General features: G+C 40.0%; 1 protein-coding gene across 1 annotated transcript; it reads left to right on the top strand.

Moving 5' to 3' along the window:
- Positions 1–22804: 22804 nt before the first annotated feature.
- On the top strand, positions 22805–48616 carry LOC126191383 (S-methyl-5'-thioadenosine phosphorylase). The gene is made up of 6 exons (XM_049932235.1): positions 22805–22971; positions 26048–26193; positions 47310–47477; positions 47734–47989; positions 48063–48272; positions 48356–48616. The coding sequence occupies exons 1-6, from the start codon at positions 22951–22953 to the stop codon at positions 48389–48391; spliced, it is 837 nt and encodes a 278-aa protein (XP_049788192.1). The 5' UTR covers positions 22805–22950; the 3' UTR covers positions 48392–48616.
- Positions 48617–72089: the final 23473 nt, after the last annotated feature.

The raw sequence follows: 72089 nt of genomic DNA on the forward strand, positions 1-72089 counted from the left end.
TGAGGCCGCATTGGGAGACTTGTGCATCACTGATGATGAGATGATGATGAGACAACACAATACCCAGTCCATGGGCAAAGAAAATCTACAATTGGGCCCGCTGCATGGTAGGCAAGCACGTTACCACTCAGTTAAGCACGTGGATGATGGAGGCATACAATGTTGCAAGTGGGGTTTCCAATTGGAAGTTATGAAATACTGACCTATCCTACCCAATCTCCAATTGGGCCCGCTGCATGGTAGGCAAGGACGTTACCACTCAGTTAAGCACGTTGATGATGGAGGAATACAATGTTGCGAGTGGGGTATCCAATTGTTGTTTGTTTGTTGTGGTCTTCAGTCCTGAGACTGGTTTGATGCAGCTCTCCATGCTACTCTATCCTGTGCAAGCTTCTTCATCTCCCAGTACCTCCTGCAGCCTACATCCTTCTGAATCTGCGTAGTGTATTCATCTCCACGCTGCCCTCCAATACTAAATTGGTGATCCCTTGATGCCTCAGAACATGTCCTACCAACCGATCCCTTCTTCTGGTCAAGTTGTGCCACAAACTTCTCTTCTCCCCAATCCTATTCAATACTTCCTCATTAGCTATATGATCTACCCATCTAATCTTCAGCATTCTTCTGTAGCACCACATTTCGAAAGTTTCTCTTCTTGTCCAAACTTCTTATCGTCCATGTATCACTTCCATACATGGCTACACTCCATACAAATACTTTCACAAATTACTTCCTGACACCTAAATCGATACTGGATGTTAACAAATTTCTCTTCTTCAGAAACGCTTTCCTTGGCATTGCCAGTCTACATTTGATATCCTCTCTACTTCGACCATCATCAGTTATTTTGCTCCCCAAATAGCAAAATTCCTTTACTACTTTAAGTGTCTCATTTCCTAATCTAATTCCCTCAGCATCACCCGACTTAATTCGACTACATTCCATTATCCTCGTTTTACTTTTTTGATGTTCATCTTATATCCTCCTTTCAAGATACTGTCCACTCCATTCAACTGCTCTTCCACGTCCTTTGCTGTCTCTGACAGAATTACAATGTCATCGGCGAACCTCAAAGTTTTTATTTCTTCTCCATGGATTTTAATACCTACTCCGAATTTTTCTTTTGTTTCCTTTACTGGTTGCTCAATATACAGATTGAATAACATCGGAGAGGGGCTACAACCACTGCTTCCCTTTCATGCCCCTCGACTCATATAACTGCCATCTGCTTTCCGTACAAATTGTAAATAGCCTTTCGCTCCCTGTATTTTACCCCTGCCATCTTTAGAATTTGGAAGAGAGTATTCCAAAGCTTTCTCTAAGTCTACAAATGCTAGAAACGTAGGTTTGCCTTTCCTTAATCTTTCTTCTAAGATAAGTCTTAAGGTCAGTATTGCCTCACGTGTTCCAATATTTCTACGGAATCCAAACTGATCTTCCCAGATGTTGGCTTCTACCAGTTTTTCCATTCGTCTGTAAAAAATTCGTGTTAATATTTGGCAGTTGTGATTTATTAAACTGATAGTTCGGTAATTTTCACATCTGTCAACACCTGTTTTCTTTGGGATTGGAATTATTATATTGTTCTTGAAGTCTGAGGGTACTTCACCTGTCTCATACATCTTCCTCACCAGATGGTAGAGTTTTGTCAGGGCTGGCTCTCCAAAGGCCGTCAGTAGTTCTAATGGAATGTTGTCTACTCCGGGGGCCTTGTTTCGGCTCAGGTCTTTCAGTGCTCTGTCAAACTCTTCACGCAGTATCGTATCTCCCATTTCATCTTCATCTACATTCTCTTCCATTTCCATGATATTGTCCTCAAGTACATCACCCTTGTATATGCCCTCTATATACTCCTTCCACCTTTCTGCTTTCCCTTCTTTGCTTACAACTGGGCTTCCATCTGAGCTCTTGATGTTCATACAAGTGGTTCTCTTATCTCAAAAGGTCTCTTTGATTTTCCTGTCGGCAGTATCTATCTTATCCCTAGTGAGATAAGCCTCTACATCCTTGCATTTGTCCTTTATCCCTGCTTAGCCATTTTGCACTTCCTGTCGATCTCATTTTTGAGACGTTTGTATTCCCTTTTGCCTGCTTCATTTACTGCGTTTTTATATTTTCTCCTTTCATCAATTAAATTCAATATTTCTTCTGTTACCCAAGGATTTCTACTAGCCCTCGTCTTTTTACCTACTTTATCCTCTGCTGCCTTCACTACTTCATCCGTAAGAGCTACCCATTCTTCTTCTACTGTATTTCTATCCCCCATTCCTGTCAATTGTTCCCTTATGCTCTCCCTGAAACTCTGTACAACCTCTGGTTTAGTCAGTTTATCCAGGTTCCATCATCCTAAATTTCCACCTTTTTGCAGTTTCTTCAGTTTTAATCTACAGTTCATAACCAATAGATTGTCGTCAGAGTCAACATTTGCCCCTAGCAATGTCTTACAATTTAAAACCTGGTTCCTAAATATCTGTCTTACCATTATATAATCTATCTGAAACTTGTCAGTATCTCCAGGGTTCTTCCATGTATACAACCTTCTTTTATGATTCTTGAACCAAGTGTTAGCTATGATTAAGTTGTGCTCTGTGCAAAATTCCACCAGGCGGCTTCCTCTTTCATTTCTTATCCACAATCCATATTCACCTACTACGTTTCCTTCTCTCCCTTTTCCTACTACTGAATTCCGGTCACCCACGACTATTAAATTTTTGTCTCCCTTCATTATCTGAATAATTTCTTTTATTTCATCATACATTTCATCAATTTCTTCATCATCTGCAGAGCTAGTTGGCATATAGACTTGTACTACTGTCGTAGGCGTGGGCTTCGAGTCTATCTTGGCCACAACAATGCGTTCGCTGTGCTGTTTGTAGTAGCTTACCCGCCTTCCTATTGATTTATTCATTATTAAACCTACTCCTGCATTACCACTATTTGATTTTGTATTTATAACCCTGTATTCACCTGACCAAAAGTCTTGTTTCTCCTGCCACCGAACTTCATTAATTCCCACTATATCTAACTTTAACCTATCCATTTCCCTTTTTAAATTTTCTAACCTACCTGCCCAATTAAGGGATCTGACATTCCACGCTCCGATCCGTAGAATGCCAGTTTTCTTTCTCCTGATAACGATATCCTCTTGAGTAGTCCCCGCCTGGAGATCCGAATGGGGGACTATTTTACCTCCTGAATATTTTACCCAAGAGGACGCCATCATCATTTAATCATACAGTAAAGCTGCATGCCCTCGGGAAAAATTACGGCCGTAGTTTCCCCTTGCTTTCAGCCGTTCACAGTACCAGCACAGCAAGGCCGTTTTGGTTATTGTTACAAGGCCAGATCAGTCAATCATCAAGACTGTTGCCCTTGCAACTACTGAAAAGGCTGCTGACCCTCTTCAGGAACCACACGTTTGTCTGGCCTCTCAATAGATACCCCTCCGTTGTGGTTGTACCTACAGTACGGCTATCTGTATCGCTGAGGCACGCAAGCCTCCCCACCATCGGCAAGATCCATGGTTCATTGGGGGGTGTTCCAATTGGAAGTTATGAAATACTGACCCATCCTACCCTCGTAGCATGGAGGCGGGATCCCATGAGCCATTGGATATTCAAGAGCCATCAAGTACAATGTCATAAATTATTATTTCTGTTCCTCTGATTACAGCACCATCCGTGGCGAAACAAAAAAACTGCTTCAGATAAAACATGAAGATTTTGCCATAGAACTGCAATCCGCAGTAAGAACAGGGTTACCATTCATGATTTCAAAGCTTTTTCCCAGCCACCCACACATGGGGGTCGAGCGTGGTATCATTGGATGTCCCCCTCTAAGACAAACAAATGGAATTATAACTTTTTTTGATCTGATGTGTAGTTTTCAAGATATTCAATGCCTTCAGTAAAAAACACACACACACACATACACACACACACACGTCCTTATATAGCAGTAAAGATGTAGTGATGGATCCAAAATTCTGCAAGAGGTGTATACCATATATGCTTTTCTATGCACTACGATCAATGTCACTAAAGCCTTCAAATTATGCAAAACAGCTTGCCAATATTGTAAAGACATATGTTTGTACCTTCAAATTTCTTCTTAAAGATACCAATCATGTCCAATTATCAGTGTGTTCTTAAAAATGTTCAATGCCAGAGATACAATATAACAACCAACCGCTACAATCATACTGGTTGCGATACTGGACCATGTTCACTGTAAGCGGAGAGGGCAGTCAGTCAGTATGCTGTGGGAATATTCCCATGTTTACATCCATTGTAATGATGAAGTTGTCATCTTAGGGGAGCAAGTTGCATCTACAGGAACTGTCCTCGATTTGAAATTGCCATATATAGACCACCTACATGAAGTCAAGAGCCATGGAAAACACCAACTGCAGTAGAAGTGGAAAGTGTCCCAACAAACGGAAAGTGGCTATTACGCGGCTTTACAACCGCAAATTCCTACAAGGCTGCGGTTTATGAGGTTGCATTTGGACCGATCAGCGGTTTCCACTAACACTGGACTCCACTTTAATCATGCCTCTTTTCATCTATGTCTATATAGAACCATCATTTCCAGTTCCCCTGCATGTTGGTATGATTCTGAGTCATAAGCTTATGTAAACCACATTTGTTTTTATGTACCAAAATTGACTACGATCAGAATATTCGAAGACATTGCTGAATATGTGATACTACCTCCTGCAACCAGATTCTTCTACTTTATTTATTAAAGACAGTCACCTTTATAGAGTGATTGTTAGTTTCCTTAAACATACAAGGAGAAACCTCTAGATTTAAGGAGTGGCAGCAGACTTTTCAGCAGTTGCAGAGGCAACAGCCTGGATGATTGACTGATCTGGCCTTGTAAAATCAACCAAACTGGCCTTATTGTACTGGTACTGCAAACGGCAGAAAGCTGGGGGAATCTGCAGCCATATTTTTTTCCGAGGGCATCAGCTTTACTGCATGGTTAAGTGATGGTGGCGTCCTCTTGAGTAAAATATTCTGGAGATAAAATAGTCCCCCATTCGGATCTCCAGGCCATTGACTACTCAGAAGAACGACGTTATAATGAGAAACAAGATTGGTCGATCGGATCGTGGAATGTCAGATCCCTTAATCGGGCAGGTAGGTTAGAAAATTTAAAAATGGAAATGGATAGGTTAAAGTTAGATGTAGTGAGAATTAGTGAAGTTCAGTGGCCAGACGAACAAGACTCCTGATCAGATGAATGCTGAGTTATAAATACAAAATCAAATAAGGGTAATACGAGAGTAGATTTAATAACGAATAAAAAAATTGGAACACGGATACGCTACAACAAACAGTATAGTCGACATATTATTGTCACCAAGACAGACACAAAGTCCACACCTGCGGTACCACAGTACTACGGTACACCAGATGATGAAGAGATTGAAGAAATGTGTTGTTGTTGTGGTCTTCAGTCCTGAGACTGGTTTGATGCAGCTCTCCATGCTATTCTATCCTGTGCAAGCTTCTTCATCTCCCAGTACCTACTGCAGCCTACATCCTTCTGAATCTGTTTAGCGTATTCATCTCTTGGTCTCCCTCTACGATTTTTACCCTCCACGCTGCCCTCCAATACTAAATTGGTGATCCCGTGATGCCGCAGAACATATCCTACCAACCGATCCCTTCTTCTAGTCAAGTTGTGCCACAAACTTCTCTTCTCCCCAATCCTATTCAATACCTCCTCATTAGTTATATGATCTACCCATCTAATCTTCAGCATTCTTCTGTAGCACCACATTTCGAAAGCTTCTATTCTCTTCTTGTCCAAACTAGTTATCGTCCATGTTTCACTTCCATACATGGCTACACTCCATACAAATACTTTCAGAAACGACTTCCTGACACTTAAATCTATACTCGATGTTAACAAATTTCTCTTCTCTCTACTTCAACCATCGTCAGTTATTTTGCTCCCCAAATAGCAAAACTCCTTTCCTACTTTAAGTGTCTCATTTCCTAATCAATTCCCTCAGCATCACCCGACTTAATTCGACAACATTTCATTATCCTCGTTTTGCTTTTGTTGATGTTCATCTTATACCCTCCTTTCATGACACTGTCCATTCCGTTCAACTGCTCTTACAAGTCCTTTGCTGTCTCTGAGAGAATTACAATGTCAACGGCGAACATCACAGTTTTTATTTCTTCTCCATGGATTTCAATACCTACTCCGAATTTTTCTTTTGTTTCCTTCACTGCTTGCTCAATATACGGATTGAATAACATCAGGGATAGGCTACCACCCTGTCTCACTCCCTTCCCAACCACTGCTTCCCTTTCATGTCCCTCGACTCTTATAACTGCCATCTGGTTTCCGTACAAATTGTAAATAGCCTTTCGCTCTTTGTATTTTACCCCTGCCACCTTCAGAATTCGAAAGAGAGAATTCCAGTCAATATTGTCAAAAGTTTTCTCTAAGTCTATAAATGCTAGAAATGTAGGTTTGCCTTTCCTTAATCTACAGTAGCTTCTAAGATAAGTCGTAGGGTCAGTATTGCCTCACGTGTTACAACATTTCTACGGAATCCAAACTGATCTTCCCAAGGTCGGCTTCTACCAGTTTTTCCATTTGTCTGTAAAGAATTCGCGTTAGTATTTTGCATCCGTGAATTATTAAACTGATTGTTCGGTAATTTTCACATCTGTCAGCACCTGCTTTCTTTGGAATTGGAATTATTATATTCTTCTTGAAGTCTGAGGGTATTTCGCCTGTTTCATACATCTTGCTCACCAGATGGTAGAGTTTTGTCAGGACTGGCTCTCCCAAGGCCGTCAGCAGTTCTAATGGAATGTTGTGTACTCCCGGGGCCTTGTTTCGACTCAGGTCTTTCAGTGCTCTGTCAAACTCTTCACGCAGTATCGTATCTCCCATTTCATCTTCATCTACATCCTCTTCCATTTTCCATAATATTGTCCTCAAGTACATCGCTCTTGTATAGACCCCTCTATATACTCCTTCACTCCTTCCACCTTTCTGCTTTCCCTTCTTTGCTTACAACTGGGCTTCCATCTGAGCTCTTGATGTTCATACAAGTGGTTCTCTTATCTCAAAAGGTCTCTTTAATTTTCCTGTCGGCAGTATCTATCTTACCCCTAGTGAGATAAGACTCTACATCCTTACATTTGTCCTCTATCCCTGCTTAGCCATTTTGCACTTCCTGTCGATCTCATTTTTGAGACGTTTGTATTCCCTTTTGCCTGCTTCATTTACTGCGTTTTTATATTTTCTCCTTTCATCAATTAAATTCAATATTTCTTCTGTTACCCAAGGATTTCTACTAGCCATTGTCTTTTTACCTACTTGATCCTCTGCTGCCTTCACTATTTCATCCCTCAAAGCTACCCATTCTTCTTCTACTGTATTTCTATCCCCCATTCCTGTCAATTGTTCCCTTATGTTCTCCCTGAATTTCTGTACAACCTCTGGTTCTTTCAGTTTATCCAGGTCCCATCTCCTTCAATTCCCACCTTTTTTCAGTTTCTTCAGTTTTAATCTACAGTTCATAACCAATAGATTGTGGTCAGAGTCCACATCTGCCCCAGGAAATGCCCTGCAATTTAAAACCTGGTTCCTAAATCTCTGTCTTACCAATATATAATCTATCTGAAACCTGTCAGTATCTCCAGGGTTCTTCCATGTACACAACCTTCTTTTATGATTCTTGAACCAAGTGTTAGCTATGATTAAGTTGTGCTCTGTGCAAAATTCTATCAGGCGGCTTCCCAATCCATATTCACCTACTACGATTCCTTCTCTCCCTTTTCCTACTGTCAAATTCCAGTCACCCATGACTATTAAATTTTCATCACCCTTCACTATCTGAATAATTTCTTTCATTTCATCATACATTTCTTCAATTTCTTCATCATCTGCAGAGCTAGTTGGCATATAAACTTGTACTACTGTAGTAGGCGTGGGCTTCGTGTCTATCTTGGCCACAATAACGCGTTCGCTATGCTGTGTGTAGTAGCTTACCCACACTCCTATTTTTTTATTCATTATTAAACTGACTCCTGCATTACCCCTATTTAATTTTGAATTTATAACCCTGTATTCCCCTGACCAAAAGTCTTGTTCCTCCTGCCACCGAACTTCACTAATTCCCACTATATCTAACATTCCGTGCTCCGATCCGTAGAACACCAGTTTTCTTTCTCCTGATAATGACGTCCTCCTGAGTAGTCCCCACCCGGAGATCCGATTGGGGGACTATTTTACCTCCGGAATATTTTACCCAAGAGGACGCCATCATCATTTAACCATACAGTAAAGCTGCATGCCCTCGGGCTTTCAGCCGTTTGCAGTACCAGCACAGCAAGGCCGTTTTGGTTGGTGTTACAAGGCCAGATCAGTCAATCATCCAGACTGTAGGCCCTGCAACTACTGAAAAGGCTGCTGCCCCTCTTCACGAACCACGCATTTGTCTGGCCTCTCATCAGATACCCCTTCGTTGTGGCTGCACCTACAGTACGGCTATCTGTATCGCTGAGGCACGCAAGCCTCCCCACCAATGGCAAGGTCCATGGTTCTTTGGGGGGGGGGGGGGGGGGTGAAGAAATGTATGATGCAATATAAGGAATTATTCATATAGTTAAGGGAGATGAAAATTTAACAGTCATGGAGGACTGGAATTCGATAATAGGAAAAGGAAGAGAAGGAAAAGTAGTAGGTGAATATGGATTGGGGGTAAGGAATGAAAGAGGAAGCCGCCTGGTAGAATTTTGTACAGAGCATAACGTAATCATAGCTAACACTTGGTTTAAGAATCATGACATATGGTCGTATACATGGAGAGGCCTGGAGACACTGGAAGGTTTCAGATAGATTATACACTCCTGGAAATGGAAAAAAGAACACATTGACACCGGTGTGTCGGACCCACCATACTTGCTCCGGACACTGCGAGAGGGCTGTACAAGCAATGATCACACGCACGGCACAGCGGACACACCAGGAACCGCGGTGTTGGCCGTCGAATGGCGCTAGCTGCGCAGCATTTGTGCACCGCCGCCGTCAGTGTCAGCCAGTTTGCCGTGGCATACGGAGCTCCATCGCAGTCTTTAACACTGGTAGCATGCCGCGACAGCGTGGACGTGAACCGTATGTGCAGTTGACGGACTTTGAGCGAGGGCATATAGTGGGCATGCGGGAGGCCGGGTGGACATACTGCCGAATTGCTCAACACGTGGGGCGTGAGGTCTCCACAGTACATCGATGTTGTCGCCAGTGGTCGGCGGAAGGTGCACGTGCCCGTCGACCTGGGACCGGACCGCAGCGACGCACGAATGCACGCCAAGACCGTAGGATCCTACGCAGTGCCGTAGGGGACTGCACCGCCACTTCCCAGCAAATTAGGGTCACTGTTGCTCCTGGGGTATCGGCGAGGACCATTCGCAACCGTCTCCATGAAGCTGGGCTATGGTCCCGCACACCGTTAGGCCGTCTTCCGCTCACGCCTCAACATCGTGCAGCCCGCCTCCAGTGGTGTCGCGACAGGCGTGAATGGAGGGACGAATGGAGACGTGTCGTCTTCAGCGATGAGAGTCGCTTCTGCCTTGGTGCCAATGATGGTCGTATGCGTGTTTGGCGCCGTGCAGGTGAGCGCCACAATCAGGACCGCATACGACCGAGGCACACAGGGCCAACACCCGGCATCATGGTGTGGGGAGCGATCTCCTACACTGGCCGTACACCACTGGTGATCGTCGAGGGGACACTGAATAGTGCACGGTACATCCAAACCGTCATCGAACCCATCGTTCTACCATTCCTAGACCGGCAAGGGAACTTGCTGTTCCAACAGGACAATGCACGTCCGCATGTATCCCGTGCCACCCAACGTGCTCTAGAAGGTGTAAGTCAACTACCCTGGCCAGCAAGATCTCCGGATCTGTCACCCATTGAGCATGTTTGGGACTGGATGAAGCGTCGTCTCACGCGGTCTGCACGTCCAGCACGAACGCTGGTCCAACTGAGGCGCCAGGTGGAAATGGCATGGCAAGCCGTTCCACAGGACTACATCCAGCATCTCTACGATCGTCTCCATGGGAGAATAGCAGCCTGCATTGCTACGAAAGGTGGATATACACTGTACTAGTGCCGACATTGTGCATGCTCTGTTGCCTGTGTCTATGTGCCTGTGGTTCTGTCAGTGTGATCATGTGATGTATCTGACCCCAGGAATGTGTCAATAAAGTTTCCCCTTCCTGGGACAATGAATTCACGGTGTTCTTATTTCAGTTTCCAGGAGTGTATAATGGTAAGTCAGAGATTTATGAACCAGATTTTAAATTGTAAGACATTTCCGAGGGCGGATGTGGACTCTGACCATAATTTATTGGTAACGAACTGTAGATTACAACTGAAGAAACTGCCAAAAAGGTAGGAATTTAAGGAAATGGGACCTGGATGAACTGAAGGAACCAGAGGCTGTAGATAGTTAGAGTGTTTCAGAGGGAGCATTAGGAAACAATTGACAAGAGCAGGGGGAAGAAATACAGCAGAAGACGAATGAGTAGCTGTGAGAGATGAAATAGTGAAGGCAGGAGAGGATCAAGTAGCTAAAAAGAGGAGGGCTAGGAAAAATCGTTGGGTAACAGAAGAGATACTGAATTTAATTGGCAAAAGGAGAAAGTATAAAAATGCAGTAAATGAAGCAGGCGAATAGGAATACAAACGTCTCAAAAACGATATTGACGGAAAGTGCAAAATGGCGAAGCAGGGAGAGCTAGAGGATGAACGTAAGGATGTAGAAGCACATATCACTAAGGGTAAGATAGATACTGCCTACAGGAAAATTAAAGACATCTTTGGAGAAAAGAGAACCACCTTATGAATATCAAGAGCTCAAATGGAAAACCAGTTCTAAGCAAAGAAGGGAAAGCACAAAGGTGGAAGCAGTATAAAGGCAGTGAACTTGTTGACAATATTATGGAAAAGGAAGAGGACATATATGAAAATGAAATGGGAGATATGATAATGCATGAAGAATTCGACAGAGCACTGAAAGGCCTAAGTCGAAACAAGGCCACAGGAGTAGACAACATTCTGTTAGAACTACTAATAGTCTTGCAAGAGCCAACCATGACAAAACTCTTCCATCTGGTGAGCATGCTGTATGAGACAGGTGAAATACCCTCAGACATAAAAAAATATAAATAATAATTCCAATTCCAAAGAAATCAGGTGCTGACAGGTGTGAAAATTACAAAAGTATCAGTTTAATAAGTCACGGTTGCAAAACACCAACACTAATTCTTTACAGACGAATGAAAAAACTGGTAGCAGCCAACCTCGGAGAAGATCAGTTTGGATTCAAGAGAAATGTTGGAACACGTGAGGCAATACTGAACCTACGACTCATCTTAGAAGCTAGAATAAGGAAGGGCAAACCCACACTTCTAGCATTTGTAGACGTAGACAAAGCTTTTGACAATGTTGGCTGGAATACTCTGTTTCAAATTATGAAGGTGGCAAGGGTAAAATACAGGGAGCTAAAGGCTATTTACAATTTGTACAGAAACCAGATGGCAGTTATAAGAGTCAAGAGGCACGAAAGTGAAGCAGGGGGTGAGAAGGGAGTAAGATAGGGTTGCAGCCTATCCCTGATGATATTCAATCTGTATATTGATCAAGCAGTAAAGGAAACACAAGATAAATTTGGAGTTTGAATTAAAGTCCAGGGAGAAGAAAAAAAAAACTTTGAGTTTTGCCGATGACAGCAATGGAATTGCAATAGTCATTGAATGGAATGGACTGTGTCTTGAAAGGAGGATATAAGATGAACATCAACAAATGCAAAATGAGGATAATGGAATGTAGTCAAATTAAATTAGGTGATGCTGAGGGAATCTGTTTCGGATATGAGTTTTGCTATACTGATGATGGTCAAAGTAGAGAGGATATAAAATGTAAACTAGCTATGACAAGGAATGCATTTCTGAAAAAGAGAAATTTGTTAAGATTGAGTATAGACTCAAGTGTTAAGAAGTCTTTTCTGAAAGTATTTGTATGGTGTGCAGCCATGTATGAAAGTGAAACATGGACAATAAATAGTTTAGACAAGAAGAGAATATAAGCCTTTCAAATGTGGTGCTACAGAAGAATGCTGAAGATTAGATGGGTAGATCACATAACTAATGAGGAGATACTAAATATAGCTCGGGAGAAGAGGAATTTGTTGTACAATTTCACTAGAAGAAGGGATCGGTTGGTATGATATTTTCTGAGGCATAAAGGGATCACCAGTTTAGTACCGGAGGGAAGCATTGAGGGTAAAAACCATATAGGGAGACCAAGAGATGAATACACAAAGCAGATCCGGAAGGATGTATGTTGTATTAGCTACTCGGAGATGAAGAGGCCTGTAGAGTATAGTGTAGCATGGAGAGCTGCATCAGACTAGTCTTTGGACTGAAGGCCACAATAACAACAATATATTTTCATCACTTCTTCTTCTTCTTCCTTTGCATTTGTCCTGCGTGGTGGCGGGGTCCGCTGCTTCGGCTCGTCACCGCTCTTGCAATCTTGTGTCCGATCAGGATGAAGGCCTGAGATCTTGAGGTCTTCATGAAGGGTGTCAAGCCATTGCTGCTTTGGTTGTCCTGCTGGCCATTCCCCATTTACATTTAGGTTGAAACTAGTCTTTGCCACTGTTGTCCCATCTGCTCTAAGGACATGCCCATACCAATGTAGGCGGCTTTCTCTCATTTTGTCTATTGTTGGTGCAACACCGTATAGCCTGCGAGCGCCATTCTCCATAACGAAAATGCTTAGGTGGACATCAGGATTAACACTGTATGATTACATCACAAATAATGAAGTCTGCAGGCTATACAGTGTTGCACCAAAAGTAGACAAAATGAGAGACAGCTGCCTACATTGGTACAGGATGTCCTTAGAGCATACGAGACAACAGTTTCAAAGACTAGTTTCAACCTAAATGTAAATGAGAAATGGCCATGTTTTCATCACTATGTAATGCATATGATTAAACTTAAGAAACAGCATTAATTTACAACACAAGAATATCTAGTTTACTTCTCATGCTATTTGTTAAAAAATTGGTGTGAAAAAAAAAATTGTGACTGCTTGACGTTTCAATTCTGTAAATATGCATTTATGTATTTTCTCTGTAAAATGTTTTGGCTGGATAAATAGAGTAAAAACTTCAGAGGGCAAATAAAAAAAGTTATTTAAAGCAAATATCTTTCATAATTTTTGAGATATGACATGTTGAATTTTAACGTTCTAATATGCATGGCACAAAGACATTCTCCACAAACTACTACATCTACATTATTACTCTGAAATTCAGATTTAAGTGCTCAACAGAGGGTGCATAGAACCACATTCAGACTAATTATCAGCTGCTACACTCTCAAATAGTACATAGGATAAGTGAACACCTCCAATTTCTCTTTATTTGTTACAATGGCCAATACTCCCGGTGTAAAAGGGAGTCAACAAAATAGTGGATAAAACTGTTTTGAGCAGTGATCTCCATACAGATCACTGGTCTTGAGGCTGATCCTCATATCCTTGATTCTCCAGGTATTTCTCTAGTTTTACAGTGTGAATATGTTCAGTTCCGTCACAAATGAATCTCTTACTGCAGTTATATCTACATCTATACTGTGCAGCCCAACTGACAGTGTGCAGTGAATGGTACTTTTGGTACTACTATCTGATCTCCCCTTCATTTTTCCATTCATGAATGGTGCGTGGAAAGAATGATTGTCATTAAATTTCTGTATTATCTGTAATTTCTCAAATTTTTCATTGTGGTCATTTCGCGAGAAATAATATGTTGTCCCATCCTTCCCAGAATGTACTCTCTCAGAACTTCAGTGGTAAGTAACCACTTGGTGCACAGTGCCTATTTTGTACCTTCTGCCAGTGGAGCTGTCAAAACGATCCTGCGACAAAATTCACTGCTCTTCATTGTATCTTTTCTATCTGTTCTATTAGTCCAACCTGGTAAGGATCCAAGTATTATGATCAATACATAAGAACTGGTGGAGCAAATGTTTTATAAGCCACATCTTTCATGGAAAAATTACACTTCCTTAAGTTCCTTCCCATGAATCTGTCTGACCTCCGCTTTTTCCTACTATTTGTTCTATGTGCGAAGGTGCCCTCACACATATTTTTACACATGTTCTGCATTTACTGATATGTTGAAATCAATTTCTGCTCTCATTTACGCTCATCCATCTTCAAAATTAATCCTGGCAGAGATGGATGTGGAAGCAGGGTTTTAGTACATTGAAATTCTACTAAATCTTGATGTTATGCAAATAAAAAATTGCAAAATTTAAGGACACGGAAGACCATGAAAAGAAATGAACACAGAGTAAGCAGAAAAACAAGTAGAAGGGACAACAAAATGGAACTGCAGTAAATGTCTAAGGATATGGCATATATTAAGAGTGCATGTTTAAACACAATGTGGATTTTGTATATTAAGATTTACACTCAAGTGCTCTGCAGAATATGAATATCATTATATTGGTAGCAACGACAGGTCTCGCTCAAAAGTGCAGTGGATTTTGTACACATCTTTCATAAATATCTTAATAATTTGCATTGTAGACCTTGAATGACCTTTGTTTAAAGTTTTGAAGAGAGAAATGCAAGGGCACTTTGCTTGCTTGCTTGTTTGCTTGCAGCAAACAGTTACTTCCCAGATTTCCCTAACCATTACAAATTTTGCAGTTGATTTTGAACTAATGTTCTGATGAGCTAGAGATCTGAAACTTCAACAGAGCTTAGATGTGCTATGACAATGCAATTTTAACTCACACTTGTGTTTGGTGTGTGGAGACAGTTTTTTTGCCACTGCCATTTGCCAATGACCTAGATAGAGACTTGAAACTTTCAACATAGCCCAGAACTGGATGACAATACAACATGAACTCGCTTTCTTGTCTGGTGTCTGGTAGAGGGCACTTTGCGTACCACTGTCATTCCTCCTTTTCCTGCTCCAATCGAGAATGGTTGCAGAAAGAAAGATTGTTATTAAGCCCCAGTGTAAGCTCAAATATGTCTAATTTTTAGCTTCACCTATCTTTTTGCAAGATATATGTAGGAGGAAGCAATACATTGTTTGAATCAGGGGAAGAGAAATTGAAATAAATCTTAATTTTACCACATGTCTCTATTGTAATTTCATCAAAATGTTTAAAATCGTATGATAAATTCATACATACAACTAAAAAGCAGAAAATAATTATTTAGATAAAAATGAGTTTTTAATATACTACATTTTTAAATTGGATTACAAAGTTTAAAATAAGCGAAAACTTGGGGCGCGTGCAATACATAATGGTTACAGTGAGTAGTTCGTCTCCACATTTTTTGTTTTAAATCTTACAAGTATTTTCATAGCTATTAAAAATTCACAGTTATGAATTTTCAGGACTATCTGGGTGGGGATAGGAATCTGTATGAGGCTAGGATAAATTGTTTTATACTTTTTAGTCTGAGTTAAAAACATAGTATGTCAAAAATTCCTATTTACTTTTTTTTTCTTATAGCAAAAGACAGCATGGGGAATGCTGTTTGTATGATTTGTTCTATTCTTAATTGTATTGCCAAGATTCTATTGTAATAAATTATGCTATGGTAACTCCATAGGATTCCTGCTCTATGCAGCCAGGCTAAGATTACACATCTGTCTGGGATTCTCTCTGACCTCTAAAAACTTTGAAATTAACTTTAAACACACCACCATCAACTATAGTTTATAGTCTTTGAAGAGATGACATTTATGTTTCCCAAAGAAGTAAATGCTGAAAAGTTTCTTTGAAAGGAGCTGCAACATGTTGTTAAAATTTCCATGTTATATTGATTTTCAAATGCTATTTGATGTAAAATTAAATTATCATCTAAAGTAACATTTGTGACAATGCACTATTAATCGGACAGAAAAGAAAAAGGTGGCAGTGGCAGTGCTTGGGATTCATGGCGCCAGCGTGTTGCAACCCATTGACCAAGTCGCGCAGTGCATCCACTTTGTTGTAGAGGCACCTTGCCTTCTCTTGAATGGACATCTATAGAGGGACCATTTTGGTCTCCTTGTGCAGGGTAACAATGCTCATAAGGGGATGGGCATTCAGTTTCCACCGAAGAACCTTATTCTTCAGGCACCTGAGAGTCTGCATCCAGGAGCCACAGGTGAGGGAAAGTGAACAGCCATCTGGTACAGTCAGAGCTTGGTGTATGAGGTCAGATCCTTGCTGTTGAAGATTGGGTACAATGCTTTTATCAGCTTCTGCCCCTTTTGAGTGATGCATTCCACATGTCAATGAAAGAGCAGCTTTTTTAGCCATCCAAACACCTAGATATTTTGTAACTGGGGTCCATGGGACCCAGATGCCTGGGGTAGTGATGATGTGGCAGAGGATATGGTGCTCAGTGGAGTAGACAGCCAAAGTTTTGGCAGCATTGAGGGAAATATTATTTGAACAACACCAGGTGACTGTTGCATCCACCTGCCTCTGGGGGCTAGCAATGAGTTGGCTGGTGTTGAGGCCAATTGTTTAGAGTGCCATATCATTGGCATATTGTGCTGGGTAGCAGTGAGGGAAGACTGTTATATCATTAACATAAATGTGTTCTGTGACCCTAAGAATCTGTAGTTTGGCCAACATCCAACATTCACAAGAAGTTAACACATGCTTGTGTCTCTCGTCACAGAAATGGAACCGCATAATATTGCACAACGGTATGCCATTTCTTTTTGCGTTAAATTGAGTAAAAACGCAATGACAACTTAGGTAAGCTTCGGAAGGCTTTTGGAGAGGAGGTTATGTCAAGAGCTCAAGTTTTTCGTTGGTATAACATGTTTAGTGAAGGCAGAACAAATGTTGAAGATGAAGACCGCAGTGAATGACCATCAACCTCAGACGGATGTCAATTTGGCCAGGGTGCGTCAACTCGTACGATCTGATTGAAGATTATCCATGAAAATAATTGCAGAATAACTGAACATCAATCAAGAAATGGTTCATCTAATAATAAATGAAGATCTTGGTATGAGAAAGATTTGTGCAAAAATGGTCCCCAATGCACCATCCCATACTGCTCTGTCACTACAGCAATTTTTAACCTCAAAACAAATTTCAGAACTACCACAGCCACCTTATTCACCAGATATCGCTCCATGCAACTTTTTTCTATTTCCAAGAGTCAAAATGGTGGTCAAGGGACACCACTTTCAAACAACACAAGATGTCCAAAAAGCTTTGTCAAGGATCTTGGAGGATATTACAGAATATGAGTTCCAGAAATGTTACCATCAGTGGTAGAAATGCTGGAAAAAGTGTGTGCAATCAGAAGGGAACTACTTTGAAGGAGACAACACTAAAATTGACTAAAATGGTAAGCAACATTTTTTTTTCATATCAGTCTCATTACTTTGATGTCGCACCTCGTACATGATCTCCTTCACGTACAAGCTACACTTTCCTAAAATTCTCCCATAAACTGAAGTCAAGCATTCACCTTACCTACTACAGTCCTTGTATTTTCATTATTAGACCAATTCCTGCATTACCACTATCTGATTTTGTGTTCATAACCCCGTACTGACCTCATCAGAAGTCCTGTTCTTTCTGTCACTACACCTCACTAATTACCACTACATGTAACTTAAACCCTTCCATCCCTCTTTTTAAACTCTCTAATCTACTTAATCAGCTTAGAGATCTAACATCCGCTGAATAGTTTACCAAAGAGGATACCATCATCCTCATGCAGTACAGTAGAGCTGCAGGTTCTTGGGAAATATAACATCTGTAGTTTCCTCTTGCTTTCGTATGTTTACAGTACCAACATGCTGGCTAATGTCACAACACCATATCAATTATCCTAACTCATGTCCCTGCAATTATTAAAAAGACTGCAGCTCCTCTTCAGGAATCATATTTGTGTGGCCTCACCCTCTGATGTGGTTGCATGTACAATATGGCTGTTTGTATTAGACAGCCATGCATCTCAAGGTCCATTTTTTCTTGGAGATTTGATGAAATACACTAAATAAATATTTCCTACACCATTACAAGACGAAGAATATATAACATATTCGTACGCTCAATTCTCATTGGTTTCCATGATCCACCTACTTGAAACTATCAGTGCTGGAAACTTGGCAGAGAAATTAAATTATACCATAAGGCAAATAAACAATTAAAAAAACCTTGAGTATTATTGTCTTTCACAACTTCTCTTAAAAAGTGTATTCAGCTTCAAAGTATCATACCTTTGTCATATCCACCTGTTCATTCTACATGACAAGTTAAGTGTGCCAAACTGGGACCCAAAGATATAGATGGCATGGACAGGAGACTTGGGACACGATGAAGCTTTCAGTTGATGGCAGGAACATGTTCAGGAAGCACAAGCTTTGGTTTCAAAGTGTGTGTGGAATCCATGCTTCACAGGGTCATGTTAGTGACGCACGGCTTACTTGGAACTGACACCTATATGACATGTCACTATGTGACAACAATTGACAACTTTCATTGTAATTTATTGTTTTTGTATTATACCTTTGTATTGGACCAGTGGTGTACAGGTAGTGTCCTCAACTAGTAATCGCAGAATCCTTGTTTCAAAACTGCCCATGGCTTCAATTCTGAATAAACGTCTTCAGCAATGACAGCCAAACACTTCAGGAATAAGAAGTCATCCTCATTCTACCAATGGCCTAGTAAAAGAGGGAAGGGGATTAGAAAGAGGTTCAGCACATTCTCTTGCCTTGCAGTCAACAATGGCACTAAAAGGGGGATGAGTCAACAATGATCAACAGCATGAGGACACAGAAGGCTAGGGAAACCACTGCAGTAAAGACACATCAAGTGCATCCACAGGATATGTACATTGTAACTGAAAAAGTATCATAATCATCTCTCCACTGGCAAAAGATTCCAGGTTATTCTCCCATTCAGATATCTAGGAAGGGACTGTCAAGGGGAAGATAACTACAAGAAAAAGATGCAACAGCATATGAAAGAGTAACATTCTAGAAGTTGGGGCATCAAATGTAAAAAAAATTGAAGACGGCAGGGAATCTAGAAAGTCTGAAAATGGAAATGATAAGACTCAGTCTACATATAGTGTGGGTCAGTGATGTGGAGTGAAAAGAAGTCAAAAATTTCTCTTCTATCAAATTGGGTAATATCAACAACAGCAGAAAATGGTATAATGGGAGTAGGACTTTTAATGAACAGGAAGGTAGGGCAGAGAGTGAGTTACTGTGAACAGTTCAGTGATAGGTTGTTCTCATCAGGATTGACAGCAAAACCAATACTAACAACATAGTTCAGGTATATATGCTGACACTCCAAGAGGAGGATGAAGAGATAAAGTAATGAGGATATTGAACAGGTAATTCAGTACATAAAGGAAGATGAAAATATAATTATCATTTAATGCAGTTATAGGGGAAGGAGTGGAAGAAAAGGTTATGAGAGGCTATGGGCTTGATAGTAGGAATGAGAGAGGAGAAATACTAACTTTGTTCTGCAATAAATTTCAGTTAGTAATACTCAATACTCTGTTCAAGACTTGCAAGTTGAGAAAGCATACAAAAAAAGGCCCAGAGACATTGGGAGATTCCAGCTGGATTGCATCATGTTCAAACAGAGATTACAAAATAAGATATTGGATTGTAAGCATACCCTGGAGCAGACCTACTCATTATAACAGTTCAGTAATGATGAAAACTGGGGTGAAGTTTAGGAAAATCATGTTGAAGGAAGAGGAATACCGACCTACTGAGGAAGGATGAGACATGTTTGATGTTCACTAAAGATGAGGATAGTGCAATACGGAATAACACTATAAACAGTTCAGTTGAAGAGGAGTCAACATTTTATGAGGGCAATCACAGTTGATGGAAAGAAAAATATGGGTATTAAGAAGTCAACTGCAAAGAAACCCTGGGTAACAGGAAAAATACTTAAACTGATTGACGAAACAAGAAAGTGCAAAAATGTTCAAAGAAAGACAGGAATACAGCAATATATATCACTTAGGAATTAAATAAATAGTAAGTGCAGGGAAGCCAAGGAAAAATTGTGGCAAGAAAAATGTGAAGAAACAGAAAAGTAAATGATTGGCAGAAGGACTGACTCAGCATACAGAAAAGTCAAAACAACCTTCAGTGAAATTAAAAGCGAGTGTGGCAACATTAAGAGTGCAATAGGAATCCCACTGTTAAATGCAGAGGAGAGTAGAGATAGGCGGAAAAGGTCCACTGAAGGCATCTACGAGGGGGAGAAATTGTCTGATGACATGATAGAAGAAAAAAGTGAAGTAGATATTGAAGAGATAGGTGATCCAATTTTAGAATCAGAATGTAAAAGAGCATTGGAAGACTTAGGGTCAAATTAGATAGAAGGGATAGATTATGCTCCATCGTAATTTCTAAAATCATTGGGGGAAATGGCAACCAAATTACTATTCAAGTCAGTGCACATGACCTATGAGACTGGCGACATACTACCAGGCTTTTGGAAAAACATAATGCAGACAATTTCGAAGGTAGCAAGAGCTGATAAGTGTCAGGACTATTGCGTAATCACCTCAATAGCTCAAGCATTTAACTGCTGACAAGAATAATATACAGAAGAAAGGAAAAGAAAATTGAAGATCTGTTAGATCACAACCACTTCAGCTTTAGGAAAGGTAAAGGCACCAGAGAGACAGCTGTGACATTGTGTTCCATAATGGAAGCAAACATGAAGAAAAATAAAGACATATGTCAACCTGAAAAAAGTATTCAACAATGTAAAATGGTGCAAGATGTTCCACATCCTGAGAAAAATAAGAGTAAGCTTTAAGGAAAGATGGATAATATACAATATGTACATGGCCCGAGAAGGCACAATAAGATTAAAAAACCAAGAATGAAGTACAAAAATTAAATAGGGTGTAATATAGGGATCCAGTTTTTTGTTCCCACTGTTCAATCTATACATCGAAGAAGAAATTAAGGAAATGAAACTGAGTTTCTGAAGTTCAATTAAAATTCAGGGTGACAGGATATCAATTACAGATTCGTCGATGACATTGCTATCCTCGGTGAAGATGATGCAGACTTTCAGGATCTGCCCAAAGACAGAAATGAGAATAGCGAGTAACTTAACATCAAGACTGGTGACCAGTAAGTAGACAAAGTTACGAAACTCTGCATCTTAGGAAGCAAAGTAACCCATGATGGATAAAGCAAGAGCAAGAGCAGATTACCACAGGAAGAAAGGGCATTTCTGCTCAAGATAAATGCACTAGTATCAAGCATACGCCATTGACGAAGAAATTTCTTAGAATGTATGTTGGAAGCACAGCTTTGTATGATAGTGAATCATGGACTGTGGCCAAACTGGAAAAGAAGAAAACTGAAGCATTTGAGGTGTGGTACTACAGAAGAATGTTGAAAATTAGGTGTACCGATAGATAAGTACGGAATGATGAGGTTCTCTCCAGAATCACGCGAAGGACGGAACATATGGAAAACACAAAGAAGAAGAAGGGACAAGAGGATTGGACATTTGTTCAGGCATCTGGGAATAACTTTCACAGAAGTAGAAGAAAGCCATAGAGGGTAAAATCTGCAGAGGGCAACGGCAACACCTTGCCCTTGGTGCGATTTCAAATTATTAAATGTTAATTAATGACACATCGGAGGTAAAGCTTTCAAGAGGTCCAAAGATGAATATTATTCAGAACTGGATATGTTCGACATGGTTGGAGACTCCGAGCTACAGCCGGCACGGTAGCTCAGCGTGTTCGGTCAGGAGACTGATCATCCTCTGTTTTTAAAAAAAAATAGAGTGGAGGTCGCATCGATTGAATTTGGAAGTCATGCGGCATTCGCACAGAACCACTATGGGGAAAAAAGATACGAATAAACAGATCGAAAGAAAACACTATCTGCGGCTACTGCTTTTTCTATAATTTTTTCCATCTTCGCTTTTGTAACAGATTCTGTGATTTCCTTATCAGTAAAACACAATATTCGATGTTAAACATACATTAACGCGCCTTCTCAGAAATGAGTTTTTTTTCGATTTTGTGGCTTGTGTCTGATTAAAAAACAAAGGATGAAATTGCTCGGAATGAAACGAAGAGCAACGACATTTACGTTCTTGCTTGTCACAAATATCCGGCAGTTTATTTCCGTACATATTGCGGTACCCGATTGTGTGGCTAGGCAGCACTTGACGTGGAAGAGCAGCATAAATTTGTGCGACTGAAACGAGTATCAATGACATCTATATTGTCATAAATTTATAGCTGCTATTCCTGTGAATACGTTGTGATTTACTACACTTGCGTTGGCGTCAAGCTCGCTTACTCAAAACGTGCTCTTGGAGACATTACGTAAATTGATTTTACCATCTAATCCGACTTCCAAGAATGCTGAGTTGCTGACACGCTGAGCACAAGCGATTAGGCGCAACCTCCGCTTTAGTGCTTTCAAGTCCCGTGACACCATTAGTGACACAAGTGACAACTTTGAAATTACACATATGAAAAGTATCAATTTTAAGCAGTGACACCAGCACTTGAAACAAATAACTGACTTATTACATGCAATTATCTGTGCCTCTTCTAAGTACACAGCTACACACATAACACTTTCTAGAAATACAACATTTTTCTCCATCAAAATGAATCTCCGTATGACGCTGCCGCCGCTGTTTTATTTTTCAAATGTTTGTCATCAACATACTCTCACGCATCTGTTTCTCCTGCTGAGAATCACGTGTCGCATGGTTTTGTTTATGTTGGAATTGCGCGGGTATTTCCCGACAAATTTGGAACTTTGGTGTCTGACAGAGTCAGAAACTCAGGAACAAGCAACACGACTTAGACCTGTTGTGGTATACGATGTCGAAGTACAAGATTAAGGTTAGTGTTACGTGACACCGGTATTTTATCATTTATTGCTGGTCCTTTATGTTCTGTTCTACGAATAGAAATGTGTAAAGAAATTTAAAATGATATAGGTTATACATCCACGCACTGAGAAGAACAACGCCAGACACGTTGAGCTGTAATCTATGGATCATTTCGTTTATTGGTTGTTTTATTCATCATCGGATTATTTTATAATGATATTGCACATTGCATTTTAATGTCTTAGTGTAGTCAGAAGTGTAGATTAGGTTGTAAGGTGATAACTTGTTGAGACTTGACAAAGCCAACGAATGTGAATGCGAATTAGGGAGTTGGGCAGTTTCTTCATGTTTAAATCGCTTATAACAATAATCGCATTTAGGATATACCTACTCCAAACATCGTTGAACCAAGTTGCTTCACTAATTCCAGGGAATAGATTTTCGAATTAAGGTTGCGATGTATCTGTAGTCCCAGAAAGTTAACACTTCTGCTTGTAGTATTTCTTTGTGGGAGAAACTGATTTTTCTGCCACATACAGGTCTATAACAAATACTGAATTGTATATACAATACTGAGTCAGCAAAATTTAATGGTATGGATAATCCATTTACGTTGAACCATCTGTTGATAGTTCTAAATATTGCATCAGTTGCCTCTTCAGTAAGGGGCCTGGTACCACTCCTACAGTAACAGGCCTACTATCATCCACAAGTATTACAAAATTCACATTGTATGACAGTGCAAGTTAAAGATCACTTCTGTATATTGGAACCTGATGGTACACAATGTCTTATTGTTTCAAATTTGGAGTGCCCATCATTGTGTGTCCAGCACAAAACTCTGACACTACTTTGGCATGTGTGTTTTTACATAGGGCCTATATTTGTGTTTGTTAGCAATACTATACATTTTGCTTCCTCAGTCAGTCAGCCTACTGGCCAGCAACTCTGTCTCACAATTTAGTAGTTTATCATGCAGATCCAATAAAAATCATGAACTTGCTATCTCTGCAGTCATATAATGTTTTATTGTTTGCATGGAAATATCGCAGTTAACACAATTGAAAGCCGTAGCCAGTCAAACTATATTCCCTTTGTGATTTATTGATTATAGTACATCATCTTCTGGGGTAAGTATAGGCTGTTCAACTGAGCCATTTTTGAAAATAGACAATAGTGGGAGGCATCAGTAATTTTTCTCTGATGGGTCCTTATTGTGAAGTGACTTGACAGCAGCATGTTCACGCCTTTTCCACCATTCAGCTAAACATCATTTGATTATTTTAGCAGGCTACCTATTGGGAAAATATTTCATAGTCATAGCTACTTGACAATTTATTTTTAGGCCTATTACTTTTGCTAACATTAAACTGCTTTTGGAGATGTAGGACATAATTGCATTTTTCAAACTTGTTTTGGAATACAGTACTTTTCTTAGAAACTGTGGGCTTTCTAAGCTAGTAAGGGACAGACAAGTGTCAACCCTAACATTCCAATCCTTAATAAATTCATTGTCTGCCCTCACCATTAAATTTTTTTTATTTTCATGAATCAGTTTTCTTTTCTCAATTTTTAATTTTTTCTAAACAAGATTTTATATCTTGTGGAGGAAAATACATATATATTTTGATGCTCTGATTAATTCAGTTAAAGTTTTACAGGCAGTTTGTAATAATTTAGCCCAGTCATCATCTGTGTCCCTCTGTGCTAATAAGTCTTCTCATAGTTTTCTGTGATATTCTAATTTCATTTAGGAGCAGTAATGCAACTGTGCTGCTGCTACGGTCGCAGGTTCGAATCCTGCCTCAGGCATGGATGTGTGTGATGTCCTTAGGTTAGTTAGGTTTAAGTAGTTCTAAGTCTAGGTGACTGATGACCTCAGATGTTAAGTCCCATAGTGCTCAGAGCCATTTGAACCATTTTGAGCAGTAGGCTAATGCTCACCATGTGTGTAGTACTCAATAAACCACATAAACCTCCCCACCCCACCCCCACCCCCCTCCTCCACTGGGTTGTGCTAAATGTTGAGCACATCAGGGAGCTCAGCTTTTGTTTCCTGGTTACAGGCTTGGCCAACCTAGGTTTTCTAATCTGGGGAATGAATGCTGTCAGTACTCTGTAACTGTAAGTTATGGGCATGCTTCAACAACCACCATCTTTCACAGGTATAGAACATTTTGTGTCACAAGGAATGGGGACCTCAGCTTAACTATCTGGCTAGTAAGGATGATAAAAGTCTCTTTAAAAAGTGAATCTCAAGGCATGCTTGTGTGCCCGAGAGATGCATGGCTGTTGAGGAAGAACCATCATTAGCGAGCAGCCTTTAGGGAACCTGCTGCATTTCAGTTATATAAGACTTACGCAGGAATGCTAGGCTCTGTCTGGGTGGACCATTATTTCTCTTGCTGCTCATGAGGCAGATATGGAACCTTTGAACTTACTGTTTAAACTCACTGTGGAATCGGTGTACAGCTGGTGGGTTTCAGCACCCATTGTAACAAGAGGGCTCATGTCACCAGTGCTCTTGATACAGAAATTGATTCAAAGACTTTCGTTTCTATTAACAGAATGTGTGGTGCTAGTCAAAATGTGTGTTTAATAGCTAAGAGGAAAGAGGGCAGCTTTGAGAAAGTGTCACTTTTCTACATTCAAAAGAGCTTAGATAGACTACTGCGCACTGATGGTGAGTCGCAGATGAGCACAACAAAAAGACTGCTATACATTTAAACTTTTGGCCAAAGGGGCTTCCAAAATAATTAAAAAGAAAATGCACATGCACACACACAAGCACATCTTGCACACACATGACCACTGTTTCTATCCACAGTGGCAGGCCTCAGTGCTCAGATGCAGTGGTCATGGGTGTGTGAGTTGCACTTGGGTGAATGTATGTGTGTTGTGCACTTCAGAAGGTGTTTAGGCCGAAAGCTTAAATGTATAGTAGCCTTTTTGTTATGCTTGTCTGTGACCCAACGGTTCCTCTATACAGTGTGTAGCAAGCAATGTATACTTTCATAATATTGTCATTACTCTATCCTGGAATTTTTATTATTTGAATATATTTGTAAGCTTTATAAATTTTATAGATTGGCATAATTGGTGGAACTGGCCTTGCAGACCCAAAATTGTTGGAGGATCAGAAGGAAGTTCATGTTGACACACCATTTGGAAAACCGTCAGATGCACTCATTGAAGGAAAGATAAAAGGCATTGATTGTGTCTTCTTAGCAAGGTAGTTAAGCATAAGTTTACGAGAAACATGTATCTCATGCATTACTATTTGTATGTAAAGTATTTTGACCATTTTCTCTGTTAGATCATTTTCATATTGTATATTGGCATGTATATTTTTTAACTTTTTTTTTACGTGACAACGCCGATTTATTTGTTCATAACATCTACACAATGTCTTTAGTATATGTGTATCCATATATTAGTATCAATACAATGCATAGGGTTATACTGAAGTTCACATAGTTCACATTAAGGTCTCCAAAGTAATGAGAAACGTTCGTCACAAAAACATCTACATTTCAGAATGTGAACATAAAAGAGGTTTAAGCACCTTCATACAAGGCAGAAAAAGAACATGCCATGGCAAGAATTCCCATATAATACTGAAACTCAAACCGGTGGAAGACGATATGGCATTCTTTCGCAGTCACTTGTACACCTTTGCTTTACTGATTCTAACAATGCATTTCGCACTCAAAATACTAGTAAAATATTGGACACATGAATGTATGTCATTCCTGTACCCGAGTCTGCTATGGTTCTATATTGCAAGTGGCATTCAGTAAGTAACGCAGCACTTTTTTTCTGAAAGCAGGTTTGTTTATTCAGGATTTCAATACACTGTATTATTCCCTACGCTTTTGGCTACAAAACCCTATTTTTCAATCTAATTTCCATTCATTGTGATGGCCTCATGCCACCTTACTGGGAGGACCTTTATGCCCGCATGGTACCCCTCAACTGGTTGATGTCGGAGCTGTCAATAACATCCCCATTGGCCACATACTGCTTCCCACAGAGTGATGGAAATCTGAGATTCGGACTGTAGGGCGAATGAGGAAGAACAGCCTAGTGAAGTTTGGTGAGCTCCTCTTGGATAGGCATACCTTGTGAGGCCTTAACATTGTCATGGAGAAGGAAAAGTTCATTTTCAAAATGGTTCAAATGGCTCCAAGCAAGAACTACTTAAACTTAACTAACCTAAGGACATCACACACATCCATTCCTGAGGCAGGATTCGAACCTGTGACCGTAGCAGTAGCGCGGTTCCGTACGGGAGCGCCTAGAACCGCTTGGCCACAGCAGCCAGCAAGTTCATTTTCATTTTTGTTGTGACAAACATACTGATGTCATTTCTTCAGTTTCCAGAGGGTAGCACAGTAAACTTCATAGTTGATCATTGCACCTTGAGGGAGGATATCAAATAGAATAACCCCTTCACAGTCACAGAAGGCCGTTGCCATAACTTTACTAGCTAAGGGTGTGACTTTGAAGTTTTTCATTGGAGGAGAGGTGGTGTGGTGCCACTCCATGGAGTGCCATTTTGTTTCCACTTCGAAGAGATGAACCCATGTTTCATCCCCTGTGATGATGATCAACAAAAAATTGTCAGTATCAGCCTCATAACAGGCAAACCATTCTGTAGAGACGGTCTTTCATTGCTGTTTATGGTCTTCATTGATTATAGATGTGTTTGTCAGCACTACCAACAGACTTCCAATTGTGCAGCAAGGTGTTGGATTGTGATCTGTCGATCAACGTGATTGAGTGTGTCCGCAGGTTCCAGCATTGCAGGAGTCACAGCTGTGTGGACCAGCCGACACATGGGAGATCGGACGGGTTACCACAACCTTGCAATGATGACATATGCCTTGGCCAATGACTCATCATGCTTTTGTTAATTTCCATATCTCTGTAGACATTCTGCAAGCACATAGAAAAATCTATGATACTGTGGTTTTCCACCAAAAGAAATGGGGTGCAGCTCTCTAGTTGGAACGCACCTCCATTAGAGATGTTTTGGAAACTACATATAGCAGCACCACCTATCGGAACTTCATGAAACTATAGGGGCTGAAGCAGAAATATTCCACAATGTTTACAACAAATTCTGGATTTTTTGCTAGTGAAATTGGCCAAGAAGCAAAATATGTTGCATTACTTACTGAATGCCCCATGTATTATTATTATTATTATTATTTCTTTACTTTCTCAGACGTTAAGTCTGGTTAAAAATGGAAAGTGACGCGGACCTTGATGAAGCGTCACTTCCTTTTAGCTGTACGGTATATGTTATATTGCATTTAGGAACTTTCGGGTAATTGAACATGTATCAATAATTACGGATTTCTGTAATTGTATATATAAGTTTGGATGTAGCTGTATTGCATTGATGTACTGGTGGATATTGTGTGGTATGACTCCTGTAGTTGATAGTACGTATAATTGGTATAATGTCAACTTTATCCTGATGCCACATGTCCTTGACTTCCTCAGCCAGTTGGATGTATTTTTCAATTTTTTCTCCTGTTTTCTTTTGTATATTTGTTGTATTGGGTATGGATATTTCGATTAGTTGTGTTACTTTCTTCTTTTTATTGGTGAGTATGATGTCAGGTTTGTTATGTGGTGTTGTTTTATTTGTTATAATGGTTCTGTTCCAGTATAATTTGTATTCATCATTCTCCAGTACATTTTGTGGTGCATACTTGTATGTGGGAACGTGTTGTTTTATAAGTTTATGTTGTAAGGCAAGCTGTTGATGTATTATTTTTGCTACATTGTCATGTCTTCTGGGGTATTCTGTATTTGCTAGTATTGTACATCCACTTGTGATGTGATCTACTGTTTCTATTTGTTGTTTGCAAAGTCTGCATTTATCTGTTGTGGTGTTGGGATCTTTAATAATATGCTTGGTGTTTATTGTTTGATCCTGTATTGCAATCATGAATCCTTCCGTCTCACTGTATATATTGCCTTTTCTTAGCCATGTGTTGGATGCGTCTTGATCGATGTGTGGCTGTGTTAGATGATACGGGTGCTTGCCATGTAGTGTTTTCTTTTTCCAATTTACTTTTTTCGTATCTGTCGATGTTATGTGATCTAAAGGGTTGTAGAAGTGGTTATGAAATTGCAGTGGTGTAGCCGATGTATTTATATGAGTGATTGCTTTGTGTATTTTGCTAGTTTCTGCTCGTTCTAGAAAGAATTTTCTTAAATTGTCTACCTGTCCATAATGTAGGTTTTTTATGTCGATGAATCCCCTTCCTCCTTCCTTTCTGCTTAATATGAATCTTTCTGTTGCTGAATGTATGTGATATATTCTATATTTGTGGCATTGTGAACGTGTAAGTGCATTGAGTGCTTCTAGGTTTGTGTTACACCATTTCACTACTCCAAATGAGTAGGTCAATATTGGTATAGCATAAGTATTTATAGCTTTTGTCTTGTTTCTTGCTGTCAATTCTGTTTTCAGTATTTTTGTTAGTCTTTGTCTATATTTTTTCTTTTAGTTCTTCTTTAATATTTGTATTATCTATTCCTATTTTTTGTCTGTATCCTAGATATTTATAGGCATCTGTTGTTTCCATCGCTTCTATGGAGTCAGTGTGATTATTCAATATGTAATCTTCTTGTTTAGTGTGTTTTCCCTTGACTATGCTATTTTTCTTACATTTGTCTGTTCCAAAAGCCATATTTATATCATTGCTGAATATTTCTGTTATCTTTAGTAATTGGTTGAGTTGTTGATTGGTTGCTGCCAGTAGTTTTAGATCATCCATGTATAGCAAATGTTATTATTATTATTATTATTATTATTATTATTATTTGTAACTATTGGTAGCGAGGCACTCATTGTTTGTCCTTGCGTAGTATAACCATTCATGTTAATTCTACCTTTATTCACATTAGTTCTACAAATTATACAGAAAAATAAGCAGCTAATGGGTTAAAACACACTTACAAAATTGTTCTACAGTTTAATGGAATCTGCAGATACACACATGCCACACATTTGTATGTGTTACAATATTTTAACCACCTTCGAGTCATTTCGTTTAATCTTACAGGGGGTGATAAGGTGAACATTTCAGAATGTCATATTTGGTACATGAATACCTGCATGTCTTAATGGTAAAATTGCCAAGTGACTGTCATAACTCTGCCCATTTTTGATAAATTCTGGTTTGAAAGCTCAAGGATGTGTACCTGATCATCATCAGGCACAAGTTCCCCATTTTCAGAGGGCTACTCACTTAGTAGCCGAGTTGATAAGCTACAGACCTAATATGCATCAAGTATGTTGGCCCCTAAGTTGATGTAAGGTATAAAAAGTGCGATACATTTTAGTCCTAGTATTAAGCATAAATAATGACCGAAAAGCATTTGGCATTGTAATTAGTAGTTCTTACCTTTGCTTAAAGATGGCCATTTGGGGAAAAAATGTCAAATTTGGTGAATTTCAAAGTCTTGTCTATGCAGACAGTTGAATATTTGAATCTCAACTTGATTTTTTACTGAAACATTTACATAGCTGGTAGCTGTTCGTATGTGCAAAAAAGGAATATCCTAACTCACTTTGTTCATTGGCAAAGGTTGAAATGAAAATGCCACTTACACATACTGTCCACTTTCAACACTACAGGGAACTGATAAAATAAAAAACGTGCATTCCTAAAAAATCGTTCCTGAACTATTTCTTGTTGACCTGTAGGTCAGAACTGTATACAGGTGAGAGATGGAAACAGTTGTCAGTCATTTTTGTTAATGTATTTCACGGTTAAAGGTCTTTTCATTGTAAAGAATTACAAGAATGTGGTGATATATGATTATTCTGTTACTCTAAATTAAGAAAAGGACTTAAGTGGGAAAAAAAGGATGCAAACTATGAGATATTTCAATTTGTTGCATTGTTCCAGTTCGCGCGCAGGCACGTTCGCCCGCAGGCGCGTACACACACACACAATCAGCAAAGAGCAGTTTCATAAACAAATTCAACTATAAAGAGGGAAATAGTATTTTAAAAACTCTTCCACCTTGTATATAACATTGTTTTTGCAGACATCATCAAACCAAAAAAAGGAAAGTAAATTCACTTAAAGGGGACAAATAAGATCTTTTCGTAGCACTTATTTTCAAGTTTATACAACCATGCACTGTGACTTTGTAAAAGACATCCCCATTACAAACAACATTGGAAAAGGGGGACCCAAACAGTTTGTTTCCTACTGGACCATGAAAGGACTTGCGATTCACCGGGAGACATGTGGTTAATATCAATATCTTTAAATCCTTGTGATATCTGGGAAATGTATCCTATGTACCAGTTTTTATCAAATTTGAAAGCCATGTGCTGCCATAGCAGCAGTGGCTCCATTTGTGTCTGTTGAGTGGTGTTAGTAGCAGGTGCATGTTGTGAATGTTTTCCTGGGACTGTGCTCACTAAAGTGTACCTGTGCTCAAAGAGTCCTTGATACGATTTGATCTCCTGCGTGAGAAACAAAATACTAACTTGATACTGGCAAATCAAATCTCCATGGTTCAGGCATCTGTGGCCACCTCTTTTCCCTCCAGAAGATATCAATACTGTGCAATGGCACCTATCTACACCATATCTTCCATATTGAAACCTTCACCCTCCAGTACCTGGAAGAGCACTCCAGGCACCACATTCAAAAGCTCTCAAATTATTCCCATCTCTGAACATTGCTACCTATCAACACTCAATGAAGTGCCTCTGCAACTCCTCATAGCATCCTCCAGTCCCTATTCAAATCCATGGAGGCATCCCAGAATCTTTCCTTAAATTGCATCTCCCTCCTCACTCCAATAGCCACTTTCAGCTTGCTTCCGAAATTCATAAACCCAACATCCTACATGCCTCATTATAGCTGTTTATTGTGCTCCACTCAAAACACTCTCTCTCCTCTTGTTAATCATGGCCTCCAACCAATTGCCTGTAGCCTAGCCTCTAATATTAAAGATGTGAACTACTTCCTAGGCTGGCTCTCCAGTATCCTCACACCATCACCACTTCGACCTCATTGGTTACAGTTGATGCCATCTCCCTTTAAACAAACTTCTCCCATATCTTTGTGCCTGCCACTATCAAACATTACCTCTTCCAACATCATTTCAACTCCAGACCCACTACCTCATTCCTTATACCTCTAACTAACTATAGCCTCAGAATAACTACTACATCTTTGAGAGGAAGATAATTGAATATACCTTTGGCACAGCTGTGGACACCCGCATGGAATCATCCTATGCAAATTTCATTGTGAGCCATCTAGAGAAAATGTTTCTATCCACCCAAACTCCTTGTCTGCTTCAGCTTCATTGACGATTCATGATGGACCCATGGCCCAGATAACCTATCCTTATTCTTCCATAGGCCCAACACACACTCTCCCACACACTTCAACTGGTCCTCCTCAGCTCAAAGTTCCACATCCTGGACATTGGCAGCCACTTCTCTGATGGTGAAATCCATACCTCTGTCCATATCAAACCCCCTAATCATTAACAGTATCTGCATTTTCATAGCTGTCATGCTTTCCTCACCAAAAAATCCCTAATGTAGTCTGTCCTCTCATAGACGACACATCTACTCTGCCAAGAAATTCCTTGCCCAATATGCTGAACATCTCACTAAGGCCTTTACAGGCACATACTATCATACAAATCTTGTCTACAGACAGATTTTCCATGACATATCCTCACACACCCCTAATCCTCCCACCTGCCCCAAGAAACTGATGCAGAGGGGCACTCCACTTATCAACCATTGTCATTCTGGACTGAAATTTACCATGTCCTTTACAAGGGCTTTGACTATTTATCACCATGCCCAGAATGAAGATGGCCTACCCACAATCTTGCCCACCCCTCCCAGATCAGTGCTCCACAGTCTATCCAATCTACACTTTATCCACACGCACACCCACCTTCAAATCCCTTGCCACATAAGAGACCTTCCTCGTGGAAGACTCAGGTACAACACCTGTCCTATGTAAACCCACCCAGCTCATTGTGCCCCAGTCTTGTCAAAGGCTCATCCTATCCCATCAGACGCAGGGCCACCTGTGAAAACAATCTCGGTGCCAGCTCGTCTGCAATTCCAGCATAGCATTTTACATAGGCATCACTACCAACTCTAGCTGTCCAGCCAATTGAATGGCCACTACCGAACTGGTCAAAAGCAAAGCCTCAACCCAGTCAAGTTGTAGAAAAGCTCAACATAATGTAGCTGTACAGGTGTGTGGGGGGGGGGGGGGGGGGGGGGGGGGGGGAGCTAGAATTACTCTCAGGGAGTGGGTAAATAGTAGTTCTAGGTCTTTAGACAATTGAGAAGCCCAGATGCAAAAGCAGCTAAATACATTTTTTGTGGATTTTAAGTTGGACATTTGGCCACATAGATTTTTTTCAGCACCTGCATTAGGGACTAGGTTTCAGGTTGCAATATCCACTACAAACTGTTGAAACTGGCTGTAGAAAATAATGTTCAGTTGCAAAATCCGATAGCTGCACATTGTCCTCAGGTGCAAAACTCTCTAAATGTCAAACAGTTGTAAAACCTGTCAAGTTCAACAGTGATGGCGGTCGCCATGCCATGTCTGGATGCAGAACACACCAACTGACATCAGACTTACCAGTCTAGACATTCAAAGCTACCTTTGAGTTTGTTATGAGTAGAAGGGATATTTTTCCATTGAGGATTAAATTGGTTGCGCTGTAGTGAACACATGCAAGACAAAGAAGCTTTTGCTGCCAATGCATTGTCAAAACATACACCTGTAAGTGCAGTTCAGCTGATCAGCAGGTTGTTTGTTGTCAAATGTGTGTGAGTATTTTGAAGAAAATGAGTGATTTTGTGGACGGTTTAAATTCAGAAAATGGTACAAACGAAGTGGGAGTAATTGAAATAGTAGGAATTCTGTAAGAAGTCAAACTCATTGCAGTAGTTGCAAGTGACCAGAATGAGGCAGAGGGCAGTGGTCCCTCCCTGAAAAGGAAGAGGTGTGCTGATCAGTGGATGAGAAATTTTTCAACAACAGAAAGGTAAGACCATGAAAAGCATTACTAAAGCAATGTTATGTAATGAAAACGGTATTGACATTGCTATTTCATAACCTCAACAGATTTGTAGTGTGATTTATGATCTCGTCTTCACAGTGGAATGTTCTGACCATTTTAGTAGACATTCCTGCAAAACTGAAACTGGTTACAATCTGGCAACAAAGTAATTGTGTACTGCATAATAGAACTAAAGAAAATTAGTGTAAAATTCAGTAGATCTCGTAGTGGGGAGCAAGGAGTGCATGCAGTCACGCATAGTTGTGCTGTGCAGTACACTTACACTGTTGCCAGATTTCTCCCAGTTTGTTTCACAGGAATTGTCCATTGGGGAGGCTTTAAAGCAACCACTGGGGGAGGAGTGTTGGCAGTAATAAATGAAATTTTCTACGAATCATGTTGTTTGTCCACACCTTACATGCTACGTTATTTTTTTAAACTTAGCTCATGGTTCTTACTATCCCTTTTTATTTATCTGCATGTAGAGACTTCTGCCTACGTTTCAAGACTCATGATGTGCCCCCCCTCCCCCCCATTTGCCTTCTCCCATCACCATTTATTGATTCTACTTACGTAAGCATGCGATACAAACCCAAGGCATTTCCAAAGATGCCTGATTGTAAACATCCCTTTGGAAAATTAAGATGTGATGAACTTACCATGCAAGACGTAAGAAAAATTCACCAAACATTTTGCCAGAAAAATACCTGAGAGTGACAGAGCAATTATGTAGCTCAATCTCTCTCTGCCGTGTCCTTTAAAAGAAGATCCGACGAGGACAAAAAAAAAGGAAACCAACCATCACCACCCATTTTTCTTCACCAAAAAAGAGGACAAGGATATCAAAAACATTGCTGTTAGCAAAGTGGCCTTTTTGTCAGTTTTTACAAATTAAGAAAGATAGGGTTTCCAGGTTGTGCTACAAAATTTTTGACAGAATACAGTTCCCACTGAGATGAGAAGAGGGAACATAAGAACCAAGAGAATGTGAAAAATCACATTGAGAAGTTCATCCCCTTAGAACCATCACCCAAAGAGTCTATTTAGGTAGCAAACTGAGCGTAACAAAGATGTGGACCATGTATTCTGAAGAGAACACCGAAAACACTGTCAAATACAATTACTACAGGAGCCTTTTTCGCCAAGATTTCAATATTGGCTTTGGTGTGCCATGTGTTGATACCTGCTCGACGAGGCCCATCAGTGGAAAATCATGTGAAGTGAAAAAAACTAAGTGCCAAAAAGGAGAGCCTGCAAACCCAGCTCTGAGTCCACAGAATGAGAGCTGACATGTTCTACACAGTACTGAAAGAAGATAATGAGAATGAAATAATTCTCAGCTACGGCCGTCAAAAGGATTCTAGTACTATCAAAGGTGCCAGACCAAGCAGCCTATTATTCCCATGAAATGTATCTTTACAACTGTGAAGTGTGCCATTGCTCATTGGAGTCCCCTCAGAACACAGATGTGGTTTTTCGTACATTTCTTTGGAACATGAATATGCCAGAATCTCAAACCAAATAGCATCAGTGGTTCACCATAGACTAATTCACCTAAACTTAAGGGGAGAGAAAAAACTTTGGTTGTTTTTCAGCAAGGGTAGGTTTCAGAATAAAAACAAAGCTATAATCAGCTTGCTAGTTCACTGGTTTCTCCACGAAGCTTCTGACAGTCCAGAAGAAATAAAACTGTGGTTCCCAAGAGTGGGCCACTCGTGTCCTGCCTGACAGGGTTTTTGGTAACATTGAAAGACAACTTTGCAAATTGAGTGTCATTGGAAACCCATCCATATACATTGAGAAATTTGCAACAGTAGTACATCTAGGACAAAATCAATGTCCCATTCAAGACTGGAAAGAATACGCGGAAGGCTTGGTGACTGGTAACTGGCATTTACTGGTAACGCATTTACATATTCAAAATGCCAAAAAAAAAAAAAAAAAAAAAAAAAAATCATGTTCACGAAAAGCAAAAACAAGAAACTTTAGTTTGTGGAGGGCATTTCTAGAATTTTGAAGCTGGAGAGGGGAAGAGCGTCCAGCAAAGCTAATGACCCAACATCAACTGCAGCAGGTGTAGAGATTCTGTAAGCTAAACTCAGAGATGTCAAAAAGCTTTTGGAGTTCCACTTACTGTGCGACCATTGACAAACTAAAGTTCTACACCGAGGTATTCCTGCCTGTTGCAAGAGACGACTAAAAGGAGTCTCACATGTTTTGGCTTTGTGTGATGGTCCCGTGTAGGGTTTGACCTCCATTCTTCAAAATTTTCTCAAAGAACGAGCCAATTGGGGAATATCGCCTTACATGGTGCATTGTGTCCATCGTGCATTGAGATCTTTAGCCCACTTTCTCGTCGTCGCATTGCAGTCCCGCCCATTCTCCAATTCTCCATCTCTTGGGCGAGGACACCTTCCTGTGTGCGTTTTCCACGAAGCTCTATGCAGTGTCACTTTTTGTGTCGACGATGACCTTGGACTTCTTTGCACCTGATATCCAGCACGGTATCCAGTCTGTTGTGGCGGGGCCGCCATGTACCCTTTTGGTTGTAGCCCCCTGACCACACAGGAATCAGTCTGCTGATGCCTGCACCGTTAACTCCCCACATATGCCAAGGGGTAGATGTCCATCACCCCGGGGCATCGGGACTCCTGGCAATGGTCATCCTGCCATGTGGCCTTTGCTACGGCTGGTTGGCACCCATGGGGAGGGGCCACGGTTGGAGTGGATGGCATCAGGGCAGATGACACGCGATAAAGCATAGTCCATCATCTCTTGTTGGTGGTGAAATACCAGCAGTCTCTAAGCGTTCATGAGCTCATTTCAGTGCACAGAAGTACAACCCCAAATCGTTCCCCTCCCTGGCCCCACCATAGAAGCGTCAGGCTGAGAATGGCAGCAGATCTTATTCGCCCTGGTACCTTGTATATTCGAGAGCTGATGGGGAATCTTTCATGACAATGAAGCCTCAGTTTTATGTTGAGCATTTAGAGGACAAGTTTGGGAGGTGGAAGGCTTGTCCAGAATGAGATCTGGTTCACCCTTGATCAAAACAGCATCCTCTGCGCAGTCACAGGCGTTACTCGCTTATGACAAGCTGGGGGATGTTTCTGTAACCATCATGCCCCATAAGAGCTTAAATACGGTTCAGGGTATCATATTTCACAGGGACCTTCTTTTAAAGTCTGACGATGAGCTGCACACCAATTTAGAGCAGCAATGTGTACATTTCGTCCGGCGTGTCCACCGGGGTCCGAAGGATAATTAGGTTGCCACCTGTGCCTTCATCTTGGCTTTCGAGGGTGATACATTGCCCAAGAATGTCAAGGTGATGGTCTACCACTGTAATGTAAAGCCCTATACCCCTCCGCAGATGCAGTGCTTTAAGTGCTGGAAGTTCAGCCATATGTCTTCCCGCTGTATTTCCAGCGTCACATGTCGAGATTGCGGGCGCCCATCAAATCCCAATACTCCATGTGCCCCGCCTCCCATCTGTGTCAACTGCGGAGAGCACCATTCGCCTTGCTTACCAGATTGCAGGATTCTCCAGAAAGAAAGGAAAATCATGGACTAGAAGACCCTGGACCGACTGACTTACACTGAGGCTAAGAGAAAATTTGAATGCCTGCATCCTGGGCGTATGACATCGTCTTATGCCTCCGCTATAACAGTTGTGGCACCATCAGCTCCACCAACCCCAGTCACCTCTCAGAGCCAGAAGACTACACCTGCCCCCTTGATGGTGGGTGGGGGGGGGGGGGGGGCATTTCTCTCCCTGTTGCACCTGCACCACCTACTTTGGGAGCAACACCCCCCTAACCATCGGGGACATAGGTCCCCACTTCTAAGCCAGAGAAGTGCAAGTCTTCTTTGGCTTCTCTCATTAAGAAGGGGTCTCTTGGGTCACTCCCTTCCCAGGTTTCTGCTAGTGGGAAAAATGACACCTGCCAGTGCCTGAAGAGCCAAAAAGCAGCTGGTCGTAGGGCTTCATGCTCATCATCAGTCCCGGAGACTGAGCCAGTGAAGTCCTCCCAGCCAGGGAAACCCAAGGAGCAGCAAGAAAAATCCAAATAGAAAACCCCCTAAGACCAAGGAAATTGTGGTGGCACCCACAAGCTCTGTGTCTGAGGATGGAGTGGAGATTTTGGCATCTGCTGAGAACCTAGATCTCACCAGACCCTCAGGCACAATGGATATAGACTGCTCAGGCAATAAGTTGGTGGCAACAGGTGACTCTGAGTCATAAACTACCTCATTGAATGTTCCATGCCTTCCCAGTCTCACAATGTTGTTATCCTCCAGTGGAATTGCGGTGGTTTTTGGCTGAGCTATGGCAACTGTTAAGCTTTACACCTGCTATCTGCATTGCCCTCGAGGAAACCTGGTTCCCGGCAATGTGGACCCCTGCCCTCCGCGGTTATAAGGGATATTACAGGAACTGTATCGACTGTAATTGAGTGTCAGGTGGAGTTTGAGTTTATGTCCTAAACTGACTCTGTAGTGAACCTGTGCCTCTTCAAACCCCTCTTGAAGTTGTGGCTGTCAGAATAAGGATGACACAGGAAATAACTGTCTGCAGTGTATATCTTCCTCCAGATGGTGCAGTACCCCTGAATGTATTAGCTGCACTGATTGATCAACTCCATAAACCTTTCCTACTTTTGGAAGATTTTAACTCCCATAACCCCTTGTGGGGTGGCACTGTGCTTACTGGCCAAGGCAGAGATGTCGAAACTTATTACTATCTCAGTTCGACCTCTGTCTCTTAAATACTGGGGCCGCCACGCATTTCAGTGTGGCTCATGGTACATATTCGGCCATTGATTTATCAATTTGCCACCCAGGACTTCTCCCATCTATCCGCTGGAGAGCACATGACAACCTGTGTGGTAGTGACCACTTCCCCATCTTCCTGTCACTGCCCCGGCATCAGGCCCACGGATGCCTACCCAGATGGGCTTTAAACGAGACTCACTGGGAAACTTTCACCTCTGCTGTCACCATTGAATCTCCCCCACATGGTAACATCAATGTGATGGTTGAGCAGGTGACAACAACAATTGTTTCTGCGGCAGAAAACGCCATCCCTCGCCCTTTAGGGTGCCCGAGGTGTAAGACAGGCCTTTGATGGTCACCAGAAGTCGCTGAAGCAATTAAGGAATGTTGATGAGCTCTGCAGCGGCATAAGCGGCACCCTTTGCTGGAGCACCTCATAGCCTTCAAACGCCTCCGTGCCCGTGTTCACCAACTTATCAAACGACGGAAGTAGGAGTATTGGGAGAGATAAATCTTGACCATTGGGTGCCATACGTCACCTTCCCAAGTCTGGGCCAAGATCAAACATCTTTTCGGGTACCAGACCCCAACAGGTGTTCCTGGTGTTACCATAAATGGCGTGTTATCTACAGATACAAACGTGATTGCTGAGCACTTTACTTGAGCCTCTGCATTGGAGAATTACCCCCCAGCTTTTCGCACTCTCAAATGGCAGCTGGAAGGGAACGTCCTCTCATTCACTACATGCCACAGTGAATCCTATAACGCCCCATTTACAGAGTGGGAGCTCCTCAGTACCCTTGCACATTGCCCCAACACAGCTCCTGGGTCTGATCGGATCCACAGCCAGATGATTAAACATCTCTCATCTGACTACAAGTGACATCTCCTCGTCGTCTTCGACCGGGTCTGGTGCATTGGCATGAGAGCATCATCATTATGGAGCTCAAACCCAATAAAAACCCATTTGATGTGGATAGCTATCAGCCTCACCAAGGTTCTTTGTAAGCTGCTGGAACGTATGGTACGTCGGCGATTGGGTTGGGTCCTGGAGTCACATAGCCTACTGGCTCCATGTCAGGGCAGCTTCTGCCAGGGTCGCTTTACCACTGATAATCTTGTGTCCCTCGAGTCTGTCATCCGAACTGCCTTTTCCAGATGGCAACACCTGGTTGCTGTCTTTTTTTATTTACATAAAGCGTACGAAACAACCTGGCAACAATATCCTTGCCACATTGTATGAGTGGGGTCTCCGGGGACCACTCTAGGGTTTTATCCTAAAATTCCTGTTGCTCCGTACTTTCCGTTTCCATGTTGGTGCCTCCTTTAGTTCCATCCATATCCAGCAGAATGGAGTCCCGCAGGGTTCTGTATTGAGTGTTTCTCTATTTTTAGTGGCCATTAACGGTTTAGCAGCAGTTGTCGGGGCCCTCCATCTCACCTTCTCTGTATGCATTTCGTACTGCTGCTCCAGTACTGGTGTTGCTGAGCGTCACCTACAAGGAGCCATCCACAAGGTGCAGTCATGGGCTCTAGCCCATGGCTTCTAGTTTCCAGCCGCAAAGTCGTGTGTCATGCGCTTCTGTCAGCATTGTACTGTTCATCTGGACCCAGAACCTTACCTTCGTGATGATCCACTCACTGTAGTGGAGACATATCGATTCTTAGGACTGGTTTTCGATGCTTGATTCACTTGGCTACCTCATCTTCGTCAGCTTAAGCAGAACTGCTGGCAGCACCTCAATGCCCTCCGTTGCCTGAGCAACACCATTTGGGGTGCAGATCGCTCTACGCTGCGGCTCTAGAGAGCCCTTGTCCAATCCCGAATTAACTATGGGAGTGTGGCTTATGATTCAGCAGTGCCTTCAGCATTGCATTTACTCGACCATGTGCACCACTGCGGGGTTCCCCCAGGAACTTATAAGACGAGTTTGGTGACCAGCATACTAGTGGAGGCTGGAGTCCCTCCATTGCGGATCCAACATGTTCAACTGCTCGCCATTTATGTTGCACACATTCGTAGTTCTTCCGAGCATCTGAATTACCGTCTCCTTTCCCCGCCCGCAGTAGTCCATCTCCCACTCAGGTCAGGGCTAACAATTGTGGTTCGCGTGTGGTCCCTTCTGTCTGAACTGAAGTCCTTCCCTTCACCACCTCTACTTGCAGTCCGTTCACGTACGCCTTGGCCACAGCTTTGTCTAGATCATTCATGTGGCCTTAAAGACTCCATTACTCCTGCCGCTCTCTGCTGTCTCTTCCTCTCGATTCTTGACGTGTTCCGGGACTCTGAAGTGGTTTACACCGACGGCTCGATGGCTGATTGTCACGTAGGCTTTGCATATGTTCACGGAGGACGTATTGAACAGCACACCTTGCCAGATGGCTGCAGTTTTTTCACTGCAGAGCTGGCGGCCATATCTCGTGCTCATGAGACATCTGCACATGCCCTGATGCATCATTTCTGCTGTGTACTGACTCATTGTGCAGCCTACAAGCTATCGACCAGTGCTACCCTCGCCATCCTCTGGTAGCGTCCATCCAGGAGTTCATTTATGCCCTGGAATGGTCCTGTCGTTCAGTGGTGTTTGTGTGGACCCCTGGATATGTCGGAATCCCAGGCAATGGACTTCCGGACAGGCTGGCCAAACAGGCGAAGCTGAAACCGCTTCTGGAGATGGGCATCTCCGAAGCTGACCTACATTCTGTCTTACGCTGCAGGATTTTCAGGCTTTGGGAGATGGAATGGCATAACAGTACGCACAACAAGCTGTGTATAATTAAGGAGACGACGAATGTGTGGAAGTCTTCCATGCGGTCCTCTCGCAGGGAATCAGTTGTCCTCTGCCGGTTCCGCATTGGCCATATATGGCTAACGCATGGTTACCTACTCCGTCGAGAGGACCCACCTCTGTGTCGCTGTGCCTCCCAAATGACAGTCGTCCACCTCTTGATGGACTTCCCACTTTTAGCCGCTCTTCGGTGGACTTTTAACTTAACCAGCTCCCCACCTTCGGTGTTGGGCGACGATGCCTTAGCAGCAGCTTTAGTTTTAAGTTTTATCCATGAGAGTGGGTTTCATACTTCTATGTAGATTTTAGCGCATGTCCTTTGTCCTTCTGTGTCCTCCACCATAGTGCTTTTAGGGTGGAAGTTTTAATGTGTTGCAGAGTGGCTGGCTTCTCCTTTTTATTCTTGTGGTCGGCCAGCCACTGTAATTTGCTTTCTTGTTTTACTCTCTTCTGTTTCTAGTGTCTCTGTTTCTTTCTTGTCCTCTTTTGTTCCTTTTAGGGTTCGTTGCCTTTCCTTCGTTCTTGTGGTTTTTCCTTTCTTTCCGTTATGTGTTATATGTCTCGTCAGCTTTATTCTCACACTTGTGGCATTGTTTTATTAGGAACAAGTGACCGATGACCTCGTAGTTTGGTCCCTTCCCCCCCTCTTTTAAACCAACCAACCATGGTGAACACTAATTTCACTTTCTTTGTGCATTGCTTATTGCTTCAGATTTCTACGTTTAGAGGTGTGTTTAAAGCTGAGTTTCCATTTCAGCAAAGTGAAAAATTATTTTTGCACATTGTGGAAAGGCACTCTTCCAATAGGCCAAGAAGGTCAACCTGACTTCTTCAATACATTACTGTGAAGAAACACAAGCTACATAGCTGTTTCAAGTAAAACTTTGTCACACAGCAGGACTTGTTTTGTTATAAAATGTAAGAATGATGCCATTGTAAATGAAGAAGAAAAAGTCTTGGCACTGAGGAAGATTTGCAAGCTTTCCATGTGATGAAACATAATCATTCCTTCGGGTCAACAGATACATTGACTGCGATCATTTCATTAAATTTGTGAGGAACTGAAAAATGTGAAGTACATTTCATTTATGATGGACGCTTCTAATCGCAAAAGTGTAAATTTGATACCAGCGCTTGTTAGATATTTTCTGACAAGTAAGGGTAATTGATTCCAGAATATAACAGGTGAAACAGTTGATGTTATGACAAATTTTATCATGAAAGTTATTAATAAATGTCATCTGAGGGATGAAATTGTTCCAGTCTGTGGTGACAACTGCAACACAAATGTTGGAGGTGCAGGGAGAAAGGGACAAAATACATAAAGGAAACAATGAGTCACCGATAGGCACAACAAAAAGAGTGAAGAGTGCTGAACACGCAAGCTTTGGATGGAAGGCCCTCTTCTGAAACAGACAATAGACACACACACATTCATATAAACTTAGCTCACACAACATGAGCACTGTCTCTGGCTGCCGAGGTCAGATTGCCCTGGCCTCGGCAGCCAGAGACGGTGGTCATGTGTTTGTGAGCTGATCACCATTTGCATGACTGAATGAATGAGTGTGTGTGTGTGTGTGTGTGTGTGTGTGTGTGTGTGTGTGTGTGTAGTCTATTTCAGAAGAAGGCCGCCTGGCCGAGAGCTTATGTGTTAAGTAATCTTTTTGTTGTGCCTGTCTGCATCTCGGCATCTTCCCTATGTGATGAATAAGTCTATCCATTTTGTAATATTGTTATTATTCCATCCTGGATTTTCCATTGTTTGGTTTTGACAGATTTATTAATACCAAAAACTTATTTTTTGTCTCAAGAAAAGTGTTCTAGCCTAAAATCATTCTTTAGGGATCCTCAAACACTACTTTGGCTCTGTTTTATTCAGAGCCAAATGAGAATGCTTTTATCAAGAATAAAAACCTATTGAGGCAGCAAGTACGTCTACAAATGAAGTTTGGGAGGAGGCTGAAGTATTGATAAGGAAAGTGAAAATGAAGTATTGATAAGGAAAGTGAAAATGAAGTATTGATAAGGAAAGTGAAAATGAGGAAGGAGGAAAGCTTTCAAACAATGAAAATTCTGTCTTTGATAAGTATGTTGCAAGAATGTGGCATGCTCAAAGATTCTGACTCCTTGAACAGTTCGAGATTGAAACTTCCTGGCAGATTAAAACTGTGTGCCCGACCGAGACTCGAACTCGGGACCTTTGCCTTTCGCGGGCAAGTGCTCTACCAACTGAGCTCCCGAAGCACGACTCACGCCCGGTACTCACAGCTTTACTTCTGCCAGTACCTTCGAGATTATTTTATTTGGTATTAACAGACTGTACTGAAAAATGGGCTTAACCATTTCATGTGCTTGAAACCATTCGAATGGGTTCAACTCGGATATCTTCCACTCTGGAAGTTGGTTCAGTAAAGTCTGTTAAACTTAACATAGTTTGATGGAAATATTCTGAAAGAAGTGTATAAGAAGAACTTTTTAAGAAGTTAACAATTTTAAAAAGTACGTGAAGTGAAAATCTGTGAATTAAGGACTGTTCCACGTGTTAGTGAAAAATGATCTACCATTTTCAACTTCTTTACATCTCAAGACATCTGCTGCAAAAATTTGCAAATTATGTGGACTGATGAAAAGAATACTACATGTGTTGATTTTTATAAAATTCTGTTTGAAAATATAAAACACCGGAATGACATACTCAAGCTAGCTGTTTCAAGCAAATCTTTGTCACAGTGATAGAGGACACTTTTTTTGGCAGCATTGTTGGGACATAGCTAGCACAAATATAGTAACAAGCTTGTATTTCGTCACATTAATGTGTTCCAAAATTTCTGATTGACCTCCGCTTTTCATCCTTTATAATGGCACAATTCTGCAAAATATAATTGAGAGTGAGAAATAAGTAACTTTTGTAAGTAATAATCATTGTCTACCCTAGTACAGACCTTTTGTTATTACCAAACATTGAAAGTGAGGTTATGACATCATCTTTGATATAAAAAGTTGGGATATGATATAAAAATCAATCTTAGGGTATATCAATGTTGAAAGCAAAAATTAATAGTTAATGGTCTTGAAAAAGTTTGCATGGCAAATTGCTGAGAAGTAACACAATAGGAAAAACATTTCAAAACACTGACATTTATTTGTTAAAAGAATGTATATGTGCACACATACATCAAAGTATATATAGAACCACTGAGTACTACTATACCTGACTCCCCCCCCCCCCCCCCCCTCACTGTCTCTCTTCTGAAGTACCAAATAATGTCAAAACAATTGTACTTCCCTTCTGTGATAGAGATGACATATTTCTGGTTGAAAAACAGTTATGTAATGAAAATCCCTTTTTTTTAAAAAAAAAAAAAAAAAAGAAAAAGAAAAAACCCGCACTGTAGAAGTTTTCATTGTCTACATATTTTAAAACTTACACTGTTTTTCACTTTCAGATATCTGACCCATAGGAAAAATAGAAAAGTCCTCATGGAGCCTTTGCAGTATGTCTTGAAAACAAGTCCAACAAATATAAAGACTAAGAAGCCAAAAAAATGAATAATCCAATAATCGTCTCACATATATTATACATTTGTTAGTAATGTTTAAAAAACCAAAGTGACATACATAACCCTGAGAAGTCATATAACAGAACACACACAGGGCTGCAAATGTTGGGAAATGCCCCAACAGTGGATAACAAATGTTGAATATTTGACGTCACCAGATGACATGCCTCACCGCACGCGCAGAGATTGTGGTGGTCAATCCTTCCCTCACCAGTAGAGGGCTGTGCTACATATCATTCAGTAGGCTGCTCTGTTTTTGAAAAACTTTTGTGAATATGGTTGATTGTAAACGCAGAAGTTACAAAATTACTGTCCTCGCTGTAACCAAGCAAAATCTGTTCATATTATGTGTTTTCCCCCCTTTTGTCCCTTCTTGTTTTGTTTACAGATTTTATTTAGTAAAGAACATGTAGGTCAGTCACTGGTAGCAGTGTGACTCAGGTTCAATGTATTGGCAGTTTCACTGGTTATTAATATACCAGCATTTCACATTTTTAATGGCTTATCACTCACTTACATTAACCTATGTTCTTGCAATGTTAATCACTTAACTACATTACCTTGACAAATGTATTCCCAAAAGTTCATTACTATAAAGATAGTGTTCTCAAGAAACCACGATGTTGATATCTCGTTCTATTTGATTGATGGCATGTGTTAATGCCATCATTTGAAATGCATTGCATTGCATTCCATTCTGTCAAGTGTGATTCAACCTTTGTGTCATCCTAGGATGTAGCATCATCACAAACTGTTCATGTGTTAGTCTAGAATGTTTATACAGCTATAAATTATAGGCTCTCAAACAATTATTAGAAGCCTTTAGCAGTTTATGAAGATAAATGCTGCATTAGTTTTCTCCAAAACGTATTTCTCCATGTGTCTGTGTTGTGATCAATTTTGTCAGCGAAATCCACTGTAGTCTAAAGCTGTGCTTCACTCTTTCAATTTGCACATATTCACTGTCACATCCTTACAGACATCTGGATGACATCAAATGGTTTTGCAGGCTTTGTAAGTGTGTCTGCTGCATGACGTAATTGTTCTAGTTGGCCCCACAGATAATAAACCAAAAGACTGAAGTCATGTGAATGTGAAGGCAATGGATCTTTTCCTCCCCTACCTTATCCCTCTCTTGGTGGACATCTTCCAGTCATCTTGAACAATGTTACTGAAATGTGTTGCAACCGAGACATGCATAAACCTCTTGCTACAAGATGAGACCCTGCAAATATGAGGAAGTAAGTCTGGAAAATGTATCAGCAAAGTCCTTGTAAAAGCATCTGTGAGACATGCTGGGAGGACGTATGGATCTCACCTAATACCACCTGCAGAAGTGAATGCTGTTCAATGAAGCAGTCTTCCTGCTATATACTTTAACTCACTGTTGACATGTTGTTTGTGCCATGCTTACTTACAAATTATGAAACTTTTTAAAAAGTTGGTAGCATTGTTTTTAAAGATAGAGAGTTTATGTGCATATTTGAGAAGACTGGAGTAAATGAATTAAGACATGAGCATAACATAAAAAGTCTGATATTTTCTATTAAAATTTTTCTCTCTGCAGCTAACTGCTGTTGCCCAGTTACTTACTTATTCCAGTCTTCTGTTAGCCAGCAAAAGGAATCATATCTATCTCTAATGTAGTAGGGGATTCCTGGTTCCACATTAATCTTGACAAGTTACTGGTGCCTTGCATGAATTCTACGGTGAGCTTGTTTTGTCCACCCAAAAATGTTGGCTGTGCAAATGTAGTCTCATGTCTAAAGCAGACTGAAGATACTTGTGTTAATAATTCTAAAATGGTTATCAGCTGTGTGTTTATATGGACTTGAGGAAACTGCCCGCAGAGTTTGTTGAATTATTAGCACTGTACAGATTATAAAGTGTGAGTAAAATTTGATCGAAAGTGCTCCAGTCATTCCAGAGTTGTACCAGAATGTAACACAGACACTCTCTCTCTCTCTCTCTCTCTCTCTCTCTCTCTCTCTCTCTCTCTCTCACACACACACACACACACACACACACACACATACACACATTTTCATACCTATAGATTCAAAAACTGTGTATCATGTAATAGGCTTATACTGTCTTTAGAGCTGAACATAGCTTTTCCATTTCAGGCATGGCCGTAAACACACAATTATGCCATCTGCTGTAAATTACAGAGCAAATATTTGGGCTCTTCGCGAGGTTGGGTGTACTCACATACTTGCTTCAACAGCAAGTGGCTCCTTGAAAGAGGAATTACATCCTGGGGACATAGTTGTATTAGATTCCTTTATTGATAGGTAAGTATATTACATAAGATTGTATAACTAAAAAAATCTACTCTTCAATTGTCGGCAGGGGAACACACACACTTGGCTCCAAAAGCTTGTAAAAGTTAAATCCTTTTGTGCGAGTGTTCCACTGCTGCCACTTGATGTAGATTTTTTTATCTGTCCATTTACATTATATTATCAATAATTGATTATTTTTGTTGTTATAAGATTGTAAAAAGTGGAATGATCATTCATTTAATTTTTAATGGATAAAAAAATCCAGGACCCAAGGAAGGAAGCAGACCTTCTATGATGATACATCAAAGTTAGCTGTTGGGATCTGTCACCTCCCCATGAATCCTGCGTATTGTCCTGTAACACGGGAAGTTGTTTTGAAGGCTGCACAGGATCTGGAAATTCAGTGTCATCCTACTGGGACATCCTTATGCATTGAAGGTCCTCGTTTTTCTTCTCTTGCAGAAAGCAAACTTTTTCGAACATGGGGTGCAGATTCAATAAATATGACCACTGTACCAGAGGTAAAAATTCTTTATTGTACAGGAGCAACATATTTTTCATTATTCTGTGTCTACATTGTGAATATTGTTTCAGGTTGTTCTTGCTAAGGAAGCTGGTCTGTGTTATGTTGCAATTGCCCTGATCACAGATTATGACTGTTGGAAAGAAACTGGTGAGACTGTGTGTGTTGAAGATGTTATGAAGACATTTAAAAAAAATATTGAGAAAGTTGTGAATTTAATCTCACATTCAGTAACACTAATTGCTCAGCATCAGTGGGATAAGACTATTGATGGATTACGGGTAATTAACATAGTGTTTTTTTGTTTTTTTAAGATTCTGTCTATTGTGAATGTAAAGTGTAAACTTATTTTGTTTCTTTTTAGGAGACTGTCAAGAATAGTATCATGCTACCTCATTGACAGTAAGCATTATCAAAGTTAAAGTCAGAAGAAATGAAGAATTATGCTCAGCATTATGCCATTGGTCTAAACACTGAAGAAATAAAGATTTTTTTTTATATTTAAATAACAATAATTGTAACAATGTAAACATTCCTGTTACATTTTGTAATTTAGATGTGGATTGTGAACATGTTATGGACAAATGTGTCCAACAAGAAGGGAATAAATGAGAATGTCAGTTCACTATTTGTCTAAGATTTTCTTAGGTAGGAAATTATACCCACAAAATGTGTATTTTTATTATTGTGGATTTTTGAATACCAACTTGTGTGGTTGGAAATAAAGGGTTGAAAGATAACTGCATTACTACCAATTAATACAAAAAACTGGAACAGATTAACAGTGGGTACTGAGTCCAGAAACAAGATTGCAAATGAGTTTTGTGACCACCAGACTGAAATCCATTGAATTGCAGTGAAGGATTCAAAATGCACCTGGCATTAGGTTGTGAATTTACAGACCTAGTCCAGTGCATCCTTCATGAGTAGAAGCATGACTTCAGGCTCAAGGGCAACAGTTCTTATGAAGCTATACTTTTGTCCAAAAAGCTCTTACTTATTGTTGTATTTCTGTGATATTTTAATTATTTTATCAACACCAACCAGGAACATCATGGACAGTTCCCTTGTAATTTCCAAGCTTGCTCTAACACTTTGATAATAATTATTGACTAAGCATACAAAATATGAAAGGAAATGCCACCTGTAGTTGACATTACCCCATGTGCCACACTACCTTGTATATATAAAATATCCACCATCTCAAATTTCTGCACTATGAGGATAGCATGATTTGTATCAATCAGTCCTCCTTCAGAAGTCTGAAATACATATGTGGACTGTCAGATTTGGAGTGCACATGTGACTGCTTTTAAATTTATCTTCAGTGGTATGTAGTGCAGGTGAATAGTTCCTATGATTTTAACTCTATCTGCATCATGATCTACTTTTTTTAGACAAAGAATCGTGTTGAAATTTTCCAGGCTTATCATTCAACCCCTACAGAGAAATATTGAGTTGGAAAGGAAGACAATTTTTTTTAATGAATAAAAGAAAAGAGTTGAAAACACATTCGCCACAGCGTTAGTAAGAAGATGGTATTATATATTTCTAGTAGTCTATTTGTGATGTTACTAGCATATTACTATGAACAAAACTTGCAGATCACAAGACTGTCGAGGGACATGCAACATGCAATCAGTGTTAAGTTTTGCCTCATTGGCAGAGTGAATTATGCAGTTTCTATGCATGAACCTGAGCTATGGTGCAAAGTACATTGCCATATATTCTAGAAGTATAATTCATGATAGTATAAGCTTGAAGGGTTTTTAATAGTTCATTGTCATTCAAAATATGTAAATCTGGTAATTCATACAGTTTTAAAATTATTACTCATAAAATTGTCATATTAAAATATGAAAGCTACATCAATGAAATCTACATTGTTGGTGGACAGTGACCAGCTAGTTCCTGTTAGGAGTGAGGGCCCACTTTAGACAATAAGTTTATGACTTAACAGAAGTCCCGTGTAGAGTTGCTAGGCTCCCACAGGGCAACTTCTCAGGTGGCGGATAGCGGAATGTTCACCAGATATGGTGGACACTGAGGAAATAAAATACCTGGGATGGTTCAAAACTAGCAAAATGCTGCCTTGCAGCTGAGAGTTGTGTCTCCAAAGGCTAAGGGAAGAAAACCCGTCCTCCAGTAGAGGTTGGACATAGAGTTGACAGCCCACTCAGTGAAAACAAAGCTGTTACGAAACTTCAACAAAGAAAAGCCAGATGGATAAAGGATTATGGACAAGGCTATGGAGGACAGGCAACCGAACGATGGAGAAAAGAAAAGAAAGAAAAACATTAGAAAGCGTAAATCAGATTTATTCATGGAATGTGAGATCACTACACTGCCCAGGAGCTCTAAAAGTGATGCTAGACCAAATAATGACCCTGAAGCAGAGCATCATAGCATTACAAACAAGAAATAAGATGGACCAGTAGTGGAATCCTAGAAAAGATAGAAGCAAACATGTTTTATAACTGTAGTGAAAGGAACCATGAGTTCAGGACAGGATTTGTGGTGCATCACAAACTAAAGCACAATTGGATTCAACCCCATAAACCCAAGACTGTCGACACTTGGGATAAAAGGAAAATTCTTCAGTTACTCCATAATTAACACCTATGCACCAACTGAAGAAACAGAGGATGAGGAGAAAGAAGCTTTCCTTGAATCTCTGGAAAGAGCATGTAATGTATGTCCAGGGCATAATAAAAAAAAAAAAAATAGTAGCTGGAGGCCTAAATGCCCAGGTGGGAAGAGAACAGATCTATAGACCAATAATCGACATCTGTAGAGAATATGCTGTAAGTAATGACAGTGGGACAAGATTGATACTATTTGCAACATCTAGAAATGTGGCGGTAGGCTCAACATTGTTACTACACAAGGAAATACATAAGGGAACATGGACAGCACCAGGTGGAAATACAATAAATCAGATCGACCATGTATTAATTGATGATAGGCACAAGTCAAACTTACTGGATGTAAGGAATTTAAGAGGTCCAAATATTGACGTGTATCACTTCCTAGTTTGGGAGTGGGTGAGGCCAAGAATATCTAATGCAGTGAAAGAAACCTGGCCTGAGACCAGAAATATAACACTACATCTTTAGAACCAGAAGCAATAAGGGAACAACACCAGGAGAATGCTGGAGAATGTAACAGCATTGAAGATCAATGGGAAAAGGTGCAGACAGCAGCAAGACACTTGGAAACAGCATAAGGCAAACAAGAACCTCGTGGTTCAATACTGAATATGAAACAGTAACAACTGAAAAAAAAGAAGCATACAGGAGGACATCACAACCACATTGTACTAGGAGGATAACATAAAGAAAAATAGAGAATTGGAAAAAGGACCCATCAAAGGAAAAGAGGAGTGGGTTAAGGCAAATATTGAAGATATGGTGTATCTGAGAAGTGCAAATGAGGCAAGGAAATTTTGTAGGGAGGTGAATAAGGCATGGAAACCTTTCAAAGGCAGGACAAGGTTAATAAAAGATGAGAATGGCAAAATAAGTGACAAGAAGGAGATATGTGAGAGATGGTGTCGCTACTTTAATAAATTCCTTAATCCAAGACCGGTTGTACCAAAATACCCAACAGAAATACTGGAGGAAGAGAACCCAGATAACAGTATGGACCCACCTAACTTAGAAGAGGTGAAAACTGCAATGAGGAAATTAAAGAACAACAAAGCGGCAGGAACAGACGGCATTCCAGCAGAACTTTTCAAGCAAGGAGGCTCTGAATTGGAAATCAACATCCTGAAATTGGTTAATCTGATATGGGAAGAAGAGTAAATGCCTCAAAAATGGAAAGAGGAAATTACATATCCTACATATAGGAAAGGGGACCAGATGGACTGTAGAGGGAACACACTGCTTAAACTGGGATATAAAATCCTCTGTGACACACTGTAAGTCCAACTCCTTCCAACAATAGTGATAGAAGTGGGGCTGTACCAATGTGGATTTATCCCCGGTAAGTCAACTATTGACCTACTTACCCTAAGACAAATTCTGGAAAAAACAAAGAAAGATATAATTTTTGAACTGAATACAATAATATAGACAGAGCAACTATATCAAGCTCTAGGTGAATTGGGTATTCCAAAAGAGCTGATAAGAGTAGTACGGATGACAGTGAGAGAAACACAAGGTTGCATAAAAAACTGGAGTAATGTTGTCCAGTACTTTGGAAATTAAAAATGGAGTACAGCAAATGGAGGCACTGGCATACTTCCTGTTCAATGCTGTCTTGGAAAAGATCATTTCAGATACCTGGGTTCAATTGTAACCGGCCTAAATGGCATCTCATGTGAAATAAAGCAGAGACTACCATCAGCCAACAAAGCTTATTTCACCTTAACAAAGCTTCTGTCTTCAACGTTCCTGACTAGAAAGATGAAACTAACCATTTATAAAACACTGATCAGACCAGTGCTTATATACAACTCTGAAACCTGGGCTCTCACAGCAAAGGATGCTGAATCGCTGGATGCATTCAGGAGAAGGATACTCTGGAGAATCATCGGCCCAGTTTGAGAAAGGGAAAGGTGGAGGCGGAGATACAAACGTGAGTCATATGCCACCTACAAAGACGGGCCTGTTAGAACAACTTTGAATTCATGTAGGTTGAGATGGGCTGGACACGTGGCATGAATGAATGATACAGAAATACCAAAAAAGATTGTACAAGGAAAAAAGCCAGGTGGACAGAGAGAACATGGTTGACCAAGAACTAGATGGGAGGAAGGAGTCGTAGAAGACCTTCAGAAGATGGGCCACAGGAAATGGAAAATGCTAGCAAGGGACCAGGATAAACGGAAGGAGATAGTTGAAGAGGCCAAGACTTGAGTTGTAGAGCCACAGAAGAAGAAAGTAAGAGATGGGATGTGGACAAATTGAAAGAACCAGAGATGGGGTAGAGTTTGAGAAGCATTATGCAATAACAGGCTGAAAAAGGCAAAAGGAGTACATTAGAAAACAAATGGATAGATTCTTACCAAACGATTCGTAGCAACTCTCCCTAATATCCCACTTGTGCTCATATCTGAAGGGTTAGAAATTGAAGTTAGTGAAAGTGTGACATACTATATCTTTTCATGGTACTTTAAGTTTAACTATGATAAAGAATGGCTTATGCACCTTTACACTTATTGTGACATTCATTGATAGTATTTTCTGTGTCGTGGAAGAAGTTGACATAATCTGCAACCATTCAATCCAAACTTTGCTGACTCATCTCGCTGTTGTTGCTGGTCATGCAATTCCCAAGTTCTGTGTGTCACTGCCCTGCATGCATTCACACAGCTGGGCCTCTTTGTATGTTGGTTGGAGGCAACTTCAACGTGTTGAATTTAGACCGGGATGTCTAGGGATTCATTGTGAGGGGTACAGGAAGACAGTCATGCAAAATACTTTTGAACACATTTTCTAAAAACTGTCTTGAGCAGCTAGCTCGACAGCCCGCATGCAGAAGAAATACCTTAGATCTTGTAACTACAAATAGGTCTGACCTTATCGACAATGTCATTATAGTAACAGGGATTTGCGATCATGATGTCATCATCGCAACTATGATTACGGAAGTTGATAAATCAGTCAAGAAGGCTAGGAGTATGTTTCTGCTAGATAGCGCAAATAATCAGTTATTAACAACGCTCTTAGACAGTGAATAGGCATCACTTAGTTCCATTAAGATAGATGTAGAGAAATTGTGGACAAAAGTTTAAGCAGATTGTAAATCGTGGTCTGAAGAGCTGTGTGCCTAGTAAGTGGATAAAGGATGGAAAAGACTCCCCATGGTTTAATAACGAAATTCTGCAGATGCTGAAGAAGCAGAGGTTATTGCACTCTTGGTTCAAAAGGGAATGCATAAATGATGACAAGCAAGGTTGATAGAGATTCGTGTGTCTGTGAAAAGATCCTTGCGCGAAGCAAACAACTACTTCCACCATCACACCTTAGCGAAACATCTGACAGAAAACCCAAGAAAATTCTGGTCATATGTAAAATCGCTAAGTGGGTCTAAGGCTTCCATTCAGTCCCTTGTTGACCTGTCTAGTGTGGCAGTTGAAAGTAGCAAAACGAAAGTTAAGAGTTTTAAATTTCACCTTTAAGAAATCGTTCACACAGAATTGTACAAACATAGCGTCATTTGACCATTGGACAGACTCCCATATGGACAACATGGTAATAAGTGTACCTTGTGTAGAGAAATAGCGGAAAGGTTTGAAAGCAAATAAATCACCAGGTCTGAATGGAATCAGAGTTCAATCTATGGCATTGGCCCCCTACCTAGCTTGCATTTATCGTGAATCTCTCCCCAGTGCAATGTCTGAACCGACTGGAAAAAAGCTCAGGTGACTGCATATAAGAAAGGTGAAAGAACGGACCTGCAAAATTATAGATAAATATCCGTAACTTCTGTTGGCTGCAGAATCCTTGAACATATTCTCAGTTCGAGTATATTAAACTCTCTTGAGACAGAAGCTTTTGTGCATGAATCAGCACAGTTTTAGAAAGCATCACTCGTGCGAAACTCAGCTTGCCCTTTTCTCACAGGATATGCTGAGGACTATGGAGTTGGGGCAACAGGCAGATTCCATATTTCTAGCTTTCCGGAAAGCATTTGACACGGTGCCCCATTGCAGGCTGTTAATGAAGGTATGAGTATATGAAATAAGTTCACACATATGCGAGTTGCTCAAAGGCTTCTTAAGTAGTAGAACCCAGTATGTTATCCTCAATGGTGAGTGTTCATCAGAGACAAGGTTATCGTCAGGAGTGCCCCAGGGAAGTGTGTTAGGACCACCGTTATTCTCTATGTATATAAATAATATCGCTGACAGGGTGGGCAGCAGTCTGCAGTTGTTTGCTGATGATGCTGTGGTGTACAGTAAGGTGTCGAAGTTCAGTGACTGTAGGAAGATAAAAGATGACTTGGACAAAATTTCCAGTTGGTGTGATGAAAGGCAGCTAGCCCTAAATGTGGAAAAATGTAAGTTAATACAGCTGATTATACTCCATATGTTGAGAGAAGAGCTCTGACAGCTGGCAGCGCAGTTGCCAGTATTCGACACGGACGGGTAGCAAGCCAGGGATGGGGGGTGGTGTGGTGTGACAGACCTTCCCGTCCTACCCTTTGGCCGGTGGCAACAGTCGGCTCCTTCAGAGCCTAACAATGCCGATTCATTCATTGCAGCATTCCTGTAGGGGCAGCATTCAGCTGACTGATGTGTTCCTTCATGGAATATTTTTTCACATGCTCTACCAGTGTTTGTCACCTTACACAAACCTGCACATAAATATTTTCTTTAATGATGTTGCAGCCATTCGATTTCACTGTATTTGATATCAGTTTGATATCTTTTGACATGTAAATAAGTTAATGTACTTGAAAATGGCCTATGGCCAAACTCTGGATCGTATAACAATAAAATAAAAATTATTACTGTCAAACGGCGGTAACATCATTTAAAAAAGTTACCATGACTGTGGTTCCAGCCAAAATAAAAATTACACACAATCAGATTTTCAGCATAAACAAGGGAAAGCAAATTGCACAAATGTTATGTGTAAAATATTGAATAAGGATGTTACCTCTATTTTTTGGGCGGGAGAACAGAAACCCCGAGATCATCGTCATCTGATTGGTCAACTCTCTTCACAACCACATAGTCTTCGGTATCTTCGCTGCTGCGTCTGATAAAGAAATTTCGATATTATGAACGGATTCTTCTCGTACACCTTCTATGTTTGACCTTGTAAGCTCTTTCCACACGCGGTTCACGACATTCTTACAATTTTCTGGTGTTATTCGTGTGACAGCCTCATTTACCAGCCTCCGTGTCTTGCAACATAAAGGTTTTGTTTTGCTCCACATCTGCTTTTATTAGAGCCCAGATGAGTTCAATTGCTTTGTAATGGCAGTGGTACAGTGAAAAACATAACTTTGTAGTCATGGTTCTTTGCTAACATATCAATCACATAATGGGTCTTCTGTGGTTTGTATCGTTCCACTAATTCCAGAAGTTCCACTTTCCACATATTCTGTTCAAAGCCTATTTTACTATCTTTCAACCAGCTGACTATTTCATCTCTCCTTGCAGCAGCCTTTGGTGCGTTAGTTACTTGTACAGAATGGCACGATGCATTGTCCGTTACAAAAACACTACCAGAACTGACGTTTGGTAGCAAACGAGTAACGAACCAGTCTTTGAATGTATCTGCATTCATCTCTTCGTGGTAGTCGACAGTTTTTTTTTTTTTTTTTGACTGGAACATCATCCTAGCACAGGCCACAAAACCATTCATAGACCCAGCATGAACTATAATTAGTTGTCCTCCCTTACCAGTTGACACACACATAGTTCCGTGACGTGTCAAATGTCCATACAATGGAATGTGCATATTGCATGTTGACCCATGTTTTCGTCAATCCATATTGCATTTTCCGGATTCACTGCTAGCAACTCGCGCAGGAAACGACATCTCGTTGCTACAATGTCTCCATGTTCCATTAATACCCTTCGTCCTGAGAAGCTTTCCCAACAGAAGCCAATTTTTTTTCAAAACAATGGAGAGACTTGTCATTCTGCCTGTGAACAAACCCCTGTCTGACACATACCACCAACATTTTAAATGTCAGATATTCCTTCCTGCTGTAGTATGCTTTTGTGTGTTGCCTGATAGCACTTTCATCAAAGTTGTCTGTTTCAGTCACACAACACGATCTCTTCCTTGACTCTCCAGGTGCCACAATAACAGGGCTCGTAGCTGAATTGGTAGCCTCTTTTCATTTGTGACACTCTTCACTGTCGCTGTAGAGATGTTCAATGCTTCTGCCACTCTGTCAACTACTTTACTCACTGATATCAAAGGCCCACCATTGTCCCTTTCCCTTTCAAAGTAAACAAGCAATCTGTACATAAATTTGCATGCTTGGGATTTCAGCATAGTTCCTTTCCCAAAAGCCCTCTTCTCTGCACTACAGGCAGCCGTTTTCCACTTGTACATGCTTGTACACACTTTTCCACTTATGAGCACGGCAAAAAACTCGCAGAAGTAGCGAAATGCACATGTATACACACAAACTTGAACGTAGCACGTGGCGTAACTGACTGAAAGCATCAGTCGCCTAGCACTGCGTCAACACTGGGGCGTTGACACGGAAACATAAACAAAAGCTCATGATCTGATTGACTGTCATGGATGCGCGAAGCATGTGTGCCAAGGCCGCATCAATTGTCAGAGCTTTTCTCTCGCAATATGGAATATAGGAAGATCAAATCTGTAATGTTCAGATACAGTATTACTAGTGTCCTGCTTGACACAGTCAAATTGTTTAAATATCTGGGCTTAATGTTGCAAAGCGATAAGAAGTGGAATGAGGATGTGAGAACTGTGGTAGGGAAGGCAAATAGTCTACTTCAGTTTATTGGAAATATTTTAGGAAAAAGTGGTTCACCCATAGAGGAGACTGCATATAGGATGCTGGTGTGACCTATTCTTGAGTACTGTTAGAATGTTTGGATTGGAGGAGGACATCAAAATAATTCAGATGCTGGCTGCTAGATATGTTACCAGTAGATTTGAATAACACATAAGTGTTACAGAGATGCTTTGGGAACTCAAATGGAAATCCCTGGAGGGAAGGTGACATTCTTTTCGAGAAACACTATTAAGAAAATTTAGAGAACTGGTATTTGAAGCTGACTGCCAAACAATTTTACTGCCGCCAACATACATTACACTTAAGGACCACAAAGATAAGATACCAGAAATTAGGGCTTATACAGATAGTCATTTTTCCCTATCTCTATTTGCGAGAGGAACAGGAAAGGAAATGACAAGTAGTGGTACAGGGTACCCTCCACTGAGCACCATACAGTGGCTTGTGGGGTATCTATGTAGATATAGATTGCTGCACTTGACAACACTGAATTTTTCTTGCCTTTTTTAACCAACAAAATATTTACTGTAATTCTGACATCAAACTTTATTACCAAAGTGTGGGAGTTGATCGGATGGTTCATTCCGCAATAGAGCAATGCCCTAATCATTGTCCAAAGTAAGACTTCCCTGCAAAATCAAACTAAAACTATGGAGATTGTTCACCAGCTCTGAGGGAGCAAATTTTATGCAACATTTCTGAACGAAACATGAATGGATTTAAATTTTGGAAAAAAACTTTTTCTGAAATCGTTGTTTAAAGAAAATGACTTCACTTTTAAACTGAAATATTTATGTATTCCGCATTAAACCTTTATGCAAACTCAGACAAAATGGAAAAGCTGACTAGTTTAATGGTAGCTCATTCGCTACTAAATGCAAAACACTGTTGTGCAATATGACTAAAAACTGAGGACTCCATCATCTTCCCAGCAGACAAGGGATCTACCACTGTGTTACTTGACTGATGGGAGCATGTAATCGCGGATCTACACTATTTGCCTTGACAACTTTACATACAGCACCTGCCATCAAGATCCCATCCCTGTGACACAAACTTATCTATAGTACCTCTTCAAAACCTCTGGCCCCCTCACAAGGGTTAACACCTCACTCCCTAGACTTTCTTGGCCCAAGTAAATCAAACACCTCCAGCTTTTACCTTCTTCCTATGGCCCACAAACCCAGTCTGCCTGGCAGTCACAGAGTTGCTGGCTTCAAAGCACCAACCTAATGTATATCTGCCTTAGTTGATCAAAAGCTACAACTCAGAGTACGAAGACTTCCCTCCTAGACTAAAGACACCAACCATTTCTTAGATAATTAACCCGTTCCCACCGCCCACCTTGCTTGTTATCATTGATGCCACCTCTCTCTATGCCAATATCCCCGTGAACATTTTCTCAGTCGGTGTTCACTTGATTCCAAACCTTTGAAGCCCTTCCTGCTCACCTTAAACTGGATGGCTCCTTCCTCATGAATCACTTGAGGGGGAGTTCTTTCCTGGAATCCATAAGCCTTCAGCACGTGGTTTGGTTTAGATCAGGACCAGGCACAGTGTGCCGAACTTAACAAGCATTGGGTGTACGGGACACATGTTGGCAAAGGCTCAGCCTGTTTCTCTCGCAATTTATAATCAAATACCTTTAAAAATCAATGTGAAATACAGAAAAGAGTAATAAAAATTTTCAGTATCTGTTATGCAGTATTATAAGTGACGAGTACTGCACATATGCTATGAAAAACATTACAATATCATGGAGAGAGAGAATCTAAAAGATATTGTTGACAATGAAAGAACAAAAAATTGTGATCATCAAATGGAATCCATTGTTCTGTACATCAAGAAGTACTTTGTGCTAAATTTGCAGCCATAGAGCAAAAGAAGAAATTGGTGGTACAAATAGTAAAATTTCTGAAGTCGCGTGCATTACTCCACTGTCATACACTTGAAAATTCAGAATGGAATACATCGTCATCCTTCCACTGTCAGTTGCAACGGTTTACAGTAGAACTGAACTAGAGTATAGAGAGTTCGTATATTACTGGAAAGTATGTTGGCTAACTCAAAGAGCATGCCTTGGACAATTTTTTTGATTTAAAACCAGCTGTTGTTGAATTTATGAAGGAAAAAGGAGTGCGAGAACGAAAATTAGAACGTCCATAATGGATTACAGACCTTATATTTTAAGTGGATGCAGCTGCTCACTGGCCACAGAGAGACATTGGGAGGTGAGGAAACTTCTTTCTGATTTGATGGGGATGCATTTAAAAGGAAAATCACATTGTAGGATGGACACGCACATTACAGTTCCCTGAACTGCCTGGTGTTAAAGAAATCATGAGGTTTGAAGAATTCATTATGGCCGTAAAAGAATTACAAGGATAGTTTCCCAAACATTTTTAAGGAAACTGTCAATCATATATCTGTTTTAGAGCTGTTTTCGAGACCGTTTCAGTTTAAAGTAACCCTGTGCATGTGCAGATGTAACTGATTTATCTGCAAGGTAATTCCAATTTTAAAGACAAATCCGATTAATTTTAAAACTGCCCAGGACTTCTACATTGTTTTCCTCAGGTAGAGATTCTGTGGCTCCAGAAAGAGACGACATAAGTATTACAATATCTCGGTCAACATGAGTGTATGAAAGACCTTTTTCTGATTATGAAACTAAATGTGTGTCAATTATATGGCAGTCTGAATGCAAAAATCTGTGAAAATGTCTGCATCTGTCCATATAAACAGTTGGAACCAGATAAAAATTGTATCTTCAGTGCACCAAAAATGAACAATGCAGAAAATTTGTTTTGAATCTGTGTTTTTGATAAATGTGAAATATAAAACAAAGTTCTATGCAGTGTCATTTAAATGTAGTGTGTCGCAATTTCCCCCTCCTTGCAATCAGACAGTGTGGCATGGTGGTGGGGAAAGTGTGCCAGTCAGACTGAGCATTGTGACACTTGTGCTCACAAGCCGAATCCATGCCCATCCCTGGTTTAGATACATCGATGACTCCTTTGCCATTTGGACAAGGTATGGCCGACCTGTTACAATTATTGGAACCTCTATATACAGTCTCCCAGTTAAATTTCACATGATCCTATCCTGAATCAGATGCCACTTGTTTTGACATCATTACTGAGGATCAGATAAACACTTATATTCACAGTAAACCTACTAACAAACAGCAGTACTTACATTTTGACAGTTGCCATCCTTTCCTTGTCAGATGTTCCCTCCCATACAATCTTGGCATTCGAGGCAAACACATTTGTTCAGATGCAGACTCTTTACAGCAACACCCTACCATTCTCACCTCTGCATTTAGTAGATGTAATTATTCCAAATATCTAGTTAAAATGCAGATTTCCCAGGCCATCACATCCGATCCTGGTACTTCTGATACCCTCCAAAAACCAACTTAGGAGTCTACCTCTTGTCACTCAGTATTAACCTGTTTTTGAATGTATTAATCAGCTTCTTCAACAAGGCTAAGATTTCCTAGAATAATACCCTGAAATGTGTTCCATTCTGTCTGTCATATTACCCACCACACCTAGAATACCTGTTCGTTGCCCTCCTAATGTCTACACTATCCTTGTCAGACCCTATGCTTCTGCACCCATCTCCCTAACCTATAGCCCCTACCCTGTGAACTCCCCACTGCAAGACTTGCCATAAACACCCTCCTACCCTCACCTATACCAGCTCTGTAAGTGGCAAAACATATACTATCAAAGAGAGAGCCACCCGTAAAACGACACATAATATACCGTCAGTTATGTAAATAGTGTTCGGCCTTTTACATTGGCATAACTACCACAAAGTTATCAGTTATGTTGAATGGGCATAGGCAAATGATGTATACTTAGGATGACCAGATGCATTTGTTTAAAAAGGAGGTAAAACAGCTTCAAAAAGGAGGACAAAGCATGAAAAAAAGAGGACACATCAAACAGGTCAACTGCAGATGAGGATACCACCTGTCAGCTTTGGACAAGTCACTTGACTGCCGGGCTGGTAAAACTAGTAGTTAATTGTTACTGGTGGTCAGGTGGTGATTCCCAGAGCAATATTTTTTTTATTTTAAATTAAAAACATTGATTGTGGTGACAGTGTGGCATCAATTTTTTTTATATTTATATGTAGTTTTAAGATTTAACAAAGGCAGCTTCCTAAACGTCGCTCCTGATTTACTGCTTTCATGTGACTTGTCCAAAGCTGACGGGTGGTATCCTCATCTGCAGAATTCCCCACCAAACATACATTCAATTTTAATAAATGAATTTATTATTCATAGACATAACATACATACATTCCTTAACAATTATTGATACTTCTCGGAGGAACCAATTTTTTGCAGAAGTTTAGGCTTACTTAACAGATAATTGTAAAATGACACACATGAAAATTCTTTTAAATTATATTGGACCGTAACAGACCTTTCACTGATTCAAGGTTTAATCTATTCCTCTCATCAGTGCACTGTGTGGTAATTAGAGAAAATATTCTTTCGGCGTTAGCATTATGCCCTGAAATACTGAAAAAGTACTCAAGAAGTTTCAGCAACTCTGAGTCACAGTCAACTGACTTACTGTCACAAAAAAACTTTGCCCATTTTTTACTACAAGATAAAGTCTTAAATTCTGGATCATCATCATTCCTTTTTAGAAATTGCACAAATGATCAAAACATTTTGCATCTTCAATTTCAAAGGCTTTACATTTCTCCTGCAAATACTCAAGGCTTTTCTCATCATCACTGTAGCAAAAATCATTTTTAAGTGACACCCATCTAAAACATGAGAAGTCCTCAAACATACAGAGCCACCGTTTCAAATATTCATGGCATGATTGATAAAGTAAAGTAGCTTCTTCCATAAAAAGTTGGACTTCTTTCTCGGAGCCTTCCTCTGTCGCAATTTGCAGGATCTGCTTGATCTTCAGGCAAATGAATTTTTCACTTAATCTGTCTTCAAGCACCTTACATACTGACTCTAAAGTTTCAATGACATCAATCACAGAGTTGTCCTCCTTTTCTAATTCCAGAATACTTGTACTGAACAAAGACATGAATGAATCCAAATACCATATGTAAGCTTCACTCAACCTGTTCTCAAAATATTGAAACAAAACCTTTGGTGGTTTGCTTTCAGAGAGAAAGTAAGCTTTAAAAGCAGCTTACATTTCCAGTGCCCATTCAATGGCTGGAAAAAGAGACAGCCACCTTGTCTTCACATGAGACAGAAATTGTTTGTAACTAACTTCAACAAATTCACAGAAAGATCGCAACTGTTCTGTTCTAACTGTGTAAATAGGAAAATAATTATGTATTTTTACAATAATACACTTTAAATCAATAAAAAGACAACCAGCTCCATGATGAATTGTATTGTGTAAAATGTGAGCTGGACATTCCACTCCAATTAAATGCTCATTTTTCAGAGATGTCTTTAATCTGCTGTATATATTATTGCCTTCCTTGCGATTAATACCACCAAAGTTTGTGTTTGTATTATCACCAGTAAATGACACACACTTATTAACAATACCCAAATGCCGTAAAGTTTCTGTAATGTACTCTGCAACTGCCTCAGATGTTTCATTTGGAGTAGATTTTAGCTCGATTACTTTTGTTTTTAAACCATTCTGTTTGTAGTCAAAATATAGTATAATAATCAGAAACATTTTTTTTATGTTGTCATGGTTACTTCCATCAGTGGAGACACCAAAACAAGATATGCCACTCAAATCTTCCATTGTTACAGTCAAGGCATGCGGAGCAATCACATTATTTACAATACTTTGAGTATTGGTGCCACCTACTAACATTGCCTTCGTGTGTGTTTATCACGAAGGCTGTGCCAATAGTTAAAGTATTTAAGAAAAGAGCTATAGAATGGGACGAATTGTAAATTTAACTGTATTAGGCTCAACTTTGCGAAAAAGCCGGACACTGTAAAAATCCGCCCGGACCCCGGACAAAGAGCTGAAAAGGAGGACACGTGCAGATTAATCCGGACGTCTGGTCACCCTATGTATACTGGCCACACACAATATCCTGTTGCAGAGCACGCTCAACAACATGACACTACAGTGCCTGTTTCAACACACATGCCATCTGGACTCTGCTCCCAGATCCCAGTTTCTCAGAACCTTCACAGGTGGGAACTGGGGTTACAACATGTTCTTGGTTCTCACCACCCACATGGCCTTGATTTATGTAAATTTCTTCAGATTCAGCATTCTGAGTAACTATTCCTTTCTTAATTCCCTTTAGTTTCCTATATATTTTATTTTCTGAGCTATCTATTCCCCCTGCCCGTACCACATACAATGCACTTAGCTTTCCACTCTTCGAGCACGATGTTTTTTCAATAAGCTCTGTCTTGCGTATCACCTTATCTTCCACCTTTAAGCTTCCAGATTTTCAAATTTCAACCAATGTGTTCCACAACAATCAGTCTTCCCATCTCATCCTGTCTGGTAAGTCTCCCCTCATCCAGGATTCTGGGCAACTTTTTTGAACTGTTCCCATTTTCTAAACTCCACCAGTCCTTTTCCCTCGGCCATCTTCCTTCCCCTTCAACCCTTCTGCCAGAAGAAGGAGCCACTGGATTCTAAAGCTTGCAAGTTTCAATACCTTTATGTGTGTGTTCTGCTGCCACCACTTGGTGAGTAGATTTATTTATCCACCCAGTTACAACACTTTTTTTTAAAAGTTATGTTTATAGTTACTTTAGGAAATTCGGTGAAGAAGATCAAACTGAAACATATTCTCAGCAAATTTAAATAAGAAAAGCAACCATAGAATTTATTAACAATTCTTTAGAGCTGAGGGAGCATTCAATGTATTCTTATGATGTTTATAATGATAAGCTTTGTTGTAATCATGAAATTCTGAAAAACTTGAATTATTCTGTTTTCCAAAATTGCACCACATGTTATAAAATATTAATTGAGCCTTCTGACAACTCTGAAAATGGTTAACAAACATAAGAACTGCTGTGCCTCAAGTATGTAGATGTTGAGATGCTGCTATTGAGAGGTAGTGGTGGATGACTGATCTGATGTCCTAGTGTTCTAGTATGGGTGACTATTATTACAACAAGCCCTTGTACTCATTGGTGCCAATTTGCTCTTTGTAGCTGCACCCGATGTTGCCATCAATTTTAGTAAAGAAAATCCTGCATTCCACAACTTATACATAATAACAAACAAATGACTTTTTCCCATCACCTGCTGCTGCCACTTTTGATGTTAGAGATGGTCACATTTTTCTGAAATCTCAACATTCTTAATGTGAGGAATGAACTCTACTCATGTCCGCACCCGACTTTTTCACCGTTTGCACACACTCAGCATTGCAAGGTCACCTTGTCTGCCATAAGGAAAATCCAAAGTGGGTCCCCTTTATATATGCATTTACATCATTTTACTGATTGAAAGTATTAAATCTGAGAGAGTGTCAGTCAATTTCTTTTAGAAAAATAACAATTATCTACTTGAAACTATTAATATTTATTGCATTACATATCTTCATTCATATATGTTGCATGATGGTCGAATTCTAGGTGTCATGGCATCCCCAATACGAACTTACCATTGGTAAGAGAAATTTCTTTTACATTTTTTTTTACAGGTTATGAAAAATTCTGAACATAAATTTAGGTTATGTTACATATTCTGCAAATCGTATGAAATATTCTTGTGGGATAGTTCAGCAAGTAGTAGTCTGCGTAATGTAACTCTTTGCATTGCAAACTCAACAATGATACTCTGATTTATTCCACCAGCATAACACCCCAAAAAACTTGTCCATAATTATATACTGTAACAACAATTACCGGTACTTTCCTCTATTCTTCTATATAAGTATACCTTGTACATTAATTCTCGTGTAACACTATGTAAACGTGTTTTTCCATAGTTTTGTATTCAGAGTATCAAAATACGACTAACTACATCACATATTTTGATATAAATATACATAACAAAACACTTTATAATCTAATGCCTTCAATTTCTCATGTGGATGACACATTCTATTAGCATCTTTCGCCTTTATACTACCCTTCTCCTTCCATACAGTTCCACTACTTCTTAATGAGTCTTCTGCTCACACTTTCCATTTCACTATGTATTTTACCTGATGTGTATACAAGGCTTATCATGAAGCAAAGTTTTTCACAGTGACATTACTGGTTTCGAGGTTTTTTGTGACTTAGAGAACTCTTTCGGTATGTGATGCTTACATGAATTTTACATTTGAACAGACACAAACTGAATACATTTCTCTGTTTCCTCTTAAATCTTAACATTTAGATACATACAACAGTATTTTCTTAGAGCTTTAACTGTGCCTCAAATCAGACTGGTTTAAACTCTAGTTTCATAACTCTGTAAGGCACTCATACTTCCGCCCCCCTAGTGTGTGCCTTTTATTGTTTATTCAAAATAATAAGCATTTACATTGGGAATGTCTACTGTTTTAAATGGGCCATTGTAAGTGAATTTAAATTTGCTGTTCTCACTGTTTATTTCATTTGATTTCTTGTAGGTTTTCACAAGTATGGGATCACCTACCTTAAATTTGGGCATTCTAACACTCCTGTTGTGCCTACAAATTCTTTCCACTGCCTGCTTTTCCACCTTGTCTTTGAGCATCAGTTTTATAACACTGATGTTTACCTCATCCCATGGAGGCAACTCTAGTAGCTGCTACACTCAATTCTTAGCTCATCTTTCGTTTAGGATCTCTTCTGGAGTGAAACCAATGCTCTCATTTGGTAATGAATTCATAATTTCTTCAAAATCATTTCCATACATGTCTCAATTCTTATGGTTTCTGTGACAACACATCTGACATACACGGCCTATTTTACACATGTACTGTTCCGCCAGTTTACTCAAAGGATGGTAGCTGAAATGGGGACCATTTCCACCTGTTGCTCAGCCATTCCACCTCACCATTAATTCGAGCAAAACTGAACACTGTCATCTGACAGTAATCTTTTCTGCTTCCTACATTCACGAAATAGTCTCAAACTATCTTTTCCAGTGTGTATACGCCCTGGGGCAACCGGGAAATTCGGGAAAAACATGGGAATTTTTCCATCCCGGAGAAAACTGGAAGAGACCCTGGAATTTTCTAGAATTCCGTGAATTTTTCATTATTTTTGTAGTAAAATATTTGTAATTTTGACAGGTAAGAGCTGAAACTTAGCCCACTACTACACCAATAAAACATAAATGAGAGAAAAACACCAAATTAAAACTTAGTTGTGATATTTTCGGCAATTAAACATAGTGCGCAAACAAGCGTCTGCCGGCAGCAAAATATGTCAAAGGCATTAGGATAAAGACTACGCAATACTTCATAACAACAAACTGTGTTCGATGAGTGTGAGGTCGCAATTGTTTGAATTAGGTTCATTTGAGCAGTTGCCAGCATGTGCATGTGCAGAGCTGAAGTCACATATAAGCAGTGATTTCTCCCATTTCTGGCTACTTGAAGTGTGGTTGTTAGCTGTATGAGCAGCAGGCAACTAGATGCTACCCGGAAATTTTTTTTTAGCAAGTCCATGCTGCCAATTTTGCACATGCTTAGAGCAGTGCGAGTTGTTGAGGGGGGGGGGGGGGGGGGGGGGGAGTGACCTGTGTTTAGTTTTATGATTTTGCTGTTTTCTCTTTTTTTACAGCTCTCACATAAAATGAAAACAAAATGGATTTCCATGGCTGGGAGCTACCAAGTGAATTAAAATACATTCACGTGATTACGGAAGACCAAAATATGTTATTAGTTTCAATTTTTTTATTTTATTTTATTTCCACATAAATGGCAATCAAACATTAATCATCTTGCAGGACAATGAAGCTATTTTTGTCACTTTGTTAAATAAATTTCGATTTTATTAATCTTCTCTGCAGAGGCAGTCAGGTTATTTAAAACGAAGTGTGTCATTACACACTACTGGCTAGTTTAAACTGTTCACTGAATTTCAAGTGCACATTTTCATCCTCTGGCACGTTTGGCATTATACCATAATAAAGAACCAAACATGAGATAATACAGGTACTCCAAAAAAACTCTCTTCCTGAAAACCACACTAAAGAGCTTAACACCAGGTAGGGGCCTACTTCATACTGAATCTGGACATACGAATGTGCACTATAATCAAAATTATGTATTTTAGTATGGTTTATGAAATTCTGATGCTCTGTGAGTGTTCTTTCGTGACATAATGCAAGATCTCTTAATACTATATGCGAACGAACAAAGGTAAATTTTCACTTTAAGATGAATAAGCAGGCATATTTAGAGAGTAGTGTTGAATAAAAGTTTTGTTTCAAATATATTGACAGTTTTAGCAGAATTTTATCTATTTGCCTTCCATAAACACAGTGTTTTTCGATCACAAGACATATTTCAACACTTGTCTGGCCCTTCCTGTAGGCTTGAAGTTATTTCTTTGTGTTGCAGACATCTTAAATTTACACAATGTCATTCTTAATTATAGATGGGCAGCACACCAGGTTTTATCATTGTAACTCCCCACAAGGCTTTTGATTTAGTTTTGGAGTAGAGTGTAAACTGCCAGTTATACAGTTTCTTAGCTTCACAAATACAGTAACTTTGTTAATTTTTTATACTTTTTGAAAAAGTCATGGAAAGCAAGTTTTTTTTTATTTTTGCAAGAAATTGGTATTCCTTTTTACTAGCTTTTTACAGTGCTGTGTGGATGTAAACCTGATTGGAAATGTTACATAACAGGATTGCAGAATAAGAACAAAAAAAAAAAAAAATGCAAAAAATTACAATACCTTGAGTTGTAGAGTCTAGTTTTGAAATGGATATTGTGCCAAGGACTGTTTTCTTATTTTGAATTCCTAATCTGTATAGGACCCTCCCAGACAACATGCTGCAGTGTTGCACATGGTCACGTGACATGTCATGTGGTGACATGAAATGCCAAACAGAAATGTGATGTAAGGCTTATGAGGAGAGCAAACACCAAGCACTGGCTTTCTATGCCATCACTGCTGCGCATGCACAGAAATGTACATTTCCTAGTGCTCTCTGACAGCTGCTTAAATGAACCTATTTCTAGCAGGTCATGGGAAAAAATGGCGAATGGTGCAATTTCATTGCTTTGGAAACTAATATGCTATGTTTAGTGGAATTCGTATATATACTTCTGTGCATCACAGATCTTTCCAATAGTCTTGATTTTTTTTTCTGGGTTTTGTTCCTTAAAGTGCCGGTAAGTTCGATACCAGTGTATAAAAACTTTTCCATTCAGGGGAGTGACAAGGTTTACAGTTCCAAGGGAAAGTATACTGTCACTTATCATGGAAAAGTGTGTTTTTAACTGTGGAATCTGGGACTTTTTTTTACTTGTCTGCATATACATCCTGTTTTCATACACTGTCTTTGATGTGCCTTCCTTGTTGGGTATAGTTTAATATATTTAGAGAAAAAGAATCATATTGAATTAAAATACACCCAAACCACCCACTGTCTTTGGCAGTGAACAAAAAATGTCTACAATACTACTACTGGCTTTATGGTTTGTGTTGGTTGCATAGTTATGTCTGATTATGGCAAAGATCACATGACTTTATCCTATGTGCAACCTTGTGCACCATGTTATTAAATGTCACAGACTAAGACATCTTCTTGCTACATTGTCTTGTCATAAAATGTCCGTAGGCTAAGTGAAAATAGTCTACAATTGCTTCTATGTGCTGCCAAGGCCAACACACACTCTGTACGCATGGAGTAGGTATTTTCTTCATATATGCACCCCTTTGTATATTATATATGAAGCTCTTATATTTCAGTGCACACATCATCAAATCCGATCTGACTTACCTGAGCACATTGTCAGCCTTCGTATGTTCTGACGTATATCTTTTATTTAACTTTTCCTTCTACTGTCTTGAAATAATTAACTGCATTTTCAGCATCCTTCACACACCTAATTTCCATATTGAATTGCTGCAGGAACAGAGCCTGCCAACCTAACTTATGCAGCAACCGGCAATCTTTTAGGAAGATCAAGGCCCTATGATCAGTATGAATGATTGTCTTGTTTCCCTGTAAGAAATTACAAAAGCTGCATACTATGGCAAGTGCCTCTGCTTCTGAGAGCGAATAATTTCTTTCATGCTTAGTTATGGTCCAACTTGTAAAGGCAATTTGTCTACTGGTGTTTACATATTTTCTCATTTTGACCTATTTCCCGAAAGACCAAAACCCCTAGTAGAGGGCGCCCATACCAGTGGCAAGGTTGCTGCCCCCTCTCCCCAGCACTCAGGTGAAGGAAATAGTGTAGTCAGGTGTTTTTCTTTCAAGAAAATGATTTAAAAGTCTCTTTCTTTTTTTTGATGAAGGTGGGGGCCAAAAGCTTGTGTGTAAGTGTCTTTTAATTGTACCTGTCTGCTACTTAATATGTCATTTTTAAAGTAGCAGTCTATCTTTTCCTTTGTTGTTGATTTTCCAACCTGAGGTTTCCATTCTTTCATTTAAAAAATCTGTATTACATAGGTTTTTAACAGTGTCAGAAGTGGAACTTTTTTACGGCTACTTAAAAGTTGCCATTTGTCTTACAGTACATAAAAAGGATCCATACCCCCAGGTCTAGCCCTCCCACCCTTACAGACTATCATTCGAGAGCCTTTCCTCCGTACCAATGGCCCAAGTTACCTGTAACCATATGTAATGGCTCATTTGATTTAGCATGCCACAACTTAATATTCTTGGCTAAATTCTCCTTAAGTCGATTAAATGCTGCATTACATTCATCTGTTCAACAGGATGCACAGTGTTCTTCAATAAGTTGTTTAGATGTGCACTATTAAATACCTGATTGTCCACATATTCGTGATAAAATGAACATAAGCCAATAAATGACTAATTGGTTACACGTTCTTGGCACCAAATGACTTTGACAACTTTTCAGGATCTTTTTCTGTCCCTTATGCCATAAAAATATGTCCTAAGATTTTTTTTTCTTGACAAACCCTTTTTTAACCACATGGTCATCCCTTATCTTATTAGAGCTCAGAACACCCTATCAATCAATGTCAAATATTCTTGCCATGTTTTCAGGTTTTGGTTGTGATCGTTAGGTCACCCACATATACCGCTATCAACAGACTGATTGTCTAAAACACGTATGAAAATAGTGGTGGAAGTATGCAGTATGAATGGGACCACAGTGTAGTGATAAAACTTTCCTGCAAACGGAAATTCTGTATACTTCCATGATTCTGCATCCATTTGATTGTGATTGTCGTAAATCTGGTTCTGATTGCCATTGTCATAAATCTGGTTCCTTTTCTTCCCCTTCTAGAATACTCTGCAGTGGACACTATTTATACCTAGATTCTAAACCCAAATTCACTGATTTTTAATACAAGTTACTTTGAAAGGAATATTTATTAACTTCCGTCTTGCATAACATACAATAGTTTCTGAATCACAGTCCGTTATGATCGTCTTCTCAACCAATCAATCGCTAAGATAACCTCTGCATTTAGTTCCAGTACAATCAGAAATATGTAACTGAATAGCTCTCCTTGTGTTCTAAAGTCCAATAACACTTTGTACTTTATGGCCTTCCTACTTTTTCTCTTAGCACCTATTACTTTACTGCCCATTACTAGCATTAGTTCAACCTGAAATTTGTGCATGATCATTTCAAAGAAGCATTCAAAATAGCACTTACTTGCACTCCTGTGTCCAAAATTACAAACATCTCTTGTCCATTTACTTTGATGTGAATGATCATATGCAACCTAGTATCTTCCTTTCAATCTTCTTTGCATACCCACAACAGATCCTTTTCGATTGCAAGGTCTTGCCATGATATCCGGACTTTACACGGAACGTCTTATCTGGAGGTTGTTTCCTCCTCTTCACCTTAACATTTTGCCCTACTTTTTCCCATAACCCAATGGCTATGATTTCTACTGCTGCATCCTCATCTACTGTATCTGCCGCAAGTAGAAAACTTCTTCCTCTCCTTCTTATTCAGCATTGTTCTTTGATGATAATGATGCCTGATCATTTACAGATTCTTTCTGTCCAACCTCTTCTTTAAATAATTCACTCAAGTTAAAAGCAATTCCATCTATCTCTTTTTCTCGAAAAATAAACTCATCATCACAGCTACTTGTGTCTTCCTTTAGATGCTCTAATTCATACAAGATGTCTATGAAAGTACAGTTAGGTTTTTAAGCTTCATCACTGTCAGATACCGCTTGTTCCTTTCTAATATATGACTCACTTCTGTGGGTATGTACATCTGCTATCACTAGGACATATTGACTCAGAAAGGGTCTCCACAAACTCCATGCCAGGATCAGAATTACTCTCCTCTTTGAAAGTCACCAGTTTGCACGAACAGGATAATCTCTGAATATACATGTGTGTCTGCACCATGCTCCTTTTAACTATCTCTCTTTCCCGTAAAACTCCTCCTCGTCATAATTTGTTGACTTTTTGATTGAGTTCTGTATACTGCTGCTGTATGCAGTCTCTGTTGACGCCATTTATGGCAACATGCGCCATGATCGGCATTTCCTTTTCTGATTCCATTTGTTGACCTCAAACCCGCTTATCTTCTTTAC

This window comes from Schistocerca cancellata, chromosome 6 (assembly GCF_023864275.1).
Source record: "Schistocerca cancellata isolate TAMUIC-IGC-003103 chromosome 6, iqSchCanc2.1, whole genome shotgun sequence".
Lineage (NCBI taxonomy): Eukaryota > Metazoa > Arthropoda > Insecta > Orthoptera > Acrididae > Schistocerca > Schistocerca cancellata.

Excerpts from the sequence above, each read along its gene's own strand:
- LOC126191383 (XM_049932235.1), top strand. The coding sequence starts at position 22,951 with ATGTCGAAGTACAAGATTAAG. Across the intron at positions 22,972-26,047 it reads TGTCGAAGTACAAGATTAAG|ATTGGCATAATTGGTGGAAC; the intron begins GTTAGTGTTACG and ends TAAATTTTATAG. Across the intron at positions 47,478-47,733 it reads TTAGATTCCTTTATTGATAG|GACCCAAGGAAGGAAGCAGA; the intron begins GTAAGTATATTA and ends AAAAAAATCCAG.